The 72,089-nt window shown below is 37.3% G+C and overlaps 3 protein-coding genes and 1 non-coding gene across 4 annotated transcripts; all 4 read right to left on the reverse strand.

The window, feature by feature from the left end:
* Nucleotides 1-10,812: 10,812 nt before the first annotated feature.
* On the reverse strand, nt 10,813-42,332 carry LOC133305161 (pectinesterase/pectinesterase inhibitor PPE8B-like). The gene is made up of 3 exons (XM_061505290.1): nt 42,265-42,332; nt 11,632-12,153; nt 10,813-11,510 (listed from the first exon to the last, which is right to left on the reverse strand). Exons 2-3 carry the CDS (start codon nt 12,071-12,073, stop codon nt 10,813-10,815), a joined length of 1,140 nt encoding a protein of 379 aa, XP_061361274.1. The 5' UTR covers nt 12,074-12,153; nt 42,265-42,332.
* On the reverse strand, nt 39,956-42,689 carry LOC133305155 (pectinesterase/pectinesterase inhibitor PPE8B-like). The gene is made up of 3 exons (XM_061505284.1): nt 42,265-42,689; nt 41,302-41,832; nt 39,956-40,653 (listed from the first exon to the last, which is right to left on the reverse strand). The coding sequence occupies exons 1-3, from the start codon at nt 42,626-42,628 to the stop codon at nt 39,956-39,958; spliced, it is 1,593 nt and encodes a 530-aa protein (XP_061361268.1). The 5' UTR covers nt 42,629-42,689.
* Nucleotides 42,690-58,356: 15,667 nt separating this feature from the next.
* On the reverse strand, nt 58,357-61,622 carry LOC133305162 (uncharacterized). Its single transcript, XM_061505291.1, has 6 exons — nt 61,224-61,622; nt 60,681-60,778; nt 59,790-59,814; nt 58,974-59,094; nt 58,752-58,886; nt 58,357-58,561 (listed from the first exon to the last, which is right to left on the reverse strand). The coding sequence occupies exons 1-6, from the start codon at nt 61,597-61,599 to the stop codon at nt 58,357-58,359; spliced, it is 960 nt and encodes a 319-aa protein (XP_061361275.1). The 5' UTR covers nt 61,600-61,622.
* A 9,756-nt stretch (nt 61,623-71,378) lies between these two features.
* LOC133305172 (small nucleolar RNA R71) lies at nt 71,379-71,485 on the reverse strand. Its single transcript, XR_009750733.1, has one exon. It is a non-coding gene; the product is annotated as a small nucleolar RNA R71 (small nucleolar RNA).
* Nucleotides 71,486-72,089: the final 604 nt, after the last annotated feature.

Raw genomic sequence — 72,089 nt, forward strand, 5'->3', positions numbered from 1 at the left:
GCCTAAACCACTTAGAATCTCGCCCTCATTCATAATCCTAGCTTGGTTCTTAGTGGGGAGCTTTGTGTTGTGAGATTTCTTCTCTAAAAAATCTGCCCCTTTGAAGGTTGAAGGGGGTTTGGAGAGCATTTGGCTCTTTGGAAGCTTGAGGAACGCTCATTGCATTGTTGTATGATCATTGGTGGTAAGCTTCCACTCTCTTTCACACAAAATTTCTTGATTTTGCATGAGTTAGGGTTTTATGAATAGTGCTTTGGGGGTTTATGATAAGGTGAGTAAATGAGCTTAGATAGTCAAATGATTATACTTGGGAAATTGCAAGATTTAATGCTTGATGTTGGACTTTCTTGCATTGGTAATCAATAGTTTGGTTTGGTTGGTTATTAATTATGCCTTTGTTATGTTAGGATTGAGGCATTGGGACCAACCTTGAGTGACCAACCGTTGGAGCAAGCTATGGAGCTTGATTAGCTCTTTGGAATAGGTAAGTTCATGCTTTTGTTGTGGTATGAATTGGATAGTTTAGTTGATGAATATGTGATATTCTTGAATGCAATATGTTGATTGCATTACACCTTGGTGTAGGTGTGTACTTTGCAAGTTATAGCTTGAATACAAAGTTGACTAGTTGTGGAACCTGTTGGTGGTGAACAAAGGTTGACTGAAGCTTTGAGGTAAGCCTTTGGACCTTGGGTGTAATTCCCTTGATTGTTCCACCAAGCCCTGAATGGGTAGTGGTAGTGATAGTGTATATAAATGCAATGAAATAGTTTAATGCTTTGTTATACGTATGTGTATGCATTTCGTGTGGCATAGGATGATGTTTCCCTATGTTTTGTATGTTGCATGACGATGCGTAATTCATACTTGGTAGTTTAGCTGGCCAGTAGGACTATTTGCATCTGAGTATCCTTAGGACAGCTTGAGGGCTCGAGGGATTTCTCCTGGAGATGTTATTTACACTTTGCATAGATATGTATTTACTGCATTATTATTATTATTGTTATTACACTGATGTTGAACTGTGGGGTGGAGAGATGCTCCAAGGACCCCTGGTTTATTGGATATATTCGTATATCTCACCCCGTGTTGTGGGGACCCCCTTTCAGGAAAGGATGCTGCAGGAGCCACCAGTGGCAAGTGGCCGTATTTGGATTAGTGATGCATGAAGATGTTGCACTTTTTGGGAATATATATATGACATGTAGAAATATCATGTATAGGAGTTATATTTGAAAGCAAATTATCACATGTATACCATGCTTTATTTGATGGACTTAGCCTATGCTCATTTCTTGTGGTCTCTCTTTTGTTGTTGGGAACCAAGGATTTGATCATAGTGTTTTGTAACTAAGTCACATTATTCTGTAATTAAGACATGTTGGATATATGTACATGATGAAAGGATATGCATGTTTCTTTTGAAGTGTATGTATCTTGAAAGAACAAAGAACCATCTATTGAAAGGATTCTATGATGTCAATTAGGTGTAATAACCCTTGAAGAATGAATGGGAAATGGAGTTTCCCCAAGGAACACACCCAAAAATAGGGGAGACCAAGTCTGCCCCAGGTGGAGGGCGCTCAAGCGCTGGTTTGAGCGCTCAAGCGCGCTAGATACGTAAAAATGAGGGAATGCCACTGCCTCTCGGCGCTCAAGCGCTAGTTTGGGCGATCAAGCGCGCTTGATACGTGAAAATAAGTGAAAGCCACTGCCTCTAGGCGCTCAAGCGTTTATTCGGGCGCCCAAGCACGCAGACACCCACCCAAGCGCTCTGAATGACCTGATGGTGACCAAAATTCTTCGCAGTGGGCGCCCGAGCGCCCATTTGAGCGCTCGGGCGCGCATCCCGAGACAGCACCAACCTAGTTTACTAAAATAGTCATAACTTGAGCTTCAGATCTCTGATTTGAGCGCGGTTTGAACCCACGCGAAGCTATCTGTGATTTCTATAACATAGTATGAGATGAGAACTATAAAGTAAGTACAGAAATTCCAATTTAATAATATGTGGAGAGAGTTTAGTATTGAACTCGAACAAAATAATGATATGATGTTAAGCTTAATTTATTTTATTCCGCAATGTAATATGGTTATGATAACGCAATTGGGCATTATAAATTCGGCATGTTTTAAAATGAAAAATTTAACCGGATTTTAATTGAACCCATGTGATTGTAACTGCGCTTAATATCATAATGCAATGTTTACAAACCGGTTCTAGAACGGGGCGTTACATTTTATGGTATCTGAGCAGTTTCGTAGGGGAACTTGTGGATTATTGTTATATATGTTTGGTGTTTAATGCTTTATAGTTGCTTTGGTACTCTTTATGATTATTGCATTTGTGATCACTGAGTGTGAGCCTGATCAACTCATTTCTTTGTGTAACATGTGTAGTGACATGACGAGGAACCGAAACAACCCTGGACCATCAAATACCAATGCTCAGCCAGAACCTGTTTTGGCTGCTTTAGTGAGGGCCAGAAGTGGCCGTGGGGCAACGGGCGGGCAGACTGATCCCGTGGCTGAAACTCTTGCAGTCGTTCAAAGGGAGTTAGCTGCTAGCCGGCAAGCCAATGAAAATTTGTTAAAGACAAATGAAGACTCGTGGAATGCTATGGCCGCGATGATGAACGAGTTGAGGACGTTGAGGGGTGTTAGACATGAGAACCGGCAACCCACTCCTCCTCCTCACACTGCCACGCCTTCTCCACCTCTTTTACATGAAGAGGGTTTAGTGGGTAACAATGAGGGTGAGGCTAGTCACCATTCTGGAAGTCATAGTCATAGTCATCACACCGAGGTTCGTTAACCACGTGTTGAGCATGTTGATGAACACGAAGCTGAAGAAAGAAGATTGGAGCTTTTCGAAAACACAAACCTCCTTCTTTCAAGGGAGGATATGAACCAATGGCGGCAGCAAAGTGGCTCCAGGCTATGGAGAAAATCTTCAGGGTGATGAGATGCCCTGATGCAATGATGTTGGTCTACTCCTTGTATATGCTGGAAGAGGAAGCTGAGGATTAGTGGACCAATACAGTGCAGCCCTTAAAAGCTGAAGGCCGGGAAATCACCTGGCGGTTGTTCGAGACGTTGTTCTTGGATAACTACTTCCCTAGGGAGGCTAGGGAAAAGAAGCAGAATGATTACAATGACCTAAAGCAAGGGTCGATGTCAATGGACCAGTACTTTGCTAAATTCAATGAATTGGTGAAGTACGCCAACTATGTGAGAGCCCTACCTACTTCAGCTGAGATGACCTCCAAGTTCCAATGGGATCTGAATGAGAAGATGTCTCGGAAGATGTCAAATTGTGACATCCGAGAGTTCAGCAGATTTTTGAATCAGTGTAGGAAGGTAGAAGAAGTATACAAGGGGTCCCAGACCAAGAAGTCCTCTGAGGCCCAGGCACCTAATGCCAATAAAGCGACGGGCTCAGGTTATTGGAAGAACAAGAAGATGAAAGGCAAGAAGCTGAGTGTGAACAACCCATTCGACTTAATCAAGAAGTCTGGGACTCAAAAGAATTTTGTGGACAGAGGCCCTCCTCCCAAGTGTAAAGGGAGTGGAAAAGAACATAGAGGTCCGTGTGCTACGGGTGAAGTTATTTGCTATAAGTGCGGAAGAGTTGGTCACCACTCTAGGCAGTGTCCTCAGAATGAAGCGAGGACTATGGCAGTTCAAGCTACTGTTGTTCCTGTCTCGGTTATTCCACCTATGATAGAGTCCCAGACGGTTGGTAGAGTGTATACCATGGACCGTCAGCAATCAGAAAAGGCTCTGAACCTTGTGAAAGGTATAATTTATATTAATGATATGGATATTGAAGTTTTGTTTGATTCAGGAGCTACACACTCTTGTATGTCTGATTTTATGGCCGTTGGGCTAAATCTGCAAATGTATGGCATTTCTCCTCCTATGAAAGTGGTGACTACTACTGGAGAAGAGTGTTACACATCAGTTTTATGTAAGGATGTTGAGTTTAAATATGAAGGCCGAGATTATGTGCTGGATTTTATTTGCTTACCTATGATCAGCCTTCAAGTTTTCTTGGGAATGGATTGGCTATCAAAGAACTGTGCTATGATAGACTACTGTGGAAAAAGGATTGTGCTTTCTGCTGATGATTCTGCTACTAGTTCTTCCCCATATCTATCTGTGTTGCAGGTTAGAAAGGCTTTGAGGGCCGGGGCATTGGGATATGTCTTTGTGGGGGGTTTAGTGGGCGGAAGTCATGAGGAGATCGACAATATTTCCGTGGTGAAGGAGTTTGTGGATGTGTTTCCAGATGAAATTCTGCAACTTCTGCCTTATAGAGAGATTGAGTTCACGATTGATCTATTACCTGGTGTGGGGCCTATCTCTCTGGCTCCGTATTGGATGTCACCACTAGAATTAGCCGAGTTAAAGAAGCATATTGAGGAGCTTTCGGCTAAGCAGTTTATCATGCGAAGTGTGTCCCCGTGGGGAGCACCAGTTATATTTGTTAAGAAGAAGGATGGTAGCATGAGGTTGTGCACTGATTACCGTCAGTTGAATAAGGTTACCATTAAGAACAAGTATCCTCTCCCTCGCAGAGATGATTTGCTTGATCGGTTGAGGGGTGCTTGTGTCTTTTCAAAAATTGATTTGAGGTCGGGTTATCATCAGATTCGAATTAAGTATAAGGATATTCCGAAGACTGCCTTCCGATCTAGATATGGACATTATGAGTATCAGGTAATTCCATTTGGACTCACTAATGCTCCAGCGGTGTTTATGGATTATATGAATTACAGTTTTAAGCTGTTTCTGGATCAATTCGTGATTGAGTTTATTGATGATATCCTGATATATTCCAAGAGTAAGGAAGAGCATGAGGATCACTTGAGAACTGTGTTGCAAATTCTTAGAGAGAAACAGTTGTATACAAAGCCTTCTAAATGTGAATTTTGGCTTTCTCAAGTGCAATTCCTGGGTCACGTCATTTCTGCTGATGGAGTGGTGGTTGATCCTAGCAAAATAGAGGCAGTTATTGATTGGGAGAGACCCAAGACTGTAACGGAAGTAAGGAGTTTTCTGGGTTTGACTGGTTATTGCCGGAGATTTATTAAAGAATTTTCGGCCATGGTTTTGCCACAGACCCGTTTGACCCGGAAGGATACTCCATTTGTTTGGACGCAGGAATGCGAAGAATGTTTCCAGAATCTTAACGAAAAATTGACAACAGGTCCGGTGTTAGTACTTCCTGATCCGGAAGGTGAATTTGAGTTATACAGCGATGCTTCCTAAAAGGGATTGGGATGTGTGCTGATGCAAGATAGGCGGGTGGTAGCTTATGCATCGAGGCAATTAAAACCGCATGAAGAAAATTATCCAACCCATGACCTAGAGCTTGCTGCAATCGTTTTCGGATTGAAACAGTGGAGGCACTTCTTGTACGGAATGAAATTTGCAGTATTTAGTGATCATAAGAGTTTGAAATACTTGTTTGATCAAAAGGAGCTGAATATGAGACAACGACGGTGGACCGAGTTCCTAAAAGACTATGATTTTGAATTGAAATATCATCCTGGCAAGGCTAATGTTGTAGCTGATGCACTGAGCCGTAAATCTGTGAGCTTAGCAAGCATGATGATTAGAGATATGAAATTATCTAAAATCTTTCCATGTAGAATTTGTGGCATCGAAATTACAAGCATTGAAAATGAAATGATGACCAGAATTAAAGAAGCTCAACTGCAAAATGAAAGTGCTAAACGACTGAAAGGTCAGAGTGGTGTATCCTGCAATGATGAGGGTATACTATTATATCAGGATCGTATTGTTGTACCTAGGCAGTTGGTGGAGGAAGTAATGACAGAGGCCCATAAGGGTCAATTCACAGTTCATCCGGGAGCTACAAAGATGTATCAGGATCTAAAGATTAATTTCTGGTGGCCTGGTATGAAGAAAGACATTGCTGAATTTGTCTCTAAGTGTCTCATTTGTCAGAAGGTCAAGATTGAGCATCAAAAGCCTTCTGGTATGTTGCAACCTTTGGATGTTACTGAATGAAAATAGGAGAGTATCTCCATGGATTTCGTAGTGGATTTGCCGCGAACACAGGCTAGTTATGATTCTATGTGGGTGATTGTGGATAGATTGACAAAATCCGCACACTTTTTGTCAGTACGGGTAGACTTCTCTGCTGAGAGATTAGCTAGGCTCTATGTGAAGAAGATTGTGAGGCTTCATGGGGTGCCTGAGAGCATTGTTAGTGATCGGGACCCGAAGTTCACTTCTCGCTTATGGGGAGCATTGCAGGAGGCTCTTGGAACTCAGTTGAGACTGAGCACTGCTTATCACCCACAGACGGATGGTCAGACTAAGAGGACCATTTAGACGTTGGAGGATATGCTGAGGGCTTGCACCCTGGAGCAGGGTACTGCATGGGATCGATATCTCCCGTTGGTTGAGTTCTCTTATAATAATAGTTTTCATGCTAGTCTGGGTATTGTTCCCTGCGAGGCCTTGTATGGTCGCAGGTCTAGGACACCTACTTGTTGGGTAGAGGTGGGAGACACAGAGCGGTTTGGATTGGATTTTGTTCAGGAGACTACTGAGCAGATTAAAATGATTAGGGATCGTCTGAAAAAGGCTCAGGATCGTCAGAAAAGTTATTATGATCTCAAACATCGGCCTCTGGAGTTTGAAGAGGAAGATCATGTATTCTTAAAGTTATCACCGGTTACGGGTGTTGGACGAGCCCTAGGAGTGAGGAAGCTGAGTCCGAGATTTATTCGACCCTACTAGATTCTTCGTAGGGTGGGACCGGTTGCCTACCAGCTTGCCTTACCTCCTCAATTATCAAATTTGCATGATGTATTCCATGTTTCTCAGCTGAGAAGATATGTGGCGGATCCTTCTCATGTGGTTCAACCAGATGATGTGGAGATTCGGGAGAATTTGAAAACTCCTGTTGGGCTACTGAAAACACTTGAAAGAGATGAGAAGAGGCTGGGGAATAAATCCATTCCTATGGTGAAGGTCCAATGGGAAGGAAGGACGCCTGAAGAGTCCACTTGGGAGCGGAAAGATGAGCTTCTTCGGCAGTATCCTGAGTTTAAGGACATGTATGTTCTTGATTTTGCGGACAAAATCGCTAAAAGGTGGGGTGACTATAATAGCCCTAACATAATTAATTAGTAAATTAAATGTGATTGAATAAATAATCATGTAATAGTGAGTAAAATTAAGTATAAGACTTAATTAAATGAATTGGAGTCACTTTGGAGGTAAAAAGTGTACTCTGTGAAAATTAAGGGGTATAAATTGGTGTTGGCAAAAGTACCCAAAATATAAAAATAAAAGTGGAAATATTCCTAGAATAATATTTCAGACTTTTGGGTAAAGTTTGGTAATTAATGGAGTTAAATAGATAGATGAGCTGATACCCACCTAAAGTCACTTAACAAATGTAAGTGACTTAAAAAACAAAAGAAAAAGATCTTTTGTCCCTCCACAAACCCGTCGACCAGAAAGAGAAGAAAGAAGAGAAGAAGAAGAAGAAGAGAAAGGGAAGAGAAGAGGGAGGAGAAACCTAGGGTGAGTGATTCTCAACCGTTTTCCTTGATTCAAAAGCCTAAACCACTTAGAATCTCGCTCTCATTCATAATCCTAGCTTGGTTCTTAGTGGGGAGCTTTGTGTTGTGAGATTTCTTCTCTAAAAAATCCGCCCCTTTGAATGTTGAAGGGGGTTTGGAGAGCATTTGGCTCTTTGGAAGCTTGAGGAACGCTCATTGCATTGTTGTATGTCATTGATGGTAAGCTTCCACTCTCTTTCACACAAAGTTCTTAAGTTTGGCATGAGTTAGGGTTTGGTTGAATAGTGTTTTGGGGTTGTGATAGTGTGAGTAAATTAGCTATGTTCTAGGAAGAATGGAGCTTAGTGTATGTTATGAAAAATGTTAGTAATGGCATTTAATCGATGAAAATGAGATTAGATAGTCATTGATTAATACTTTGAAAAGTGCAAAAACGACATGCTTGGAATTGTGGAAATTCTTGCATTGTTGATCCATTGCTTGGTTGGTTATTGATTGTATCCTTGTGTTGTCTAGGATTGAGGCAATTGGACCAACCTTAATTGACCAACCGTTGGAGCAAGCAATGGAGCTTGATTAGCTCTTTGGAATAGGTAAGTTCATGCCTTGGTTGATGAATATATGATATTCTTGAATGCAATATGTTGATTGCATTACACCTTGGTGTAGGTGTGTACTTTGCAAGTTATAGCTTGAATACAAAGTTGACTAGTTGTAGAACCTGTTGGTGGTGAACAAAGGTTGAACTGAAGCTATGAGGTAAGCCTTCGGACCTTGGGTGTAAATCCCTCTATTGTTCCACCAAGCTCTGAATGGGTAGTGGTTGTTGATAGTGTATATAAACGCAATGAAATAGTTTAATGTTTTGTTATACGTATGTGTATGCATTTGGTGTGGCATAGGATGGTGTTTCCCTATGTTGGTATGTTGCATGACGATGCGTAATTCATACTTGGTAGTTTAGCTGGCCAGTAGGACTATTTGCATCTGAGTATCCTTAGGATAGCTTGAGGGCTCGAGGAATTTCTACTGGAGATGTTATTTTCACTTTGCATAGATATGTATTTACTGCATTATTATTGTTATTGCTATTACACTGATGTTGAATTGTGGGGTGGAGAGATGCTCCAAGGACCTCTGGTTTACTGGATATATTCGTATATCTCACCCCGTGTTGTGGGGACCCCCTTTCAGGAAAGGATGCTGCAGGAGCCAGCAGTGGCAAGTGGCCGTATTTGGATTAGTGATGCATGAACATGTTGCAATTTTTGGGATTATATATATGACATGTAGAAATATCATGTATAGGAGTTATATTTGAAAGAAAATCATCATATGTGTACCATGCTTTATTTGATGGACTTAGCCTATGCTCATTTCTTGTGGTCTCTCTTTTGTTGTTGGGAACCAAGGATTTGATCATAGTGTTTTATAACTAAGTCCCGTTATTCTGTAATTAAGACATGTTGGATATATGTACATGATGAAAGGATATGCATGTTTCTTTTGAAGTGTATGTATCTTGAAAGAAAAAAGAACCATCTATTGAAAGGATTCTATGATGTCAATTAGGTGTAATAACCCTTGAAGAATGAATGGGGAATGGAGTTTCCCCAAGGAACTCACCCAAAAATAGGGGCGACCAAGTCTGCCCCAGGTGGAGGGCGCTCAAGCGCTGGTTTGGGCGCTTAAGCGCGCTAGTTACGTAAAAATGAGGGAAAGCCACTGCCTCTCGGCGCTCAAGCGCTGGTTTGGGCGCTCAAGCGCGCTAGATACATAAAAATGAGGGAAAGCCACTGCCTCTCGACGCTCAAGCGCGCTTGATACGGGAAAATGAGTGAAAGCCACTGCCTCTGGGCTCTCAAGCGCTTATTTGGGCGCTCAAGCACTGGCTTCGGGCGCTCAAGCGCGCAGACACCCACCCAAGTTCTCTAAATGACCTGATGGTGACCAAAATTCTTCTCTGTGGGCGCTCGAGCACCCATTTGAGCGCTCGGGCGCGCATCCCGAGACAGCACCAACCTAGTTTACTAAAATAGTCATAACTTGAGCTTCAGATCTCTGATTTGAGCGCGGTTTGAATCCACGCGAAGCTATTTGTGAGTTCTATAACATAGTATGAGATGAGAACTATAAAGTAAGTACAGAAATTCCAATTTAATAAAATGTGAAGAGAGTTTAGTATTGAACTCGAACAAAATAATGATATGATGTTAAGCTTAATTTATTTTATTCCACAATGTAATATGGTTATGATCACGCAATTGGGCATTATAAATTCGGCATGTTTTAAAAAAAGAAAATTTTAACCGAATTTTAATTGAACCCATGTGATTGTAACTGCGCTTAATATCATAATGCAATGTTAACAAACCGGTTCTAGAACGGGGCGTTACACAAATAACTTTTTTTTTTTTGGTAGGTTGCAAATAACTTTTTCTCTTAAAAGCACTTTTCAAATATTGCATCCAAACGCAACATAATTTTGACTTTTACAAAAAATTCTTTTAGAAAAACAACTCTTAAAAATTCTTTTTTTTAAAAGCTCATCCAAACGGATCCTAAATAAAGTTACTTCTCTTCAAAAGAATACATCTCACTTACCACATTTTTCAAACTGAGCCATATGACATATTCGTTTATGGGAATATATTTTTTATGTTATATAAGATAATTTATCTCATATAATATACAAAAAAACGTGAGAGATATACTTATTTTAGAAAGAAAAAAAAAAGTGAATTTTACTAATTTTTTTATGTGTTACATGAGAAAATTTATCTCATGTCACATAAAAACAAGGATAAAGTGTGTGTCATTTTAAAGAATGTAAAATTGTGTCATTTTAAGAGAGAGAAGGAGATAGATAAAGGTGGAGAGAGAGAGTTGAAAAAAAAAAGTGTTGGTCCCACCTTTTTGTGAAAGTAAAATAATATAAGTTGTGTCATTTACAAAAGGATAAACACTTAAACTAGGTTCAAGTGACCCTTTGCAGTGCGGTATCGCACTAATAAATATCCAAAATGATATGTTACCAAAAAAAAAAAATCCAAAATGAGAAGCATGCAACTCCCAGATCAAATATAGGGAATTATTAAATAATGGAGTGCTAATTAATTAAAGCGAACACCAAACTATCATCAATGCAATTATTTTATAATTAATAATTTCTCCATTGATCTAAATAATAACCAGTTGATGAAGTAGGTACAAGCAAGGCAAGATATGGCAGTGTTCCAGTGTTCTAATCCCCAAATCCAGGAGTGAACGTTACACCAGTTGAAGGCAACCAAAGATCACCCACAATCAATTGTGCCACAGTGAAGTTACTAGCTTGGGTAGAATCATTAATCACATGGTACCCTGGCCATTTCACTCGTTTATCTAGCCCAGCTCCTGGTCCATAATTGTTGTACTCAGCATAATATAATGTGTCCAAATGTGAGGAACCATTCCACTCTAGCCACCCTTCAGGTCTTAACACATCACTTAAGTAGGATTGCATGAAAATTGTTATAGAATATGGTTTCCATGGTCTGCCAAGGTATGTTTGTGTGGAATTAACAAAGGGTACAAGGTCAGAATCTGCTGAAATGTTGCAGAATTGGATTGAGAAACCAGATGATTGTGTTGGGTACTTTTTCCCTTGAGCTGTGATGGTGTTCTTTTGATCTTTTAAGCCTTTCTTGACCAATATTTGGCAGTTTTGGAACACAGCAGTGGCATGACCAAAGATGAAATCAACAGTGCCAGTGATTTTGCATTCTCTATAGAATTGGCGCAAGGCGTGTGCATAAAGACTATCCTGGTAACCAAAAATACCACATCGGTAGAATACAGAGAGGTCGGAGTCTGATCTTAGTGCTACTGCTTGCTTCATTTTAGGCCCTGCCGTGTTCCTGAATGAAATGTCTCGTGCTATGAACCCTCTTCCATTCGCAGCTTCACATAATAATTTAAACTTGAAAAATGAGAATTGGGCCTAAAGAATTATTAGTATAAAATATAAATTGTAGCACATGTTATATACAATTTGTCACCATAAAAAATGAGAAATTCTTACCAAAGGTAGCTGTTTTGAATGTGGTAACATTTGTACCGTTACTCAAGTTACCGGAGATAATAGTAGCATCCATACCCTCTCCAATTACCACGAGGTTCCACTTCTTCTTATGGATCTCAACGTTCTCGTTGTAAACACCACTCTTTATGTGTATAACATAACGTTTCATGCTATAATCAGGTGCTGCTAACACAGCATCCATCACCTTGGTAAAATTCCCAGTCCCATCAGAAGCTACTATAGCATCCACATGCACCCCATTTGACCGAAGCAGCTTCTGATCCATTGGTTCAACCCAAGAAGGAAAATGGCTCTGGCTGGTGAAGTGTTCTGAAAAAGGGTGCACCTGAGTGAGGAGTTGCTCAACCATGGAGTTCACTTTGTAAATTCCAGTGGATATTAGACCCTTCACATTGCCACTGATGCCTTCGAATCCATCCATGCATGTATCTGTATTCGCCAATGCAGCACTTAGCCATGTCCTCAAATCAGAATTCAGGTTCCCAGTACTGTTATGCTTCCCTGCAAGAAATAATACCCTCATTTTTTTTTGTCATAGTGATAACTGATAAGTGACAAAGTAACAAATATGGGTAGAAATCCCCTGTTTTCAATTTGTAAAGAGGAGAAAGCCCCAAACCACACCACTTTTATATCACTGTTTTATCGTTGTGTTTAGTATTTAGAAACTAAGCAGCTTATGCTTACTACCTTTTTATTATATTTTCTATTTTATTACCATTTTTTTATTATTCTTAGTATAATGGAGATGAAAATAAGATATGATAACTATAAAGTAGTGATTAGTATAACCGGCCATTTTTTATGGAATGTTATTGTGGTTGAGACTTGAGGTTGGTTTCATAGGAAATAGCAAACACAATGAATGGTAACCAATTTAGACAATGATACCTTCAATAGCGTACATAGACCAGTTAAGCATATCAGATGACAAGTCTAGCAAATCTAAGCATGCAGAAATGGCATTAGAAAGACGAGATTCTGCAAAGCCACTGGCATTGGAGAAGTGAGAATGAAGAATGGAGGTAACATCTTGCAGAACATCAGATACTGTTCTCACGGAGCTAACAAATTCAGAAGGAGAAACCTTGAGGCTTTCTAGTCCAAAGAAACCAGCTGCATTAAATGGGGTGCACAAGACCACCACCAACAAGAAGATTATGAATGTGATATGGGACATTGGATTCATCTGTTTTGTTGAAGCAAGAGCCATTGGAATGAAAGAAAAAAAAAAAAACTTCAGTTTAGATACTGAAACCCTTTAATTTGCTGCATATTTAAGGAGAAAGAGGAAAAGGGAGATTAGGAATTTGATGAACTGGTTAACACTAACATGTACAGGTAAGGGAATTTAAGAGGGTTCAGATTTGGAGGTAAGCGTTGAAAAACTGTGTGTGCTGCATATGGTAAGTTCTAATTATATGGTCGTTAAAGGAAAGGGCTACATAACAGTAACAGAGTTGGGTGTGTATAATAGTTTTAGTAATTTCAGAGTTTTGGAGTAGCTATTCAACTCTGATTCTATGTCTTGACCTTCAAAATGGTATGAACTGGTTAGCATTATTCAATGTTACCCTTCAAAATGAACCAAACCCATCTTCAACTCTGGTTCTGCATCTTGACCTTTGGGTCACGTTTAAGACTTTACTGAGAGTTTATTTAAATAGTTTGAAAGCGGTGGCTTTTTAATCAAGTCAGGGACTTTTAGAAATTTATTACAGTTATAAAAATAATTACCAATTTAATTAGATGGTTTTGGTTATGTTGTAATTATCTTATTTCTTCTTCCTTTTTTTTTTTTAAATTTTCTTTGATTTCATCAAATGCCCTTGTTTGAGTGACGTCTCATATGAAGTTATGCAGGGAAGCGGTACTAATAAAAATATTAATTAATTTAATACTTATGTTACTCATGTTGATAATATAAGCTTTAAAAAAACTTCCCAACCAAATCAAAAAACCGGAAACCTTGTATTACTACTTTTATGTCTTTAACGTTATTCTTATTTGATTATTCTTTATTTAAAATGTTTTTCTTCATTAACCAAGCTAATGATTTTTTAAATTATAGAAAATTAAAATTTATATTAAATATATTAGAATGACAATGAACATTTTCAAGTGTTTATAATATTATTTTTTAATGAAAATATAACACGTTATTTTTTATTTTTTATTTTTTATTTTTTTTAAAAATAATATAAGAAAAATAATACGCATATTAGACCTTTGTATTAAAATGACAACTCCATACTTGGATTTTGTCCTTAGTTCTAACTCAACATCTGCCAAATAAGTTCCTCTTGCTACTTGCTACCTCTTTTTCCTTTGCAAACGTAACTCAAAAGAAAAATTCTTAATCTTTCTCATATGATCATCTTATTTATTTTTCCATCGATAAAAGTAAAAGAAGTATGATTCGTTTTTTTTTAAAGGGGTCCATGCAGGACGGTGTTTGTAATTAGAGAAGCTGACAAAGTATGAAAGGGTCTTGTTTTTCCTCATTCTTTTTTTAGGCCAGTCTGGGTAGGCACGCAAATATTCAATACTGCGGTTTCAGTATAAGTTTAGTAAGAGATGTGGACGTGCATTAAAGTCACGTTAAAAAAAAGCAATCATTATTAAAGTTTTTTCCACCTGGTATACGCGGATATATTGAGTTACATTTGTTTTTTGAGTATTGTTATTATGCATGCAAACTAGCAGGTGTTTTTATGGTAAAGAATTGTGCAGCTAGTGTTTCACAAAATTAAAATTAAAATTATGAAATATTGGGACCGAATAATCACACACAATATCACAAAATATAAAAGAAAGAAAGAAAATGTTAGACACGGATTATTCACCCAATAGGTTTTAGGGGAATATTAATCTTATATTACATGAGAGTAGTTCTCTCATGTTATAGAGAGAGTTTAAGTGGAGCCCATCAATAAAAAGCAAAAATGAAAAAGAAAGAAAAAGATGTGATTTTCAAAATAAGAAAAAATAAAATAACTATCTCATGTAAAATTAAAATAGTATTTCTCTAGGTTTTAATATAATTGCCGGTGTATACGACAGATAAAAGTTTTAACCAGAGTCACATCACATTCCTGATGAAAGAGATTGTGCAAATTACCTTAATACGATAAGGTAAGCAAACGTCTGTTTGACTTTTTGAAGTACTAAATTTGAAGGGAAAAGAAAGTTACATTCAGGGAGCATTCAGTACGGCAGAAATTTTTTGCTTACTGGGAACTATTTTTCACCTGGAAAATGATTGGAAGTTTTTTACCGAGTAAGTTACAAAAAAATGTTTAGTAGGTCAAAAAAATTTCCGGAAAACTTGTGCTAATTTTTACTAACTATGTTTGGTTGATTGGAAAAAATGATGGGAATCTTATCCAAAATTACCAAAGTGCCCATAAATTTAAAAATTTGTTGAATTTATCCTGTCATCAAACGATCATAATTTACCTCATCAGAACATTATCTCTTTCGCTCTCTGTCTCTCTCTCCCTCTCTCCATGTTCATTTTCTTCTTTGTGTTCTGTTCCAGATGGCCCAAGTACTAGAGTGGCCCAACTGCTCAGGCCCAACCCTCAGCCTTGTTCCGCGTCAGCCCTTAGGGCTGATGTAGACCCTCACGATCTCCAAGACTGCAGCACGTCCAAGAGATACACCAAAATGTCCCACTTCGGGACATTAACTGCTAAAGGCAGTCGCCATAAGCACTGCAAAGGAATCTGCCCCTTTGTTCAGTGCTGACATCGCCGGGTGCAGTGGTTGCAGCACTGCCATTGTGGCAGAGCCAACCACGCCTAACACTGCCATCATGGGTGTGCATCCCAAGAAGGGTTGACCCCCACCTCACCAACCCGCATCATCTTCCTTATAAATAGCCCTCATGGGGCACACCAGCCAACGCCCAACAAGCGAGATGGTTCTCACCCTCGCTGCAGTTGGACTGGGATGGTCCTCGCCCCCAGCCAACGCCCAACAAGCGAGATGGTTCTCACCCTCGCCGCAGTTGGACTGGGATGGTCCTCGCCCCCAGCCAACCCTCGCCGCAGTTGGACTGGGATGGTCCTCGCCCCCAGCCAACGCCCAACAAGCGAGATGGTTCTCACCCTCGCCGCAGTTGGACTGGGATGGTCCTCGCCCCCAGCCAACCCTCGCCGCAGTTGGACTGGGATGGTCCTCCCCCCATCCAACGCCCAACAAGCGAGATGGTCTCACCCTTGCCGCAGTTGGACTGGGATGGTCCTCACCCCCAGACAACGCCCTTAAATTAGGCTTAATTCGCAGGAAAAGACAAGAAAAACAAAGTGGTCCTTTAGATAAAGCGAGAAAAATGACAAATGCAAAGAAAATCCACTCGTTGATATTGATAGTTTTTACAACATAAAGGCCGCAGTTGACATACCAATCGCGCCAAAAAAAAAAAAAACTGGCGCCTGAATGGTGGCCAGAACATCTTAAACGTCCTGAGCCTGAACGGTCGAGTCCTCTTCAACTGCTGACGAAACCACCACTGACGCCTGAACAATCTCAACCTGCCCAGCGGTCACGTTATCAGTACCACCGCCACGAACAGGATCGGCTGGCGTAACACGCCTATCACCATCTCGCGTATGATCACTGTCCGTGTCAGTCATAGGAAGCACGTCGCGAGCCCCTTCATCGTCGTCAGTCTCTGGTGACGTTTCAATCACCTTCACCATCACCTTCAAGGCGCTCTACAATCTGGCCATCCTCTACATCATAAGACGGATCCAGGCCAGTTAAGTCAGCACCAGGATACCTGACGGCAACCTGTTTGAGGGCGTTGTTGAAAGAATCGTACATCAGATCGGCCAGAGCCTCTTCCAGCTTTCCCACTTGCTCAGCAGCCTTCTTATAGTCGTCATCCCTGGCGTGAAGGCTCCCGTGCGCGGAAAATAAATTTGAAGATAATTGATCTCTCTCTGCTGAAAGAGTCTCTTTTTCCTTCTTCAAATACTCCACTGACAGACTCAGGTTGCTTTTATCGGCGGTCAATAGTTTCACCGCGTCCTCTGCCAATTTTAACTGCGCCGTCAGAGATTTTGAAGAAGCTTTCCTGTCAGCAACTTCTTTGCCAAGGCGCCCTACGTCAGCGGTCAAGCTATTCACCTGCCGCCCCAAATCAACAATACGATCCTCCTGTTGGGAGCATCGTTCCTCAAAATCCATAGTAATCTCCTATTGGCCCAGGAGACGGCCAATTATCACTTGGGTGCAGTCCATGTATTGCTGACGGTCAAAACGCGCAGGCATTACCATCTTGGGACGCCTTATGTTAGGGAAGCCGTGGACAAGGTTCCTCTCCGACAAGCTGAGCGCCCTGCTCACAAGAATTTCAGGAAGAGGAGGTGAACCTACAGCCTTAGACGGCTCAGCAGGGTAGTCATCTCCTCCATCGCCCGAAGCATTGTTAATTGCCGGATCGCCTTCAGAAGCGTCGTCCCGGGTCAGATCGCCCCCAGAAGGCTCAGTGCGCCTCGCCTGGGAAGATCTTGGAAGTGTCAAGCTCGCTGTCGCACCTCGTAATCCCGAACCAAGAGTTCATTCACTTGCAGAAGAGTTGCCAGTCACGCCAGTGGGATCTATAATAATAGGGCGATTAGCCCGTTTCTCAAGTTCACCAGCAGGGATGTCAGCAGCAGACCGAACTTTCTTCTTTTTAGGGCGAACCTCTATGGCTTTCCCCTTGTCCAAGCTTTTCCTTTTTGAAGGAAGGATGGTCTGAGTCTGAGGCGCTACGCCCTGCTTGGCCCTCACTTTAGCTGCTGCATCACGCGCAAGCTTCAACGCATCGGTCGCCATGTTTCCAACTACAAACAATAAAGACACGAGTTAGTATAAACACAAGAAAGGGTAAACACAAGAAGCGACAGAATAAACCGCCACAAATAAAACAACATTGAACGCAACCACACCTCCATGGCACAACACTTGCTTCGTGGGCCACCGGTCAAGACCCCCCTTTACTTCCAAAAACCAATTGATCGCATGTACCTCCCCAGGAGACAGGACCCCTAGAGCAAACGAGTACTGACCGGCCGGCGTTTCGTAGTGAGCCTTAGTCCAGTATATGGGAAACCGACACTCCCCACTCGACGGATCAACAGAGAAAGGGAGCTCGCCCTCGCTTAGCACTGGTTCAATCCAAAAGAAGGTACGCGTCCAATTCTTATAAGAGTTGGCGTACCGGGCAAATATTGATCCAATCGCATTGCCCGCCTTCAATGAAACCCAACCAAGCTTCGTCTTCTTGGATGGCGACACTTGAAACCAGTAGAAGAATGATCGTACAGAGTATGCCATATCGAAATACTTGCATATACTCTCAAAAACTCTGACAAACGCCCAAGCGTTGGGATGCAGTTGCGAAGATGCGACCTGTAAGTGAGATAGCACCTCCATCTCGAACTTGGACAACGGAAACCTCACCTCTTGATCAGTAAAGTGTGTTTTGTACACCATAAATCGCCACCGTGATCGCTGCGCCATAAGAGGCGCGTCACAAGCTCGACGATCAGCGCCGACTGCGACCGGTTGCCACTTCGCCTCCATTGCGCCATTTTCAGTTATGCTGAAGCTAGGCACACCTTTATAGTGGCTGCGTAAGATGCTCTTGTCAGAGTAGCTTGAAGAGGTTGAGGCCACCAGTGAATCAACCCACTCCCGCACCCCGAGACCGTCGTCCGACTGAACAGTCGCCATAAGTCTGGAAAATCTTTATAAGTCCTACCTAGGAGCGACAAACACACAGTCAATCCTCTAAACTTCACTAACGCCGGGAAGACCATTGCAAAAGGAAACGAGATAGTCCAACCCACCCTTTCAACACTCCTGTCACCTCCAACACCCCCCACGCCAAGCACAACGAAAAGGAAAAAGAAAAAATTAAACAGTTAACTCACCATCAGAATCTGAGGTATCTGATGAACTTGAATAAAAATCTGAATAGCTCAGGTTAGAAGGCCACCAAGCAGCCGGTATCTTATAAAGCCCTATGTCCTCAAAAATGGCGTCCCACACGCCATTCCTTGTAAGGCGACCATCCTCCGGGTGGTATCTACCCAAACGGTTCTCTGTGGAATCATCATACATACGACGATGGAAAGATTGGGGAATGGAGGGAATTTGACCATAAGATGAACGAAGGGAAACTGAAGAAGGGCGAGGGTGGAAATAATACTCCAAGGGACGATTTTGTCGCAGGCGATTGATGTTGGATACGGGTCGAATTAATCGCCCAGTTCCAAGATCAGAACGCCGAGAAACACGACGACGTGAAGCGACATTCTGCCTCCTAGAGCCGGCAGGCGAACGCCCGCCAGATCTGGAATTCTTCTCACCAACTAAACCGTGGCGCACTCTGCAGCGCCCACTACGGGGATTGGAACATGATGCCTCACCAGCATACGGGAGGACAAGACCTAAAGCTCTTTCGGGAAGGAGATTTTGAATCTCCTTTTCGCTGAAACCCAGAAGTTCGGGTACTTTCCCATGGGGAAACTTCTCAACCCCAGGAACTAAGGGACGACTTGGGGCGCAACTAGCAAGATACTCTCGCATTGCTGGCCCCACCGCACTATTCCCCAGTGCCTCAAAGGCCTCGTCAAACTCCTCTTCCTTGAATTCTACTTCCGATTCAGGAAGTATGAGGCCGGGGATAGGTTCTGTAAACCTAACCATCGATACAGCAGAAAAAGGAGTAGAGGACAACCAGAAATGAGAATAGAAACGACAAGAGAAGAAGGACTATACTTGAGAATCGCAGAAAAGGAGAGAAAGAAGACCGGCACTATCACACCGAACTGAGGATAGGGAACAAAGACTTTGAGCAAAGCGTAACAGTGTAGGTTTCGCGTAAGGAAGAGCCCCAACAAAGGGGCTCTCCCCCTTTATAAAAAAAAGGGGGGGAAGAGAGAGGTCCCACACAGACACATGTAAGTCCTCCTCACTTAACTGTACGATGACACGCTCATCGTGCGATGGGCGGTTAAGGAGAGGGGGCAAAGTGGTCACTTCAAAGGGACAAGTCACCAGTCGCGTCGCATTAATGCGCCGAACCCTATGACGCTTGGATGCCTGCAATAAATAGTAATGATGGGATAACGCATCATTACGGCTCCTCGGAAACCGAAAAGCCTCTTAAAGTGTCTTTAAGAGGCAGCCTTTTCGCTTCCGTCACCTACCAATCCCCATCATCAATGACCGTGTTACAGCTATCACCAAAAGCAATCGCCCGTGCTCAAGTATTTCACATCGCCAAACAATGCGTCGCCAAATCCTATCTACCGGGGCGCCAACTTATGCTTATAACCAGGCTGGGGGCTCATGGCGCCACGGCGATAAAAGGCTTTGTAGTAAATTCCCTCTCGAAAGACGCTTTGGTAGAGCGCCGGTTTCACACCGCCCTGACGGGAACGACCAAAGTCTTTAACTTGGCACCATCCCACGGTTGCTGCCAAGCTGGGGGACTCCTGTTCCGGATGGCCCAAGTACTGGAGTGGCCCAACTGCTCAGGCCCAACCCTCAGCCTTGTTTCGCGTCAGCCCTTAGGGCTGATGTAGACCCTCACGATCTCCAAGACTGCAGCACGTCCAAGAGATACACCAAAATGTCCCACTTCGGGACATTAACTGCTAAAGGCAGTCGCCATAAGCACTGCAAAGGAATCTGCCCCTTTGTTCAGTGCTGACATCGCCAGGTGCAGTGGTTGCAGCACTGCCATTGTGGCAGCGCCAACCACGCCTAACACTGCCATCATGGGTGTGCATCCCAAGAAGGGTTGACCCCCACCTCACCAACCCGCATCATCTTCCTTATAAATAGCCCTCATGGGGCACACCAGAAGATATCTTTTATGTACTGTTGTTATGCCCATTTACTTCCAAGTCATACTCTTACTATTTGTCTGCCATTGATATCAGCTTGCTACCTCTTGGAATAATACCTTCTAGCCTGGTCTTTACCTCAGCTAGGGGTATAATCCATATAATAACATTACCCTCAAGGGTACATAGTGGGCTCACAGAACTGAATGGTACATGTTCAATTTCTGTCACATCTCTTCGTGGATAAAGCCTTGTGCCAATCTGGCGTTGTGCCACCTTTTCGTCCACCAGACACACGATCTGCACCTCCTGTATAGCGAAGCTGTGGACAACCACCAACCCCGACCCTCAACGCTTGTCGGTTTGATGAGAACATAGGGTGGACGCTACAAGCTGCATATCCAAACTTGAAAAGGGTGATAAGGGTGTTTTTGTCTCATAAAATTTTATTTACTTTCCTCCCGCGTGGTCAGATTTTTATTCCATGTTCTGAATGGCAAAACATCATAACGTTTTCATATAGAAAATATTTCAACGAGAGACATTTTTTCCAGTATTCAATTTAGATTTTCCTCCTACTAAACATCACAAACTTATGTTCCATACCACTCTTTCCAGGGCAAAAAAAATTTTGCTTCATACCAAACAGCCCCTCAAGGACTAAAACTTACTCTTTTCTCTGTCTATATTTATTCAAAGAATCTGAATAGTGAGATATATATATACACCATAACAAAAATCACATATGTCTATTTATTCTCGGGCGCTTGCAAGAACAATAATTGTCCTTACAAATCAATACAAGACTTTTCAGCATGTTTTGTTCTTACTTACACACTTCCTAAGGAACTTTTCAGGAGGTCACCTATTCAAAAATTGTTTTAAGTCAAACATGCTTAATTATGAAATTCTTAAGTTATGGGCTATCGAAAAGTAGATGCATCTTGTTAGTATAAGTAATACATATTAATTCATTTAAGCTATCATCAACTGTACAGTTCCATACATGCACAGTCTCTGGATCTCTTTCGTTCGGGTGTTGATTCGATTCATTCATATACTCCTCTCGCCAGAAGCCTGCTAGGAACTTTTTTACTGTCACAACCCCTCTTATCTTAGCAGGTTGGAATCTAGACACTGGGCTGTATCTAGACTAGTGGTACAGCTCGGCCCACGTGCCAAAGGAATATCTACCTTCGCCCTCGTCTGCGCTCGAGATGTTACATACCCACCTGCTTCCGCTTGGTTTGTCCTCAAACCACACCGTACTGAGAGTGGCCTTGCTTTGATACCACTTGTAACACCCGGCTACTTACAGGATCAATGATTGTCCCCAAAAACAAACGCGAGATGTTTTGTCCTCACTCACACACTTCCTAAGAAACTTCCCACCAGATCACTCATCCTAGAATTGCTCCAAGTCAAACACGCTTAACTATGGAGTTCTTAAGTTATAGGTTACCGAAAAGTAGATGCATCTTGTTAGTATAAGTAGTACATATTAATTCATTTAAGCTATCATCAACTGTACAGTTTCATACTTGCACAATCTTTGGATCCCTCTCATTCGAATGTTGATTTGATTCATTCATGTACCCCTCCCACTGGAAGCCTGCTCAGAGCCTTTTTACTATCACAACCCCTCCCACATTAGCGGGCTGGACTCCAGACACTGGGCTTTATCTGGACTGGTGGTACAGCCTGACCCACGTGCTAAAGGAATATCTACCCCCCCCCGGCATCCTCGTTAGTGCTCGGGATGTTACATGCCCCGAGCTTCCGCCTGGTTTGTCCTCGAACCGCACTGTACTGGGAAAGAGGCTCTACTTTGATACCACTTGTAAGGTCCGGCCTCTTGCAAGATCAATGACTGTCCCCCCACAAACCAACACAAAACTTTTCAACGTGCATTGTCCTTACTCACACACACCATGAGAAACTTTCTAGAGGTGGTCACCCATCCCATAACTGCTCTAAGTCAAGCACGTTGAAAAGTAGGGTGTTGGTTTGTGGGGATAGTCAATGTTCCTGCAAGCAGCCAGGCATTACAATATATAATTATTCTATTATTATGTAGAAAAGATAGATGTTAGGATTAGCTCAAATCCTAACAAAGCTGGCTCTTTCTTTTTTATAGTAGCGCTATACTCATGCCCATCCTATTTATTTGTTGAGATATGTTCTTTCCTTTAATGTTATAGTAGTTGAACATGTACAAAGTTTATTATTCCAAGGCTCAATATTTACATCACCTCAATAAATGCAATCACTCCCTATTTATGTGAAGATTCTGAAAGGTTAGCCAGTGTATTTGTATTCTTTTATAGAGAAGCTTGAGTGTGTAATCTTTTCAAAAAAGAAATTGTGTGATCTTCCAGTGAGTCACTAGGGAATAACTTGTAATTCTACTATTCACATAGCGGAAGAATTTTTTTGGACTAGGTCCTATGATTTTTACTCATTTGCATTAGGGGAGATTTTTCATGTTAAAATGTATTATATGTTGTTTCTTTTTCTCTCCATCTGCATTTTTGTGTTTCTGCATTTCTATTTGTTTGGGCTAACCCTATAATTAACTGACCTCCAAGTGTCGAGCTGGTGTGCTTGACTTGACGAACTTACTCACTTCTAAGGAAATAAAAGATGAGGGGAGGCGTCTCGCATGACGATGACATGTTTAAACTAACATTAGATAACTATTTGTATTAGAAGCCGATGATGAAAGATCATTTGTATTTCAAAGACCTTTATGAGCCCATTTTGAGTTCTAAAAGACTAAAGGGAAAATAAATAAAAGATTAGGAAATCTTGAATGGGAAGGTTGTGATCATGATCAGGAAATACATTGATAAAGGCCTCTTCAAGGATGTGTAACAATACACTAATGATCGTTAACTCAGGAAGAAGCTAGTGTACATGATTCAAAAAAAGACTTCCACTAACAAGGCGCACTTGGTACGTCGTCTAGTAAAGCTGGAGTACAAGAAGGGTTAAAGTATGATTGAACACCTCAATACATACAAATGAGTTCTAAATCAATTGTCGAACGTTAAAATGAAAATTGCTTATGAGTTCCAAGATCTTTTGCTTCTCAATTCATTGCTTGAGAGATGAGATAATTGGTTATGACATTGAGCAATTTGGCTCCTAAAGGAATACTAACAATGGATTTTGTTGCTGATAGTCTCCTAAACGAAGAGTCCATGAGAAGAAAATGAGGTATGTCAAGCATATTAGAAGTAAATGTTGTAGAAAACAGAGGCAGTTTCGACTTCCGAGGCCAGAGCAAAAGCCAAAGCCATGACAAGTCAAGAGGACGGTCGAGGCCAAAGTTGGGGCTCGCCTGCTTTTACTATAAGAAGGTAGGTCACAAGAAGTTTGATTACCAGACTTTGAAACTATAATAACCTGAATAATTAAATGGAATAATTAGGGATTATTGAATAATTAAGAAAGGTTAATTAGATGAAAAATCTAATTTTCAAGGTAAAAATGCAAATAATGACAGTTTTGGGGTAAAATTGTAATTTGGAAAAATTACCTGAAACTTAAAAATAAATTAGTGGAAACCATTCCATAATTTTTATGAGCCTAAAATCACATATTTAATACTCTAAGTTAGTGGTTGAGAGGAAGTTAAGCAAGAAGGATGAATAAGTCTTTTGACATTTAAATATTTTGTCTTAGTCAAAATTAACAAAACACTCTATTCACCTTTTATTTGTTTCATTACATCATGAACCATCTCCATGATAGTTGAGGGTCTCTCTTTTCTTCTCTTTGTCATTGTGCCCATCGACCAAACATGTGAGGAAGCCATTCTACTTCATCTTTTCGCTTCATCTTCCATATACATCAAAGCCCACTAACCATTTTCAACCTAGGAAGCTTTGAGTGAGAGAAAAATCCATTCCTCAAGACCTATTTTCGAGCGTCATCCATGGGTGGTCAAGGAAGGAGGTGTTGAAGCTTGAAAACATTTATTTCTAACTTGGTTGAAGCTTTTAAGGTAAAAGACTATGAACCCTTTAGGTTTTCATGTAGATTTCATGATTTAGGGTTTTGTACAAAGAGGTTTTTGTGTTTCGAATAGGTGGGTATTGAAATGAATATGATTTTCCTTTAGAAGAGATGTGAGGGAGTTGTGGTTTGTGGAGAAGAAGTGTTGGAATCATCATTGAACTCACTTTTATATTTTGGGTCATGAACAAAGTGGGGGTTTTATGACTTATAGGTTAATTGATGAATATTGATGGTGGTTTTATATGTGTCTAACGTAGTGTTAAACTGAGTAGAATCTTGGTGGAAGACTAACCATTGGAGTCTTCCTTTGGTCAAGGCATTGATTCTTGAATCTTCAAGAATAGGGTAAGTCCTTAAATTGACATTTTTGAAGAGATTTCAATTATTGCTTTGGTTGTTTATGAACTTTATGTATTGTTTATCACACCCATACCTTTGGAATATGTGGTATTAGTGTGGAAATTGGTAGTTTGGTCTCTTGGACACAAATAAAGAGCTTTGGAGGACACCTCTTCAAGAGATAAACTCTTGGACCTTAGGATTTATCCCTTTTGTTGTTATATCATGCTTCTTTGGGGTAATGGTTATATATTGGATGATTATTGGTTCGTTAGTTGTGTGGTATAATTGCATTCACATAGAGATGTTGTATCATTGGTGGGTGAGCCAATAAACAAGCATTAGGGGCTAGATTGTATAATTAGTGAAAAAGCTAATGCATAATTTAAAGTTTATGTGATGATTTGATTGTTTAGTTCTTTGGCCAATTGAACATTGTATGGCCTTCCCTTGGGGGATTTATCCTAAGACGGACACTTGTTTTGGGAGATAACTCATCGGAGAGTTCCAGTGTACCGAGTGCACAATTTGTCTTGGAAGTTCCTTACGGACACTCGCTTTAAGAGATAACTCATTGAAGTTATCCAAGTGTACCGGGTGCACAAGTCAATCATTTCTATTTTGCCTATAGCTATATGTTGTATTTTATGCCATGTGTACTAACCTTTCTTCCAGGAAGGGAACTCATGGGTGGATGAATCCTCCAAGGACCTTGAGCGTATTAAGATGATTATCTCACCCCTTTTGGGGACTATGTTTTAGTTATTGCAGGTGAAGGAGGTGGAACCTCTCAGGACAAGAAGCCCATATAGAGCATGAGAACTCTTTACATTTTGAATTTGGCCATATATATATGTGTGTGTGTGTGTGTGTGTGTGTGTGTGTGTGTGTGTGTTTTGGAAAGCATATTGTATAGCCTTTTACTTTTGGAGAAACTTGTATAGTTTGCATTAAAGGCTATTTCATTGAGTTTGAGAACTACATTTTGTAATCAAAGTGCTTAACATGATGTATATGAGACTTATGATATTTTACATTTGAATCCATGTATGAAGACATAGTTAATGTTAATTGATGGCTTGAAGCCTTATTTTTTGAATTCATGAATGAATTATGAATAATAAGCTTTTAGATAAATTGGTTTATGCATTTGATATGGTTCATTAGGTGGATGAAAAGTGTTTAAATCCTTGAAAGGAGATATGTAAATATCAAGTATAGTCTTGATGTTAAATTTGTGAAACTATGTGAATATGTTATTTATCATAATAATGTAAGGGAGAACTTAGAAAGTACATAACTTATCTAATTCTTAACCAAATGAGACATGTAAGGCATCAAATTAAAGCTTATGATATCTACTTTTAATTCCTAGAATATAGAATTAATGATTAGTTAGTTGTTCCTAGTTTTTAAAATAATAAATGTTATCCAAGTTTGTATTTCATGTTGCTAAGTTCAGGCCAGTTTTTTAAAAATCATATCTCTCTCGTCCCTTAACCAAACAGGTCATATTATACGTCATTTTAAAGACCCAAGTCTAGTTTCATGTGTCCAATTTTTAGAATTTATGAATATCAATCGCATTCTCATTTCGTGAGGAATCGAAGCTGTTATAAATCATATCTCGCTTGTTGTCAAGAATTTAGCAGCCTATTTTGAAAGGACGATAACTCTTTCAATTCTTACTAAAATACAGCAAATGAGATGTCATTTTAAATCCCTAGATGTCCAGTCTTATGTGTTAAAATACCAAGACTGAAAGAGCTAAGACAAGTTTGCAATTTAGATTAGACTATTAGCTGCCAGAATTCTATTTACTCTGTTTGTTGTGAAATCTTGATAATTGTTGGGCTGATTGTTTGAGCTATTTTTTATATGATAAGTTATTATTAGAAATGAATGTGCTAGCCTAAATTAATGGTAGCTGTAATCGGAGACTACGAGAATAAAAAGTTAATTCATATTTATTGTGCTATGTAGTTATTTAAGTTACAAACTTTAGTAGTGATGTAAAGCAACTATGTTATTAATTCTTAAGTAGTCTGTTGCACTTAATACCATAATTGAGATAATACATCGAGTGCACACGGGGTGTTACAGAAGAGAGATTAAAATAGTGGTATTGTTAAGAATGGTTAGATTGAACCGAAGAAGAAAAACAACAAGTGCATCATCGTAGTGGCTACCAACTCTGATGATGAGGTCTTCCTCCTAAATGAGGATAATTTTTTAAACGTTGCTTATGATGATTCTGCTTGGATTTTTTATTCATGTGTATCATTCACATTACTCCATACAAATTCTTCTTCTCATCATGAAAGTTTGGAGACTTCAGAGTTATGAAGATGAAAAATCAAGTCTCGAGTAAGATTGCAAGAATTGGTGAAGTAACTCTGACAACAGATGTCGAATGTTGGCTTGTGCTGAAAAAGTTCAGGCATGTGCCGAACATATGCCTTGATCTCATCTAGACATGAAAGCTTGATGCTATAGGATTGATGAGTTACTTTGGTTCTGGAAAGTGGAAATTCGCCAAGGATAGTATGATGGTCGCCCTAGACAAGAAAAAGGTTCCTTATACATAATATAAGGAAAGTTTTAATGGTGGAGAAGTAAAAATAGTCCAAGATGGTTGCAACATGAAGTTATGGTACAAACAATTTTGCCACACAAGCGAGAAAAGACTTCAAATTTTGACCAAGAAAGGATTATTACTTGGTGTCAAATGCCAGATGTTAGAGAGACACACTCATTGCCTTGCTGGTGAGCAACAACGCGTTTCCTTCGTAAGGCCAGAACTAAGACAAAAGAAGGTATGTCCTAGACTTAACCCATATTAACGTCTATTCCATGATGGAAAGATCTCTCGGTGGGGCACATTATTTTCTTTATGTTATTGATAACGATTCCCGCAAAGTGTGGTGTATTTGTTGAATCTAAGGACTAAGTACTTCAAGCGTTTAACGAATTTTTTGCCCTAGTTGAACAAGAGACAAGGAAGAATGTTGTAACTTGTTTGACATTTGTTGCAGGTTAGTAGGAATAAGGCTATAGAAGATGCCACCCAAGACACCCCATTTGAATGCAGCAACTAAGAGAATTAACCGGACTATTGAATAACATTTTTGAAGTATGCTCTCTCATTCAGGTTTTCCAAAGTCGTTCTGGGGTGAGGTTGTCAAGACTATTATTTATGTAATAAATTTAAGAAGTATAGACATGTCAGAAGGCTTCTTAAGATCATATCAAAGTCTTTGAATGAAGAGATTATGTACATATTCTTAAAGGCAAAAGAGCAAAACTTGATGCAAAGAGAAATGAGTGTTTATACTTCAGTTCTTCGAGATGTGAGTATGGCCGCAGATTTTGGGACTCCATCAACAGGAAAGCAGGAAAGGTTGTTAGAAGCTAGGAAGTTATCTTCTTTGAAGATCAAAATATTGTATATTTCAGAAAGCCTAAAGTTTGACCTATTCATAGTGAAGACTCAGTACCTTCTATCTGAGATGAAATAGAGAGAACAAAATGAACCAAGCAACGAAGAGGCCATCCAACAATAAGAAAAGCTCCCTACTGTAACGCCCGGTCGCTTCAAGAATCAATGATTATCCCCACATACTAACAAGAGACTTTTCAATGTGCTTTTTCCTCACTCGCACACTTCCTGAGAAAACCTCCCAAGAGGTCACCCATCCCAAAATTTTCCCAAGTCAAGCACGCTTAACTATGGAGTTCTTTCGTTTCGGGCTACCGAAAAGTAGATGCGTCTTGTTAGTATAGGTAGTACCAATTATTTCTTATAAGCTATCCTCAACTATACCGTCCTATACCGGCACAGTCTCTGGAATCCCTTTCTTTTGGGTGTTGATTCGATTCGTTAGTGTACCCTCGTCGCTGGAAGCCTGTCAGGAGCCGCTCCTTGTCCGTGCCTCTTTGCACCGGCGATCACTCTCCGCCCTCGTCAGCGCTCAAGATGTTACATGCCCACCAGCTTCCGTCTGGTTCGTCCTCGAACCACACCGTACTAGAAGAGAGGCCTGCTCTGATACAACTTGTAACGCCCAGCCGCTTGCAAGAATCAATGACTAACCTCACACACTAACACGAGACTTTTTAGTGTGCTTTTTCCTCACTCGCACACTTCCTGAGAAAACTTCCGAGGAGGTCATCCATCCTAGAATTGCCGCAAGTCAAGCACGCTTAACTATGGAGTTCTTACGTTCCGGGCTACCGAAAAGTATATGCATCTTGTTAGCATAGGCAGTACCAATTAATTTTTATAAGTTATCCTCAACTGTATCGTCCCATACCGGCACAGTCTCTGGAATCTCTCTCTTTCAGGTGTTAATTCGAGTCATTCATGTACCCTCATCGCTGGAAGCCTGTCAGGAGCCGCTCCTTGTTCGTGCCTCTTTGCACCGACGATCACTCCCCCCTCGTTAGTGCTTGGGATGTTGCACCTACTAAAGGTGAAATAGGTCATCCAGAGGTCCAAGACAAGAATGATGAGTCAGACTCTCAACAACGAACTCAAACTTGACATTCAACATGAGTGAGACGACCTTCTACAGGATATCATTTGGACGAATACATCATTGCTGTTGAAGATGGTGAAGCCCAGAGTTATGGAGAAGCAATGATGAGCTCTAAGAAGAAAGAATGGAGAAGGCCATGTAGAACGAGATGTATTCCTTGTATGAAAATCAAACTTATGAATTAACCAAGGTTCCAAAATGGAGACAAGTTTTGATGAATAAATGGGTGTTCAAAATCAAATATCAAATGAATAGCCTAATGCCGAGATACAAGGCCAGAATTGTGATAAATTGCTGCTATCAAAAGATGGGTGTAGACTTTGATAAATTTTTTCTCTATTGTGGTAAAAATGACATTAATATGAACCGTACATGGAATAAAAACCTTTATAGATTAAAGCAAGTACCTCGACAGTGGTATGAGAGATTTGAATCCTTCATGATGGAGTTTAACTTCATGAAGACAGAAATTGACCACTACATATTTGTTAAGAGGTATGATGCAGTAGATTTTTAACTTTTCTTTTATATGTTAACGAAATGTTAATTGTAGGGCAAGACAAAATGAATATAGATGCCTTGAACATGTCCTTTGAGATGAAAGATCTCGGTCATGCAAAGTAAAACCTTGGGATCAAGATAGTAAGAGATTGTCAAAGGAAGCTATTGTGACTAACTTAGGAGAAATATAGAGAAAAGATCCTGAAGAGATTCAATATGGACAAATCCAAAACAATTAGTATTACTTGGCCAGACACGTTAAACTAAAAAGCATTATTTGAGCTCTAATGAGGAAAAGGATGAGATGCAAAAGATCCCATATCAGTTTGTTGTTGGAAGCTTGATGTACAGTTGGTGTGTACAAGACCCGACTTTGTTTATGTGGTAGGATTGGTAAGTCGGTTTCTATCAAATCCTGGCAAAGAGCTTTGAAAAAAAGTAAAGTGGATATTCATGTATCTTCATGGAACAACAAAATTATGCCTCAAATCTGGAGATGGACAAGGCTTCACAAATGATGACTTAAGGAGAGGCACTGATTTTGGAAAGTCAACAATAAGATATTTGAAAAACTTTGCAAGGAGAGAAGTCTTATGGAAATATAAATTGCAAAAAAGTATTGCACACTTAATGATCGAGGCCTACTATATTGTCGCGATTGAAGCAGGCCAATAGATGATGTGGTTGAAGAATTTTTTTCCTTGGACTTTGCCATAAGCAAGAAAAATATGTGCTCAAGTGTGACAATTAAAGTGCAATACACTTGACAAAAAAATTCTACCTATCATTCCCGTCGAAGATATATAGATGTGAGATATCAGTAAATTCAAGATATGTTAGAAGGAAAACACCTTAAGCTCGAAAAGGTGCATACCAACTTGAGCTGGTTGAACATGACGACAAAGCCAGTACCTAGAAGGAAGTTTGAAGATTGTTGTATAGGTGCTAGAATGACCAGCCCGAAGCATTAAATTTAGAAATGGGAGATTCAGAATATTAATTGCTCCAAGACTGAACATCTAAATCATCTTAATAAATGCAACCATTCTTCACAAAAGTGAAGATTCTAGATGAAATAGCTGGAAGGTTTGCCCTATTTATAAAATGAGATGAAATTCATTAGTGGAATGGTTAGCCAGTGTATTTGTATTCCTCTATAGAGAAGTTTGAGTGTGCAATCTCTTCAAAGAAGAAATTGTGAAATCCTCTAGTGAGTCACAAAGGAACAACTTGTAATCCTACTATTTATAGAGTGGAAGATTATTGTTGGACTAGGTCTAGTGATTTTTACTCCTATTCATTAGGAAGGTTCTCCACATTAAAAATTATTTCGTTGTTTATTTTCTCTCCATTTCAATTTTGGTGTTTCTGCATTTTTGTTAATTTTGGCCAACCTGCTCATAGGCCGATCGCCATGTGTCTAGCTGGTGTGCTCGACTTTATGAACTTACTCACTTCCGTATTGATATTTGATAGACTGTGTCCCAACATCATTTGCCAACACACCAAATAACTTATCCCGAAAAAATTGCTATTGGATTTATACTCAAGCTCATTAAAGCTAATTGATAGTTCATAAATACATATATCTGTAATTATACAAATAACCAGCATATTGATAAAGAGAAGTGATTGGTCCAAGAGATGTTGGGATTGACCACACACTATTAAGTCTGGTCCAAATGGTGATTGAAGGACGGTAGTAATAGGATTTGTTGCTCTACTACGCAGGATGATAGTCTGGATGAAGGAGATGTCTATTTTTTTGAAATAGATGGGGGGTTGTAACACCCGTGTATACCCGGTTTGTTATCATGTCATCGTATTAAGCCACGCTTAATTAAATGTGCGGAATAACTTTTTCTTTCAATTATGACGTCATTAATATTACCAAGTGGATTACTTAATCCTTTTTCAAAACATTGCCAGTATGTAAATTGTAATAAATCTAAGTACACTGAATAACCTCAATATATAAATAACGGTGAATATCTAAGTCACGGATCTACAACACGTAGTCCAGACATAATCCTGATACATTAATACAACTCGAATCCAAATAAGACATAGTCAATCAATGTGGCATGGACAACCCTCATGCTCACCAAATAAGGCAACAAAGCCCAACAGAGTCTCAACAACAACAAAATCATAATAATCATAAAGCATGTCAGCATCCAACATATCATCATAACAGCAGATATCTAACTCAACTCTGGCCTCCTGCCGCCCGAGATCTTAACCCCCGAGTTACCTGAACCTGAAATATGTGCCCCAAACGTGGGGTGAGATCTCTAAACAGAAATCTCAGTAAGGCAAGGGGTCCTTAAGGATTTCTCCGCCCCAAGCTCACTTACATATGCAATATAAGTTCCAAAAGCAGTAATATAATACAAGTTCCAAATCGGTACAATGCAACAGAATAATCATGTCATGTGTGTCAACTATTCTACTGGCCAGAGAAATGCATGACTTAAATACGTCTATTGCCTACATTCAGTGCAAGTACTACTTACACCCACCCACAGAATCACCCTATGGAATGTCTACTACATACACAGGCTTACCATTTAGGTGGAACAACACATGCATATTATAAGCACTTGCACATAACAGCTCAACAGTATTTCAAAATCAATATATGAAAACACATCATGCATATAAACCATCCCTCCAGCGCCTCCCAGAACCGAGATGTGAACTTCGGGTCTCTATCATTGATGATACTCTCGGGCACCCCGTGAAGCCTCACAATCTCGCGAACATACAGTCTGGCCAACTGCTCAGTAGTGAAGCTCACCTTCACTGGAAGAAAATGGGTAGACTTCGCCAATCTGTCCATAATGACCCAGATAGAGTCACAACCAGCCTGAGTCTTCGACAATCCCATAACGATGTCCATGGAAATGCTCTCCCATTTCCATTCCAGAATCTCAAGAGGTTGAAGTTTACCAGACGGCTTCTGGTGCTCAATCTTCACCTTCTGGAAAATCAAACACTTAGACACATACACAACTATGTCCTTTTTCATACCCGGCCACCAGTAATTCCTCTTCAAGTCCTGGTACTTCTTTGTAGCACTAGGGTGGACAGTAAACTGGCCCTTTGAGCCTCTGTCATCACCTATTCAGTCAAAGGACCTTGAGGAACCACAATCCTCTTCTGGGAGGTCAACAATCTGTTCTCATTCCAAGACACACTGTCCTGGTTCTTCACATAGTCTAGGCACTCTCTCTGCACTTGCGCCTCTTTAATATTTTCCATGAGCTCATTCTTAACTTGCACAGTTTCCGTCTCGAGAAGTGCACCCCCAAACAAAGAGGTCACCGTCAGATCTCGAAACTGCTCAATAATATCATAGTCACCCATAGTCAAACTGGATAGACTCACGGATTTCTGACTCAAAGCATCAGCTACCACATTTGCCTTGCCAGGATGGTACTTCAACTCAAAGTCGTAGTCCTTCAGATACTCCATCCATCTCCTCTGCCTCATGTTCAGCTCTTTCTCATCAAACAGATACTTCAAACTCTTGTGGTTACTGAACACGGCAAACTTCATGCCAAACAGGTAGTTCCTCCAAATCTTGAAAGCAAAAACGATAGCAGCCAACTCCAAGTCATGAGTCGGGTAGTTCTCCTCATGAGGCTTCAACTGCCTCGAAGCATAAGCAATCACTTTACCCAGTTGCAACAGCACACAACCCAGCCTCTTTCCGGAGGCGTCACAATATAACTCAATCTCCTCATTATAACTTGGGTGAGTTTAGGTCCTACTCCATGACTCTAATCTAGTCTCGACTTACAATTTCTATAAATCATTACTCTCAAAATAAAATCATATTCTTTTCACAGTATGAAATCATAATCATGTTCATTTCAATCAATACGTGTTGATTAATATACCAATTCACATAGTAGCGTACCTTATTTCACGTACACCTGCAAAATTTTAAATTCTACTAACATAATAAATAAATACTCTATGCAACATCATACCTCAATCTCCATGGCATCTGCAAAATCGAAAGTCAATAGAGGATGGTACAACATCAATGTTAACTTAGAGTCATGGAGACCACTCAACCCACAAAACTAACTGTACATACACTTGCCTCGCATATGTCAGATCGCGCGTGGCTTTGCCACAAAGTCCAAGTGTTACACACTTAACTCCTTAAAGGGAATTTCACATTCTCAACAAACCTGTCTATAGAGTGTTCCTCACTCACCAGCAAGAAGATATCTTCTCTTACATTTTTTTTTTAAATAGAGCACCATCACAACATGTAATGGCATAAGGCATCTTACTTTCCATGCCAAACTTGGCATGTCACTCTTCGTATATTTTACTCATCCCACCACTTGATGGTTGTAGAGTTTAAACTCATATTTCAAGTCTCTTAATGCATTATTATACCATAAGGTAAACTAAAATTGATTGATCTGTGCACCTCGTGCACCCGGATCACCCAATAGTCGAACTCAAATCGGTGCCCTCATGGGACTTCCAAGAGTCAACACTCTTAGGATTCAATCCCCAAAGGGAAACCCATGACATAGGTTATCGGCCAAGAAACTAGTAGGCATACCAGTCTCCAGTGTACCTCGTACACAAGGACCACTCACTGAATTACACATCCACTGAGCGTCCAAACAAACTTCTCAGAGGCACCCTCTCCGGATACATCCCCTACAGGGATAGTCCACAATACGCTGATGGCCAATAACCCACTCAATCAACCTAGTTCCTCAGTTTATATTATCAAACACTTTAATGCAACATTCAATGTATAAACATAATTCATACATAATAATATGCAATCACAACAATCCAACACACAATTTCTCAACAGCCCGTCCGTACCCAAATGATTTTACGATTGACCACGGGTAGACAATTAAGATCTGCTATGCAGTCTCGGCCATCCAACTAAAATACCACATCCAAATAAATAGGTGAAGTATCCCATTTCTCTTCTGTAGTGGTAATAACCCTCGGAACTGGAGAAACCTCAATTATGGGCAAGTTCAGCCCCACAACAATCAGACTCGCAATAATTAAATGTGTCATCCCTAAGTCAAACAACACATCACAGAAGTATCCCCAACGTGAATTATACCTCTCGTAAGATCCAGAGCTCTGTCCGAATGTTGCCTATCTAATGTGTAAACTCGGCCAGTGGCAGGTGGCACAACAGGTGCCTCTGTAGGTGGAGCAGGAATCATCTGAAGAGGGGCCGCCTGAACTGCTGCAGCCCTAGCAACTGAAGTATAACAATCCTTGGATATATGGCCACTCTTCCCACACTTGTAACATAGCAACTCTCCAGTAGCACATCGTCCCAAATGCTCTTTTCCGCAACCTATACACTTCGGGATAATCAAGGGTCTAGCAAAGTTTTCTGCCAGAGTAGTAGACCTCTTGAATTTGTTGCACAGTTGTTTGACCTGTAGCTGCTTCCCTTTACCTTTGCATCCAAACTTTCTGTCCCTCCAGGAAGTGGAGCCACTGTTTCCCTTAGCCTCAGATTCTTTGACTTTCTTTGCCTCGTGATTCACACGAATCTTCTCGAAGTCACTGCCCTGCTGAATGCAAGTATGGAAGTCCTTAGATGTCGATCCAGCTATCCTTTCTATGCGACATACTGAAACATTTTGTATTCCTGCAGCTCGCTCCGCCTTGGAAGCGCACCTCTTGATAATGTGACCTGGCTTGCCACATCTGAAACATACATTTTGTCCTTGCCAGAAAGTACCTGTATGAGTCTTTCCACACGGGATGCACTTAAGCAGCGAGGATTCATTCCCAACTAACATCTCTCTAACTCCATTCCCACACTGCTGTGGGGATGGAGGTGGTGGCAGTGGAGGATGTTGGCCGTCATGAAAACCAATCCTCATCTCCACCAATACGACCCGTACCAGGATCATATATGCCAGTCGATTCTCCTCCAATACATCTTCAATGGATTTCCGGTTTGTCTCTCTAATGACATCCGTCATAGCCTGGTTGGCCGCCCTAGTGGCCTCATGTTCGGCTAGTCTAGCCGCCTGCAACTCAGCTAATGCAGTCAGGATAGGATCAGGTTGATCCTCGTTCGTCTCTCGGCTCCTCCGAGGTATTACCATGACTCTGCACAAGTTACACAAAGAATGAGTTGATCAGGCCCACGCGATGTGGTCACTCATGCATCATCATAGTAAAACCCAAAAGAGAGAGCACACAAGACAGACACACAACAAAACATCCTAAGTTATTGCAATACATACAGGCTTCTTCCCTAGAAAGTGCTTTGATACCATAAAATGTAACACCCCGTGTATACCCGATTTGTTATCATGTCATTGTATTAAGCCACGCTTAATTAAATGTGCAGAATAACTTTTTCTTTCAATTATGACGTCATTAATATTACCAAGTTGATTACTTAATCCTTTTTCAAAACATTGCCCGTATGTAAATTGCAATAAATCTAAGTACACTGAATAACCTCAATATATAAATAACGGTGAGTATCTAAGTCACGGATCTACAACACGTAGTCCGGACACAATCCTGAAACATTAATACAACTCGAATCCAAATAAGACATAGTTAATCAATGTGGCATGGACAACCCTCATGCTCACCAAATAAGGCAACAAAGCCCAACAGAGTCTCAACAACAACAAAATCATAATAATAATCATAAAGCTTGTCAGCATCCAACATATCATCATAACAACAGATATCTAACTCAACTTCGGCCTCCTGCCGCCCGAGGTCTCAACCCCCGAGTTACCTGAACCTGAAATATGTGCCCCAAATGTGGGGTGAGATCTCTAAATAGAAATCTCAGTAAGGCAAGGGGTCCTCAAGGATTTCTCCACCCCAAGCTCACTTACATGTGCAATATAAGTTCCAAAAGAAGTAACATACTATAAGTTCCAAATCAGTGCAATGCAACAGAATAAATCATGTCATGTGTGTCAACTATTCTACTGGCCAGAGAAATGCAGGACTTAAATACGTCTATTGCCTACATTCACTGCAAGTACTACTTACACCCACCCACAGAATCACCCTATGGCATGTCTACTACATAAACAGGTTTACCGTCTAGGTGGAACAAAACATGCATATTATAAGCACTTGCACATAACAGCTCAACAGCATTTCAAAATCAATACATGAAAACACATCATGCATATAAACCATCCTCCACGGGGTATGGTGGAACCAACAATGGCTAAACCGAGGACACGAAAGCTTACCTCTCAAGCTATCCGTCCAAACCAAGAGTCCACACTAGTCCAAGGTCACCAAACAACACAATCATAGTCTATTTATATCAGAAATATCATCAATAACCATACTTTAAAGGTTCATTTCATTAAGACAACATTTCCTTTTTCGTTTATATCTTTTCTAGTTCACAATTATCAAGCATTAAGTCCCTCAATTAAAGGTATAACTGTTTCCCAAAAGTAACACAAACTTCCTAGGACATCATGCCCAAATGAGGACTTTCTCACGCATTAAAACTGGTTTCCGGTTATTTTCACATAGGGTAATCGATTACCAAACACTTGGTAATCGATTACTGCACATGGTAACCGATTACCCAAAACAGGGTAATCGATTACTGCACATGGTAATCGATTACCAAGTGAAAAGTAATCGATTACCACGCGGGCAGAGCAGCAAACTGCAAAATTTTTCTGCATAAACTGAAGTGCAAATAGCTCCCATTGATCCAAGGTTAGTTTTGTCCCAAAACAGATGTTCATTATCACTTATTAACCCTAGATTAACAACCCAAAGCTTGAATGATTAAAGTTATCTCTTTTCATGACACAAACAAACTATTTTCATGAAATTTCGAAGGGAATGTTCAAGGTATACCTATGGGGTCTCAAACTTAGCAGAAAAAGGTGCTCATGGAGCTCTCAAATCTGTCCCAAGAAGTCAAATTACACAAGCCACGAAATGGTGACCAAAGCTTGGTCCTTTCTCAACCAAAATGGCACCTTGAAGCTTCAAATGGCATGGAGATGACTCCCACACCACACAACCTCAAATTCAGCAGCTCTCTCACTCACCACAAGACCCACAACTTAGAAATGGCTGGACTTTTACCCACTCATGGTTAGAGCACACTCATACAAGGAACTTTAGTGAAGAAAGTATGGGGAAAAGGTGCTCTCTTTGAGCTTTAATGGAAAAGAGAAGGTGGAGGAAGGAGGCTGCCTCAAGAACTCAGAAAATGTCACATAGGAGATGAAATTTATGACCTAGGATCATGTGCCCCTTGTATTTATAAGCGCGCTTAAGTTTAATCGCGCAGTATTAGCATTAATAGCTACGCTTATCATTTTAATCTCAAACTTCATATTCTGAACCTAGCCATTTTTCTAAGATTTGTCATATTTTTATTTTTATTTTTCGCAACACTTTTTTAGTACGAGTTTTCACGCTGTCAGTATTAGTTCTGACATCAATTCTCATTATTTTGACTCCAAACTTGTTATAATAGTCCTATATAATATTCTAGTAATATATACACACTTTTCATAATTTTTCGGGATACTTCATCGGTACGCATTTATACCGTGAGGCAGAACCGGTATTTGCACTTTTCGTCAGAAGAGAGACTTTCAATATTATTAAGCACTTACTATAATTATTTAAGTCTTCTAATAATTATTAGGGTCAATTATGGAATTATCTCATTAATCTCATAATTAATTAATTAAATTCCTGAATTAACTGCGGGTTCTTACAGGGGTGGGTACATGCAAAGCACTCTGATACTCAAGTCAATATTTGAATGATGAGCTTAAGTAAATTAGAAGAAGATGATCATATATGAACTTTGAGCGTCTCCTTCATAGTTGTTGTATGACCTACTTATGTCGTCTTAATATGATGATACACATTCTTATTGGTGAATTGTGGTGGCATTGTCAGCCTATTATATCCGTGGAATGCCTTTGGTGAGCTATGACGCATGAGTTTAACTGTAATCTAGTGCATGTTCCTCGGCCTTTGGCTATTAAGAAGGTTCATGAGTTCTGAATTGCTATTAGTCTAGTTGCGTGTTTGCAGGATTGCGGATACGTGATATGCATGCTCCCTAATTGACTAAGGGCCCGTTTGGATGAGCTTTTTTTTCTTCAAAAGCTGCTTTTTTTCAAGAAAAAAAGTACTTTTCGTTTTTAGTTCGTTTGGATATCTTTTTTTTAAAAAAGGAGAAGTCACAAAAAAGTCAAAAACTTACTTTTTTCCGAAGCTAAAAATTTTAACTTCTAAAAAAAGCAGAAGTCAAAAATCAAATATTTTTTTCAAAAACTAAATATTTTTATAAAAATATAAATAGTTTAAACTTTTGTAAAAAGTACTTTTAAAATAAGGAAATGATAAAAGTTACTTTTTCTAGAAGGTGAAACAAACGACCTCTAAGTCTTTGTTTTTTAGCCTTTTGAACTATTACTAGACTGGATCCTTCATCCAATTTAATATGGGTCCTATTCAAGAATAAAGGCAATAATTGAAAAGATACTACTAATCTATTTTTTTTTTTTTTTAAAAAGACACCACAGGAAATAATGGTAAAGCTTAATTATATATAATCGCTGAATATAAATTTTATTTTATCTGAATATATGTATAATCACTGGATGTACAAATTTCATAAACAGATAACCATACATACAATTAAACCAACTCAATAGTATAAAATTGTTTTTTAGAATGTTTACTTTTTAGATTTACAAGAGGGTCATGATTCAAAATAATCCTCTTGACACACTCCTTCAAACCTGGTTCGAGTTGTACCATGCAGCGAGATATTGCAATAATCAAAAAATTTCCAAAATGAGAAACACCCAACTCCGTGACCAAAAATATAGCATTCTTAAATAGTCAAATGCAAATTAATGAAATTGAACACCAACCTATCAGCATTTTTGCAACTTTTTTTTTTTTTTTTTTTTTGGGTCCTTCTTTGCTCTAAAGAACCACTTGAATAAGCAAGCACAACAAGTACATACAAAATTTGTCAGTGTATTAAACACTCAACCCCGCAGTGAACGTTACACCAGTTGAAGGTAACCAAAGATTCCCCTCAATAAATTGGGACACAGTGAAGTTACTAGCCTGCCTAGAATCATTCATCACATGGAACCCTGGCCATTTCACCCGGTTAACTAGTCCAGCTCCTGGCCCATAATTCATGTACTCTGCATAGTACAATGTGTCCAAAGCAAAGTCCCCATTCCACTCTAACCACCCTTCTGGCCTTAACACATTGCTTATGTAAGATTGCATGAAAATTGTTCTTGAATATGGCTTCCATGGTCTGCCAAGGTATGTTTGTGTGGAGTTAACTGAGTTAACAAGGTCAGAATCAGCAGAGATGTTGCAGAATTGCATGGAGAAACCAGTTGGTTCATCAGGGTCTTTTCTCCCTTGAGCTGTGATGGTGTTCTTTTGATTTGGTAACCCTTTCTTAGCAAGTATTTGGCAGTTTTGGAAAATAGCAGTGGCATCTCCAAATATGAAATCCACTGTGCCACTTATTTTGCATTCTCTATAGAATTGGCGCATGGTGTGTGCATAGAGGCTATCTTGGTAACCAAAAATACCACATCGGTAGAATACAGAGAGGTCAGAGTCTGATCTTAGTGCCACTGCTTGATGCTTCTCGGGCCCAGCAGTGTTCTGGAAGGTAATGTCTCGTGCTATGAATCCTCTCCCACTCACAGCTGCACATGCGACCAAATTAAAAAAATAAAATAATCAAATACATAAATAAAGCAAAGATGAGAATTGGGTCAGAGATTTCAGCTGTTGAAGAAGACAAGTGCTTTAGACCTTATGAATGTTATAATTGCAGCACATGCTCAATTATTTTTCTTTATAAGTAGGTTGCAGACAGACATGGATTATGTTATGTTAGTTAACGTTTAAATAACAATGCTTTATTGCTATCGAAAGTACATGGATTAGTTGCCGGTTAGAACTGTTTTGGGCAATTGCATTGATTAATCATGTTGTCAGTGTTTGGCTTCATAAGTTGTTTAATAAATAAGATAGGATTGGGTAATAAATCTTGTTTGCTCATACACATACACAATAGAGGGTACACATTACTTACCCTTAGGAATTAGGGTCCACTTTTGATCTCAAATAGCGCTTCAGACCCAATTAAAATTTTCCACATATTATTAAGATTAGAGTAAATCCATTGGATTACTCTTTTAATTAAGAAAAAGATTTATCTTTTTTGTATAACTACATTTTTTTTTAATTAATAACTATTATTATTATTAACGACTTTTTAAGATGAAAAATAAAATTTGACGAGAAAATAAAAAAAAAAAAAAAAGAGAGAAAGAGGAGCGAGTCCTTACCAAAAGTAGCTGACCGGAATGTGGTCCAACCGTCGATGAAACTCCGGTTACCGGAGATAACAGTGGCATCCATGCCATCTCCAATCATCATAAGGTTCCACTTCTTCTTCTTGATCTCAACATTCTCCATGTAAACACCCCTCTTTATGTATATCACATAGCGTTTCATGCTATAGTCAGGTGCTGCTAACACAGCATCCCTCACCTTAGTAAAATTCCCAGTCCCATCAGCGGCTACAACAGCATCCACATGCACCCCATTTTCTTGCAGTAGCTTCCTGTTCCTTGGTTTAATCCACGAAGGAAAATGACCCTGCTTGGTGGAGAAAGAGAAGTGATCCGAAACAGGGTTCACTTGGGTAAGTAACTCCTGAAGCAATGAAATCATTTGGCCAAGGCCAGTTGATACTAGACCCTTCACAATCCCACTTGTACCTTCGAATCCATCCATGCATGTCTCTGGATTCGCAAGTGCAGCACTTAGCCATGTCCTCAAATCAGAGCTTAGGTTCCCAGTACTATTATGCTTCCCTACAAGTAACAATACCCAATTTTATTTTATAACATATAGTCTCTTTAATAGGGAAATGGTAAGTCACAAGTGGACAAAAATTTGAGTTGAAATCCAAGTTACATTTCATCCCAAAATCTTAAAACTTATATTAATAGTAGGTTCATGAATTACTCGACTAGTTTAATTCGAGTTAGGGAGGATTATATGAGCAGCAAAACTCGTTTCCAAAAACTTGAACTCAAGACTATTGGTTAAACTGGAACAATCGAGTTGATGTATGTGTTTGATGATATTAACCACTCATATTTGAATTCACAACTACTCAACATACTTAGACCAATATTTTATGAAGACAAAGTTTAAGATAGGAAAATGGGATGTTATTGTGGTTGAGATTGTTTTGAAGGAAAATGCCAAACAAAGTGGGAACCAAGAGAGACAAATGGTACCTTTGGGAGTTTGGGTAGCGGAAGCAGACCAATCGAGTTCATCAGAGGAGAGGTCAAGCAAATCGAGGCAATCAGAAACGGCGTTAGAGAGACGAAAATCGCCGAAGCCAGTGCCGAACTCAGAGAGAATGGCGGTGACATCTTGCAAAACGTCAAGAACAGCTCTCACTGAACCAACGAATGCAGAAGGAGAAACCTTAAGACACTCTGATCCCACGATGTAGTCAATGGGCGAAGCAGCAGAGAGGCTGAGAAACAAGACGGAGAAGAAGATGAATGTGAAAGAGGTGGTGGAAGTTGGAGATAATAACTCTTTTGTTGAAGAAAGAGCCATTGAGAAAAGAACTGAATTAGTAGAGGTCATACACACTTAAGCGAGTTGCATATATTTAAAGGGAAAGAGTGGGAAATAAAGATTAGAATGTATTGGTTAGCTGGGCAGGTAGGGGAATTTAAGGGAAACTCATCTGTACTTTTTTTTTTGGAAAAATAAAATAAAAAAAAACTTGCTTACAATAAATTCATGGTGAAAATCTAGAGGATGTTAAACAGAATTTAAGAGGGATGGAGGGAAGGTCAGCCTTGTGACTCAGCCTCTCTGAACGTAAGGTCGTGAAAAGGGGATACACGGGAATGGATGTTCTATATCATGAGTTCTCCGCTTTATCACGCGAAAAATATATATCTATTTTCTTTCTAAGTAAACATTAAATAGATAAGGTTCATGAAAATATATAATAAAAAATAAATATCAAATTTTTAAATTGTAAAATAATGTAAAAATTAATATGGTATGTGATAAATTTTTGATACCACTGTTGTACCCAAGTGGGTACAACATTTTGCCAATTTTGAAAAAAAGTACAATGTGATGGAATTTTTTTTTTTTGAAAAATGTTAACTTTTTTTTTTAAAAAGTGAATAAATGTTGTATCCACTATCCACTTGGGTATAATAGTAATACCAAGAAAATGTATAACCGGCTGCAATTGTAATGTATATTTTTCTTTGTAAATTATAATTATTTAATTACAATAAAAACAAAAATAATATTCATAATTAAAGACTTTTAAATTTTGAGTAGAATGGGATCATTATTTATATATTTATATGATAAAAAAAATCAGAAGTTGTGCTCAACTAAAAGATAGTATGAACTTGAAGGGAGATAATATATTGTCCACCTTAACATCTTCCTTATTCCACCACTCGTTATAGAGCACGTTTAGATTTTATTTTATTTTCAAAAGCGTTTTTTTCTAAAAAAAAAAAAAGCCTTTTCCATTATAATAAAATGTAAAAATCTACTTTTTTTTTTTTTAATCTAAAATTTTTAGCTAATAAAAATAATAAAAGTTAAAAGCTAATTTTTTTTTAAAACCAAATGTATCTCAATCCCAACCGATCTTACCTCATCATCATTTCCGTCATTGTCACCACCACCATTGTTGTTGTCACTTTTGCCAACACCACATCAATCTCAACTCCAACCAATGTCATCACCACCACTGCCACTACCCCACACCCCGCCAACACTATCACTACTTCGTCGTCACCGATACCACATCTATTATCATTGCCACTGCTACCCTCTTGCCACTGTCAGTATCCCTGCCACCATTACCATCTTCGTTATAACTAAATTTGCTTCTACGATTTGTTTTAATATATCCTTTTTAGTATTTTTATACAATTTTCATTTTAATATCCAAATAATATATTTAGTTAAAGTGCTTTTTACATATTACATCCAAATGCAAAATGGCTTGAAAAATATCTTTATAAAATAAGCAAGTCATTTTTTAAAAAATTCATCTAAACAAGTCCTTAATACAGTTTAAAAAAAAATTAACATAATTGAAAAATCATTCACCAAAAAATGTATAATTGAATTTCTTTACCATTTTGACCATGTTGGCCCTACTAATATGACACGTATCATGTTTATTAGGTTGATATAGGCAAAAATAATAAAAAATACTCTATCTTTATCATTTTAATAAGTAGTTCTCAAACTATGCTGTTTTTATTCTTTTTTGTATAAATGCTGTTTTTATTTTTTTAACTATACTATATTTATCAATTAGCCGAGAAAGCATTGAGTGTCTATTGTCAAATTTCAGAAGTGTGGACGGTCTGCAAGTTTGCAATGTGTATGTCACTCTCTTTGTGAACAAATCTGGAGGGCATCTCGTCCTTTGCGGCCATCCCCCACAGTGACTGCTACAGTTTTTGCCAAATCAATTTTGCCAACTTTTTGAACTTTCTCTCTTGTGATCTTTACGAATCACGATCTCTTTTACTCTTGACAACGTGACTCATCAAAGAAAAATTTCCGCCGTATAGTCGTATACCAGTTTTCTTTTTTTGGGTGCATGTAAACCATGTTATATATTCTACCATAGGAAATAAAGAGTTTTTTTATTTAATTTATTTAAAAAATAAAAAATAAAACATACACACACTCACACTCACACTCACACACATAGGACCCATGCTTGCCGGTGTTTATTGAAATTAGGCAAAGTATGGCAGGGTCTTGTTTTTCACATTCTTTTCCGACACCAGTCATGGGAGGCAGGCCATGATTCACCCATATATGGTTTCAGTATGTTTAGTAATAAATGGAAAGCTGAAATATTCAATTATATATAGTTGGTGTTAAATTGTTAACATGAATAAGATATGCATTAAAAGTCAAAATTATTCAAGTCTTTTAATCTGATTTACATCTGTCTAAGTAAAGCTATTTATTATTATGCAACTTAGATGACAAGTTTCAACATAGTTGTCTATGAATTTTACAGGGGAAAAAATAGGTTTTAAGTAGAGCTAGTTAAATTTAAAACCAGGCACATCAGTATTGAAAGAGATGAGTGAATAACTTCAATGTGATCATTGTTACGGATATAATTTTTTATCATTGTTTTTTTTTTTCCCCTTTGGAGTTAATATTATTGAGTTTGGACATCGCGCAATGTGATCAACTCATGTGTCGTAGGTGGATAAATTTGATGGTAAAAGAAGCATCAGTATGTGGCGTAAGAAAATGAAAACTATGTTAGTACATCAAAAGTGTGCTAAGGCCATTGCACGTGAGAAAGACTTGCCCCCTATCAAATGTTGAAAAAACTAACATGCTTGAATCTATAGATTTTATATTTATCTCATTGTATTCTGGGGCAATTTGATGATGAATATACTAGTGGTGCTTTTTGGCTAAAATTAAAATCTCCATATACGATTAAGTCTTTGTTAAATAAGATTTATTTGAACGAAAAATATTGGTTGGCTTTAAAATAGATTCAAGTAGGTATTCAATGATAATCTAGATAAATTCAAGAAAATAATTATTAATATTGATGAAAAAATTTCTAAAGAAAACCAAACAATTATTTTGTTAAATATATCGTGTAATAACTCGAATAATTAAATTATGCTAATGAGAATTAACGAGTAATTAAGAAACTAAAATTAGGAGAAAAATTTAATTTTGAACTAAGTCACCTTTTGGGGTAAAAGTACAAATATTAAAAGTTTTGGGACAAAAGTACAACCATTCAAAATTTAGAAAGATCCTAAAGTTAATCATGTGGTACACTTTGCCTAAACCCAATTAACCAAAAATGATGAGTTAAGTGAACTAGGTGAATAAAGATGAGATAGGAAAAATGAGAAGGGCAAGATAGTCATTTACAATGAAGATATTTTCTTTAATCAAATACCCACTCTCAATCTCTCATTCTTCTTCTTTTTTCATTTCCCTATTTCTGTCATACTGTCACCATTTCTTTCCAAAGGAAAATGTAATATCCCAGTTTCGAGCCGATTCAATTATTATACATATGATATTAAACAGAAAAGCGGAAGACTTAACTTACGAAAATACGAGCTAACTTTTTCTTTTTCTTTAATCATTTTTCACATGATATATCACATTGCATACTTCTTCTAGTTTAATTCTTATTTGACGGAGACGAAAATCGGACACAGTAACCTCTGTACATCGAAGAACTGGAGATTTGCATATTCCACTCTCAAGGTATCCTGATAGACAGTTTATATAATATATACTTTCAGAAATACCATATATCCATATAGGACCATATACCCATTCATGGGCGCATACATAACTTGGCTCCGTGCCACTATGTCTAACACCATGCATATCCAACATGTAATCATATAACTGAATACTACATCATAATATAGACCTGCCTGAATACCCAAATGCACATGCATCAAAGCGAAAAACATGTACAAAACATATACAGGCCATATACAGAATAACAGATCAGACATCATGATCCTCAAAACGAATGGACTACTGAAACAAATAAACAATCCTCAAAATAATAGTAGCATATTGCTACCCAAAATCCATTCTGCGAAGCACTCTATCCACGGGTTGTATCTATGCCCCGTGAAGGCTCACCGAGAATCTGTGCACCTGAAATAATGTCCCCCAAACGGGGTGAGATAACAAATCTCAGTAAGCTCCAGGTTTATAGAGAATTCTACATACCCCTAGGCCCATTCCTGCATTAAAGCCAGATACAGAGTATACAAGCATCATATAACATATATCATAACTGAACGAAGCATATATACATATCTTATCAAGGCGTACACAGTCATTCCCAAGGGAGGACCCCAAGCAAAAATCAATGCACGTGTTCCCAAGGGAGGACCCCAAGTGAAAATCAACGCACGTGTTCCCAAGGGAAGACCCCAAGCGGAACCAGAACATATCAGAGGTGTACACAGTTAGTCCCGAGGGAGGACCCCAAGCAGACATCAGTGCACAAACAAATCAGTGACCAAAATTCATTACGGAAATCACATCAGAACAAATCATATCATGTGATCAAATAGCTCTATATGAATGCATCTATACAAAGCATCAAATACAATCATACAATCCAACCATAGTTCACTAACCATGGTGGAGCACTCAAGTAGGGAAAAAACTCCTTAAATATAGAGCTTACTTTTTGAAGCTTTACAATTTGCTTACTTGAAGAACAAGTTATTTATCTTGCTCCCGAGATTCCAAACGTTCACAGTCCTTAGGCACACCTTGAGAAGGAATTCAACACAAAACTCAATAAAATGATATAATGCCATGTAAATATACAAGACACACACTTTATTGTTTACTTTCTTTTTACTTAATCATATTAGGCCATGAGTGGGTGGTTCTTTGTTCAACAAATTTCCACATATTCACTTAGTCTTTAGGATAGTCTCAAAAGACCTTTAGAATACTCATTACTCCTCTTAGCACCTAAAAGCCTATTTTTTTCAATTTAAGGCAAAGTGCCCATTACAAAAGAGCTATAAGATTTCTCTTTTTCTAGTGCCTAAACCCAAGCTTAGCCACTTATATAAATTATTTTATGCATAAAAGTGTTCTCACTTGGCGAAACAGTAACTCCAAACGTATACCTCATTTGGAAATGGCCAAAACTCATTTTAAGGCCATACAAAGGAGCTACCTTATTTTCTTTTTTATTTCACCAAAGCGAAGGTTCATACAACTTAGAATATCATTCCACGCATAAAAGTATGCTCGCTTTGCAAAACAGTAACTCCTAGCACATACCTCATTTGAAAATGACCATAATCACATATAAGGCCTAAAGAAGGAACTTACTCATTTTTCTTTTTATCTAACCCAATCAAAGGTATAGTTACATTCATATAGATTTGAGATGCAATTGGGTGTTTAATATGATGTGCTTTGATGTTTTAGCCATTGTATTGTGAATTATTGAGTAGACTCATTGATAAATAGAATGTGTGTGGACTTCCCTTTGAGGATGTTCCCTAAAAGGTATAGCTCATAAAAGCTCCACACAAACACTCATTATGAGCTACGACTCATTGGAGCGGTCTTAGTGTACCGAGAACACAAGTTTAATCAATTCACTAGTGCCTTTATTTATATGTTGTTATATGTCATGTGCTATAACCTTTCTTGCAGGAAATTAAACTAAAGATGGAGTGATCCTCTAAAGACCTTGAGTTTACTAAGATACAAATCGCATCCCGTTTGGGAATTATGTTTTAGGTAACCCAAGGGGAGGGGCTAATACTTCCAAGGGAAAGAGCCCATGTAGTCCATGAGAGCTTCATTTTTGTAACAGCCCGTTGTACATCGGTATTGTTAACATTGATTATGATATTAAGCGCAGTTACAATCACAACAATTCATTTATAAAAATTCAAGTAAACTTTTTCCTTTTTATAACGCGAGCAGTTAAAACAATAATAAAGCGTAATAAATAAAAGTTGTGACCCACTACAAGAAAAAAATTTATGTGTGACGAAAAATTTCGTCATAAATGACAATTTTCGACACAACTAATCAAATTTCGTCACAAATAAACTTGCGACGTAGGAATTTGTGACGAAATTTACTTGCGACGCAGGAATTTGTGATGAAATTTCATAAAATTTTGTCACTAATAAGATTTTTTCTTGTAGTGACCGTAACTATAAACTCTTTGTGGAATAATTATTTAAACTACTAAAATATCATATAATACCTCTCTCAAGTCACTAAGTGGTTCCCATAAATCAACTTAGTTAAAACCTCACTTTTTGGTTTTCTACCTATCCGAACATAGTTTGGTATTTTAATTACTTCGGGAAAACCGCATGACACGCGCTCCTCATATTTTAGTATATTATTCTACACTTAATCACCTTTCTAACGAGCTATCACATGAGTCATAAAGTTCTCGTTTGCTTTGGATATCACCGTTTTAAGTTGGACAAGCAAATCTACCAGCCAACCTCAAACCGGCTCCAAACAACCTTCACTCTATCAATTATTCTGGAAAATACACTCCACTAATTGCTCTCAAATTTTTATACAATAAACTAGACACATCAAGATTCAATCTGACATATCATGCACCTAATTTGACCAACAAACGGAGCGGAAATAAAATCCCCAAAAACTGCCAGAAACAGCCCCTGCACAGGTGCGTTCCGGACAGTCCAAGTTCACAGGGTTCTACAGGGCTACGTGCAACCCAGAAAATTCTCAAATTTTAACATAAGATAGAGGACATCATAAGATTTAAAATGGAATATGGAACGTCTCCATTGGACTTCTGTGGAGGGAGATATGCTCTCCCAAAATTCACCCAAATTCTGCCAATTTATAGAAATTTCGTTAGAGTTTTCTTTGTTTTTCCAATAAATCCCACCTTTGAAGGTGTGTTATCTAACCTCAATTTTGTACCTAATAATCATGGGTGGCACTCAAGTACCAACAATGCCTTGGTGCTCTTACAACCCTTCCCAATTTATTTTCAATTTGTTCAAAATACATAATCATTGCTTACTTTTTCAAAGTTAAGTAATTTCAATCACGAGATCCAATTGCATGCATTCTTTGACATAATGCATGAACATGTTATACTACATTATTCACATACACCTCCAACCACTACCCTCAACAGGCATGGTGGAGCACAAACAGGGATCAAACTCCAGTACCAAGGGATTATCACCTTTAAGCTCGCTTCCTTTTCCAATTCGCTTAGACACCAATAGATTATCCAAGCTTACTTGATTCAACCAAGTCACCTATTAAAATGACATTGCCCACTTAATTCATAACTTACAATATATACACATTACTACTAACAACCACTAAAAGCATGTTTCTTTAACTTGAAGAAATCATATTATGTCTTGTGTACTTTAAATTCTTCAATTAAAGTAACTCCCTTATTAACTTTCATATTAATTTTCTAATTCATGCCACCCAAAAAGTCATAACTATAATATCATTAATTCTTACAAATCATACATAATAGGCAATTAATGTAATTAATTAGATTAACATTAGTTTCTATACTTTCTATAAAATTATTTATACATAATTTGTTCTTCTACAATTCTTATATTTTACCAACATAATCTAGATGTCAAGAGCTTTCCAACGGTATATTATAAGCCTCATTTCGATTTATACATCCCAAGTTATGCCCTTAGTAAATGAATATGTTCAAAAAATCAAATTTTAGAAACAGGGCAGAACATTAAAAATAAACTGGGATCGATTCGCTTATCTAAAAATTCTATCACTCTCCAGAAATAAACATCTTTGAGTTAGCTTTACATAGGTTCAAGCCTCACTCAATTTGGAGCTCTCTAGTTCAAGTTATGCTCATTTTACAGCATGTTACTCTCTAAGCGTATGACTGCACCATTGTCTTCATTTCACAGCTAATTTACCCTACTCAAACATCAGAATTTGATTTCTACTTCTTCACGGCTAAGTCTTTGTAAAGGGTCTCCATATGACTATCGGGAGTTCGGTTGATGGGAGCTCTTGCATGGTGGGTTCTTTTGGTTTGAACCATTTGTAGAAGATCTAGTATTCAAGTTAGTGTTTTATCTTGTTTTTGGAAGAAAAGGGGAATTAGAGATTATTGTTTCTCATAGATGGCGCTATTGAAATGTCGGTATGGTGGAAATATGTTTGTTTCTCTTGATGGGGTAGAATATGCTAGTGTAACAATGATCTATGAGGCAGATGTATGAACCTAAGCTTAATGGAGAGTCGCCGTGAGTATGTCTCGGGTGGAATATAATAACCCTAATTCGTAAAATGTCTAATTGCATTGGATTATCTTTTTAATCATGCATAATTAAGATTAATTAAGTGAGATACTTAATCTAATTAGATTAAGTGTTAATCAAACACATTGTAAATAAAATAACTGGAATTCTTAGTTCAATCAATGTGGAGTGTTATGTATGAGGAAAATCCATTTTTGAAATGGATAACTGTGATTAAGTGAGGAAATGGCAAAATGTGTAAAAAGCCACTGGCAGCTGCTCCTTACTAATGTGCTCGCTTGAGCGAGCTGTTTAGCAAGCGTTGAGTTAGCTCACTTGTGGTGCTCACTAGAGCGAGAGGTTGAGCGAGCAAAAAGAAGAGCTCGCTGTTGAGCTCGCTTGAGCGAGATGCCCAGTAAGCAGATGCAAAGTCAGCTAAAATTAGATAGAAGTTGAGATTGAATCAGGGAAAGAAAGGAAGGAATACATAGAAGCCATTTTTGAGGGGTTTGAGAGCTTGAAAACCTAGAGTGAGGTATAGTGAGTGAAATCACATGGTTCCAACTACAAAGGTGTGTAGAAACGTAAGCGGAACCTAACCCACCCAAGAAATCCCTTGAAAACCAATGTGGGGGAGGATTTTCCTACACAAAAGTGGCGAGCCAAAAGTGTTTGTGGAGAAAGGAGAGTTGTCTTGCTCCATTGGTGGTGTGATTGGTGGTAAGAAACCTTCTCCTTTGTGAATTTTCTTGATGATTGGAAAATATTAGGTTTTATGATAATGTTGAGTGATTGGGTGTGTTGAGGGATGAATTAGGCTTAACCTATGTTGGATAAAATGCTAAGAATGAGATTTAAACAGTGAATATATGTTTAGAAAACCATTTGAGTAACCTCTCAAATTTATGAAAAATGTACACCTATATTGTGTGATAACTATGTTAATAATCCCATTCTCACTTTAGCCATAGGTTGCTTGTGTTGAAATTGGTGATTATTGGCAATTAAGGTAAAGGAAGAAGGAAACAAAAATTTACGATAAAGATAAACCTTCGAACCTTAGGGTTAATGCCCTTGTGTGTTCCACCATACTCTATTATGGAGGAATGGTTATATGATGTGGTATGTGATAATGATAGTAAAGGCATGCTCATGCGTTGATAAATGATGTAATGACTGTTGATTGATAATTGTTGTTATGACTGTTAAAGAATAATTGATGAATGATGAAATGATGTAAAAATAATGAATGAGGAAATAATATGAATTGAGGTTTGAAGTAATGGTATAAATGATGAATGAGATAGTGATTGATAATTGAGAAAAAAAGGTAAATGTTGATAATTAATTAATAAGGTGAAGACTGGTAGTTGAGGGATGAGGTAACGACTAATAAATGATAAAGGATTGAATAGCCCTTAGATCAATCTGATGTAAGTTTATACGTGTGATGGGATATATGGCTTTTCCTTGGAGTCAGTCCTGAGTGGAGCTCGTTGTGGTTAATACCTAAGAGGAACAACCCTTGTGGATCCCTCTTGAAAGTACCATGTAAGTGAGGACTTTCCCTAGAAACAGCCCTATGCAGATCTTCGGGTGGTTTGTCTTACCATTGGAAACAACCCTATGCAAATATCCTTATGGTAAGAACCTAAGAAAGATAACTCGATTGCGAATCTTTCTTGGAAATTCCTTTTGTGGTATATTGAGAATGATTGGTAGGGATTTTCCTTGAAAATGGCCCTATGTGGATATCCTTGTGGCAAGAGCCTAAGAGAAACAACTTATTGTATATCTCTCTTGGAGGCCCCCTAGTGTGAGATTATGGACTTCCCTTGAAAACAGCCCTATGTGGATCTTCTTGTGGTCGAAACCTAAGAGAAGCAGCTCATTGCGGATATCTCTTGGAAATTCCATGGATGGTATAAGGATTGTTTGATATGATGGACTTCCCTTTGAAACAGCCCCATGCGGATTTTCTTGTGGTAAGAATCTAAGAGAAACAGCCCTATGCAGATCTCTCTTGGAAGTTCCATGTGATGCTTAAATGATGAGTGTATCTTAGACTGTTATTATTATGTAGTTACTAGAAGTGAACCTAAGGGTGGAGTGATCCTCCAAGGACCCTTGGTTTGCTGAGATGTTTATCTCACCCTACATTTTGGGGACCCCCTTTCAGGTACCGATGGTGTTAGAGCATTTATTGTCAAGAGGCCACAGTAGATAGCTTGATGATATATTTTGGAGCATCATTTATATATATGTTAGAAGAACTTGTACAAGATTTAAATTGATAGCTCGTTTGATAGATCATAATGTATTTTGGTAGACTTAGCCTATACTCATTTCCCTTTGGTATCTATTATTGTTGGAAGGAGCCAATGATTTGATCATAGTATTTTGTATAGCTAAGTTTCAATGTTTATATTTTGAGGATATTGATGTACATGGATAATTCTAATTATGACTTTATGCATATATGATGGAAAGGCATAAATGCCTATTTTGCATGATTTCGAGTCTATTACTTATGTGCCTTTAAACATGCCTATTGTAACATAAGAGAAAAATAATTTCTAATATCTTCTAAGTGCAATATATTTGATATACCAGGTTTATTCAAAACAAATTTTTTGTTTTTGTTTTTACATATGCAAACATTTTTCAATTCTCATTAATAGAATTACAAAAAGTAGGCTCACATAATTGACCAGTTATTAGATAATTTATAATGTCATTATAAATTGATGTTGATAAGAGGAAGTTCTCTTCTTCAACACAACCAACAAAATAAAGAAGAGAAAAAATTATGCATGTACGTCAAACTAGGAAAGCAATAAAGCCGAAAGGGACCATCTTTAAAGATGTGGCAATCCTCCAAAAACATAACGCGTTTACAGCTTGCTCTCATGCTGCTGCCAATGCCATCTGTTTTAGGAGGTCAACATTATCGGTTCCAACTTTGTTCGAGTTTCCAATTATATTTATTCGTTCTAATATTTAGGAAAAAGGAGATACTTTTTTAATACATATTATACTAGTTTATTTTTTTTCTTTTATTAGTTAATTTTCTTCTTTTAATAATAATAAAATATGCTGATTAATTAAGTTTCTAACCATTTGGATGAAAAAAAAATATAAAAGAGTAAGTGATAAAAAAAAAACGGTTAGTGAAACAAAATCATAAAGGATTTTTTAATTTTCCTCCAAATTATAATACACGCACTCATTTTCTTGCATTTACAATCGTTTTCTTAATAATTTCTTCATTTCTGATTATGAAGATGATGAAAGCGGAATTTAAGGTATGTGGTCAATTTGTCGCCCACCATATGATGCTATTAGCATTCTACGCGTACAGTGTCAACTATCAACAATAAGAACCACTGGGGCAATGAAGTCATCTCTCATGTGCATTTAAAGCAATGAATTTAGGATTTTTGTGGCCTTTTGTCCCTTTCGTGCCCATTTATGGCAACTATAAATCGGATACATAATTCCAAATTTAGTATAAAATCATGGTACTGGAATTACTCTTTCATTTGTAGTTGTGTCCAATCATGGAAGTGGTTGTATGTAAGCTCGAGGTAACTCAAATAATGTTATTAATTAGGAGTGTAATAGCTTTTGATTAAAATGGTACTATGCTACTTAACGGGAATAACTGAGTTGGTATTGGGGAGAGAATTTGATTTCGATTCTCATCAAATATATTTTTGAAAGGGCAAAAAACTTTAACTCTAACTAAACTCTGACTTAGAATTAGTTTTATAATCGGTCCAAAAAGTCCAAGCTTGTGGAGATATTGGGAGCTACTTGTCTAAGAGAGATAATTAAGGATGACATACTAAATAAAAGGGTATTATGTTCCACAGGTAACGGAAATTAATTCTATCATATTAAAATTTTACATGAGATGATTATATGAAATTTTTGTGTCTATCTCTTTCTTTATTAATATTGAAAAATTATAAGTGAACCCCACTCATTTAACGCATGTGAAAAAAAATATAGACACAAATATCACATTATACAATAATGGATATATACTTGAAATTCCTTTGTACTGTAATATTAATAAATGACTTCCTGACAATGAAATAGAAAGCTAGCCAGAACTAACAGGGAAAGCTTGTACAAATAATTATAAACAGAACAAAACAGCAAAATTCTTTGAGAAGTTGTTTGCCAATTTTAATGCTGAATTATCTTATGATTTTCTTATTTACATCAATCTTGGACAGTAATCAAATAATTCCTTCTTGTTGCTCTTGAATCAAATTCTTATCGGACAATATATGATTTCTCTCTCAACTGTATCCATTTATTGTTGGAAGAGGGACAGCACTGCACCATTTTAATTGAACTTGTAGCTGTGATCCAGAATGTTTTGGATATCCTTATCCTTATGCAATCTAATGTAGAATGTAAGTAATTCCACATAAGCAGAATTCAGAAACAACAAACCTACATGGCAAAGCTATAAACTTTTGTAATGTCAAAGAACAGCATCAAGTGCAGTGGCGGACTCACACTACTGACTAGTGCCTATGTTTGTATACGTAGACACAAAACTTTGAGAATTTTTTTTTAAAGGGGTGGGTGATTCAGGTAAGTAAAAAAAAAAAAAAAAAAGATTTAGGAAGATTGAAAAAAAAAATATAAATGTAGGCCCAATCATGGTAGTTAAAATTGGAGTCTTACCTAAAATTAGAAAGAGGATAAAAAGTCATAAAATCGTAAAAGTGTTTGGAATTTTAATAAAATCGTTTTGATTAAAAAAAATCGTAAAATCATAAAATCACAAATTTAAATCGGGATTTTAACTAACATAGGCTCAACCCAACCAATCCCTATAATTAAAAGCTTAAAGCTTAAACCCTACCTCATTGCTTTGTCTCTTCTTCTTTTTTTGAAACATAAACCTTATTAGCTCTAAACCTTAATAGACATCGATGATTCCTGAAATTCAATCTTCATCAAGTGGAGGAGAATCGTATGGAATTTTTCACGTTTTTTTTTAAACAAAAGTGGCCAACTTTATATCAAATAGACATCAACAGAGATGGATTTTTTATCATTATTTTTTGTATGTTAAGTTAAAGTTTTCTTTTATTGTTTATATATTTTTTAATACATTTAAAAAAATTAAAAAAAAAATTATTTGGGGGCGCTGCCCCCGATACCCCGCCCTAAATGTACAAACATAAAACACAAATTTCTAGATACGCCAATGATCAAGTGTCAATCAATTTTGTCAGTCAAGGTCTGTAATGTTTTTATTTGTTATTAGTACCTTGATTCCTTTATATTTTGAAAACAAGGCAAAGATTGCTAACACTTGATACAGTTCTTTGCAATTAAAAATGTTTATAGCTTGCCATGGAATATCTGTTTTGGTAGGATTTCTTGCTGGTGCTGAAATTTTCCATAGGAAGCGGAAGAGCAACTCATGGTATTCCCCCTTTAATCGCACTTTCATTTTGCCCTTGATTCATAACAACTTATAGATATGATCCCAACTTTTTAAAATTATTTTTTAAGTATATTATGCAGGCCATATAATGTTTGAAATTAGATATTGCTTTTAGCCTTTAGGCATGCATTTGTTGTCTAACTCCCATTCATTGCATGCGCCATGCAGCAATGTTCCCAAGAAAATGAGGTCCCATATCCATTATTTTTTTATTTTTGGCAAATTATACAGATCTAGTTGAAGATTAGAAAGAAAGAATAAATGATAAATTAAAAATGCTATCCAACTAAAGCTTTAAAAGCACATGCTATCCAACTAAGCAAAAGTAAAACAAAATAAATGATATGTAAGCTCAGCAAGATGCATTCTGACTCTAATTCAGAGGTGAAAACTCAAATCATACCTTACTATTGAGTCGCTTAATAATGTTGCTTAGCGATGTTCGCGATTTAGATTTTGAAAGTAAAAATTATCTGTTCTAATACTTTCGGTTTAATTATGTAATTATCCATTTGGTTTGAATTTTTTTTCAAATCCGATCCGATCCGATCCAATCCAATTTTATTCAGTTTGGATTGGATCAGTTTTCAATTTTTTGAAAAGCCTAAGATTTGTGTGATGATTATTGTGCAAATAACATATCTTTTGTATATATCGCCTTTGTAAAGTTTGTATGATGATTATTATGCAATCTAGAAGCATTGTACAATAAAAAATTAAATTATCATGTTTTACTTCCAACAAAAAATTTATAATATGGTTGCCTTGATATATGAAGTAATCCAAATTTTCATCTATACAGAAGCTGCTGTACAACAATAACCTATATAATAAAAATATAGGGTTCGTTTTTTCTGCAGTTAACGCAGATAAGTTATCTGCATTGAGCCGAAAACGACGTCATTTTGGGGCGAAAATTAAGGTGTTTTTATAATTTTAATTTATTTCAGGATTATAATAGTCTTTATAATTATAATTTTTTAATATTTCAACACCAAAACGACGTCATTTTGGGAGTAAATGAAGATAACTTATCTGCACTAACTGCAGAAATATTTTTCTGAAAAATATATTATGTAACTTACCAAAAATAAAAGCATAACATAGATCAAACACAATTCACTTTCTCCAGCATGATGGGTTCATGGGTCTTGGACTTAGATTTTTGCTATATGATTTTTGGGCTATGATTAGGGAAAGGTCCAAGTAGGTAGATGGTAACGTTGGTGAATCATTGGATCAGTTTGGATTTGATCGATTTTCACTAACCCATCCAAAAACCGATCCAATATAATTAAATTTTGCAGTTTTTTTCGGTTTTCGGTTAATTCGATTTTCGATTTTTCGGTTATCGCGGTTTGAATTGATTTGGATCGGTTGATTAACACCACTAGTATTAGTATATTAAATCTACCATATAAAGTACCAGAATAAAAAATGAAAACATAGGATTCAAGTTATGTACTTTCAAACTAATAAAGAAAATTTTATTGTACCAAAAAGAAAGAAGAATATTTTACTGTACAGCCATAAGACTCCCAACGCTTTATGGTACTAAATATTGGACAATTAAATGCTAACAAAAGCATAAGCTAAAAAAGAACTTCGATCTAAATAGCCTTTCAAGACTTGTTTTGTGGCAAAACCCAATAACGCAATTTGATCCGTGTACCCAACCCCACCTAATAGGGAAAGACTTCTATTTTGTATCACCAAGATCCAACTTCATAGAATTTGATGGTCCAGATTGTTATGTTAGATCTTAGATGGTATAACCCTATGATACGAATTTCACATCTATATCATAGGAGGGGGTAAGCAAAGTATTTACATATCTATCCACATAGAAACACACAAGAATTTCCACCATAATGAACATCATCTGTTTGTTATTGCTCAAAATGGTCTCCTTGCAGCAGTTTCAAGTAATTTCATTTCTTCATGAATGCATTAGATATTTCCAACACAATAACCAATCCAGTTGTTCATCTAAAAAGAGTTTTTTCATAATTCCTTGCTATATGATTTAGTAACTATGAAGCTATCAATGACAGCAATTGTCGTTCAACTTCATCCCAGTTCTTAACTTTGTTCACTAGAGGATGCTTATCAGCAGTCTCAGTCTTGCACCAAGGATATGAGTTTTCATAATCAAAAAGTAGGACTCTAATTCCGGCTTCAGCACACTCTATGGCGTATCTCGGGTTATCATCAATAAGAACCTTAGCATTTAAAGACCTGACAATGACAGCACACAAGGAATCTATCAACAACAAATCATAGGAGACAGTAAGTTTCCAGCTTCAAAAGGAAAAAAAAAAAGGATTTGGATTTTCTTATTCAGAGCACAGTTCAAAATGTTAATAAGAAAGCAACAAGTTTTAGGCAAAAAAATAGAAACGAAGTTGAACAGGATCAAGTGGCATACCTACAAATCTCTGACTTTGGTCTTGAAACCCCATCAAGAGCAAAGTGGTTTCCAAAATGAATCTCCTGAAACAATCCTGAATAATTATTCTCTATCCACTCAATTGTGTGATCCTTGATTACATGCTGCCGAGATCTGATCATAAACATATACAAATAGCTGTTAGTTGTGGCTGACCAGATTCTGCTACAGCTTGAAGTAAAATCAATATCAATAGCATACGTTACAACTGATAGGTTACAAAATCTTGATAACTTCCGAAGGGCCGTCTGAGAACCAGGGATAGGGTGGATCCCTGACATGAAGTATGGTGTCTTAAAAAACTCATGAACCCGGAAATTAGCTGCACAACAAGAAGGTATTTATTTTCAACCAGCAAACTTATTATCATGAAGCATAAATGAATTTCATCAAGCATAAAATCCTCTTCATAGAAAAGACTTCATTATTGACCTGTTTGACCATTTTCACCAGCCCAATAGTATACATTCAACTAAACAAATATGTATGCTAGAATTCATTTCCATAAATTGTAACATGAATATAACTCATGGATCTTTGGCTGGTTTTTTTCTTTTTCCCTTTTTCTTTTCCTGTACTAGGGTTGCTCCCTATTGGCATTGCATATTCTGGAAATACACAGCAACATTGAAGAACGATTTAGGTTGAATAGTTCAAGAAATACACAAATAAAAGAACCAACTTCAAAATACTTGCTAAAAGTCAGGCTTGCCTCATGATAATATGTCAATCAAGTAACCAAAACTATTATAATTTGACACATTTTTTTGCCCATAAATGGACTCATTTAAGATTTAAAAATTTGATTTGTAGGAGATTTGATCGCATCATGAGAATTCTTATGAAAGATGCCCAAATTTCAAACACAAGAAACTTCAATCAATGAACCTGGTGAAAATGAAATAAGAAGAAAGAAAAATAATCTGTCTTATTATACAAAAAATTTCATAAAAAATGTAGTAAGACTAATTCACAAAATACAATATGAGTGTGGCCGTCTGATTGATATGCAGTTACCTTCATCACGTGAACAGTTCCATATCTGTAACAGAAATGAAGGTGCATCAGACTTTCACAAACATGCTCAAAATTCAATGCAATACAATGGACTAAATGAGTTGTTAAAAGTACGGATTATCTTTTAATCAGTGAAAATTTCATTGTTAGCACCAAGGGGGCAGAAGCCAAATACACCTCATGCATATAGTAAGTTGCAGCTCAAGGCAAGATAATGTCAAAATACTCAGAAAGAAGAGAAACACCAAGAAAACCATCAAAGAACTGAATTAAGAGTTAACAGAAAGATATACACAAAATTTGGCTCCCTAAATAATAATATTCAGGTAAAATATGGATGAACATCTCTGTCCCTGGATCTTGTATGTGGCAGTGGCACCATTAACCGTAAAACAGTATAACAAATAAGAAACTTTAATACAAATAAAGCACTTAATGGCACAATTTAACTGATGATGCTCCGTCACCTTTTGCAGAGGGTTCCCCACTCGTAATATGCGGGCAAGAACAAAGAAGAACAAGTAACATACTGCAAATTCCAACACCCCAAGCCAACATAGCTTTAAACTTAAATGTATAAATTTATCAATGGTAGATTAACTTAAAATTACATTATGGAAGATTAATACCAAAGAAAATTAAATCATCTCAAATAAGCCTAATTTCATAAAGGATATGTTTTCCATACAACGGTTTTGCCAATAATTCCTAATACTGCATCCTTTATTTTTGGTGAAATCGAAGGCTACATTCTTTTACAGAAGATTGGGGAATAAGGGGCAAAATGTGCCTCCCAAAAAACATCCGAGTTGTTCTATTGTTAATACTTAAATACAAAATTTGCAAATTCCTAATTTCCAATTACTTATCATGAAAATATAGACATGATACCTTGAAGAACTCGTACACGTGATACTCAGAAACTGAATAATTCGACGAGTATCGATCTTCTATGAACTTGTTCAGAGCCGACACGAAGTTTCCTAATACTGCTTACAGAAAAAAACAGATGAAAAAAATATACATTAGAGGAAAAACAAAAGTGGATAACCCACCTAGAATTAAGTTCACGTTCCAAGAGTTAGTTGCATTGAACGTTATAAGTTCCAATTTACCAAAAGAATTGCAAAAATGCTTCAACTCCCACATTCACCATGTATGTACATTTAACTAAATTGGAGAGTAATCTGACTGTTTCATGCACCCAAGGAGGGGACTTTTTACTTTCGTTAGTTTCTTAATCCATAAATGTATTTTAAAAACACAATAAAGAATAAAAACAAAGGAAATGCAATATAGATAATGATTTCTGAAACTGGAACATGATCACGGTTCTGCAAGAGTACTTCATAGAAAATTATATGACAAAATAGCTAAACTAAGAAGATGCTGCGTAAGATAAAAGGACTGGCATATACATACATAAATACATACCTTCATCAACGTCAACAGCTACAACAAGTTTCTGGGGAAATTGGTCATCAGGGAAACAAAAAGGTTTAGAGGGACTTCCACCTGGGGATCTATTATCTACATTGATAAGAGTGGGATAATGGCCATCATCTCTTACAGAAATACCCTTCTCTAAATCAGCTAACAATGGTGAGCGAGGAAGACATGCAAAACCATTGGGCTTTGTCTTTTCCTTCAGAAAGTCCTTTTTAGCATTACCACTAGCACTGGTATCAAAGCAGCCTTTAAGAGAAAACCGAATGCTTCTGTTAACCTCAGAAGAAGAAGAAAGAGAAGGGTACTGTGAAAAGGCCCTGCTGAAATGGGAACTAGGATCATAGCCTAACAAATGAGCCATGAGAAGAAGATGATGGTAGCTTGGTGATGCAGAAATTGCTGAAACAAGATGCTCACAGGGCCTTGGTTGTTCCTTAATTTAAACATAATAACACTAGAATCTTACTCTTGACATTCATCACCGCACCACCATAAAGAAACAAAAAAATAAAATTGTAACAGATAAATTTGTAAAAAAAAAAAAAAAATTAAAAAGCAATGACCTTTCCACTTGTCAATCAATCCTAGTCCTAGAACCAGTTGGGTAGAACAATTAAATCTCCCATCAAGGATCAAACTTTCATCAGACACTCATACAGCGACAGAAGGGTCTCTTCCAAAAACAACCTTAACCCACAGAAACTCAAATGGGGATGTTTGCTTATAGTAATGACTCAGAAAATAAAAATCCAAAATTGGTACTCTTTAGGTCCTCCAAACAAACACCCAGAAGAGAAAAGTTAATCTTTCAACAAGGAGTTAACGGAAAACCTGAGAAAAAAATGGTTCAGCTTGAGAATTTCTTGAAGATGCTCTAAGCTCAAAACAAGATATACATTAAATTAAAACAAAAGAGAATGAAGAAACTTCTCAGATCTTCCTACTCATAATATCCTCAGACATAGAATCACGGCGGCACATAAATATAGACATAGGTTGTTGGTAATATTAGGAATTAATAATGTAATCTAAGATCTTGTTGGTTAATGCGCAAATTCGGGCTTGAATTTCGATTTTCCTTTGGTCTTCAGCTTTGGACTACTCACTTACAAAATTTTCTTTTCCTTCTTTCTTCTGTTTAAAAAAGTTTACAGAATTACGATGGTATCCTCATTTCTCATTTTACTTTTGTCTATTTTTTATTTTAGGTTCATTACTACATTAACCTCTGGTGCAGATTATATATTAACATAACATCTGCCGTTAAAAGTGCAGAGTGGTCGACAAAAAAGATATTGAATGATGTGTGTCGGTGGCTGCTCGATGCACGTCAGAAAGTGTTTTTTCGGTGTGTGTTTTATTATTGGGTAGCTCCAGTGGTATCAATATAGGGTTCTTTCACCCATTAGAAATTTTTATTCCTTTAATTTACCAATTTGATATTTGGTTCAAAGTATTTACGAATAGAGGTCATTTAGTGACGTGAGGGGAACCAGCATCCCTGAGTGCCGCTACCAACCACCCGTGTCACTTCACTTTTTTATTTTTATTTTTATTTTTTTCTATTGATTTTTCTATTGAGTGTTGTCCCCCTCCCCTAGGGCACTCACAGAATTGTGCCAACTGGCACAATCTGGTTACTCATATTACCTTAAAACTTCAGAAAGCCATAACTTTTGACTCGGGTATTCAAATCAGATGATTTTATTTTGATTTCAAATAACTTTTTGAGATCTACCCAATGACACCTCATTTGATATATTTTATCTTCCATTAATATAGTTCAAATTTGCAACATTAATTACACTTTTTTACAGATTTGAATTATATTTGTGAGAGATAAAATATATCAAATTAGATGTCATTGGTAGATCTCGAAAAATCATGTGAAATAAAAAAATCATCTGATTTGGATACCCGAGTCAAAAGTTATGTCTTTATGAAGTTTTACGGTAATAGGAGTAATCAGATTGTGCCACTTGGCACAATTATATAAGTGCCCTAGGGGAGGGGGTGGCATTCAATAGAAAAAATAAAAATAAAATAAAAAAGTGTGAGTGACGCGGGAGGATGGTAGCGGCACTCAGTGACGCTGGGTCCCCTTCGCGTCACTAAATGACCACCATTCGTAAATACATTGAACCAAATACCAAATTGATAAATTAAAATCACAAAAAATCCCAATTGGTGAAAGAGCTGTCAATATAGGTTATGACATGGTGATTAATTTGTGCTCTGGTTGACTTGAGAAAAAAAATCATGTTGAGTTCGTGTTGGGAAAAGTGATACAAAAAAATTCGTGTTGGTGTATTTGTATTCGTGTTGACCCATACTTTTCTAATTTTTATTTTATTTTTTCATTATTATTTTCTATTTTATTTTTTAAATTTCATCCTATTTTTTTGTCAATTATTATTTTGACCCCTATTTTGCTTGTTATTTGTGTCGTGTCATGTCGTGTCAACCCACAAAAAATTCATGCCGTGTTCATATTGAAGATTTGTCACAAATAAAAATTCTTATCATGTTCGTATTGATGTATTCGTGTCGTGTCAAATTCGTGTCGTCTGAATCCGTTTTGACACCCCTAGGTTGCTCACTTCTGAAAAAAAAATTGTAGTAATTCATTATAAATATATACTAATTTATTTCATTAACTGATGTAGCAAAGAAAAAAAAATTATCATTATAATTATATATTACTCGTAGAATATAATTATAATGAGTTGTTATAAAAAAGTTTTCTCCGAGAAATAATTTTGCCTTTATTATTTTAATATTTTATTGGACAAACTTTTTTGTGTGTGTATGTTTTACTGGAGAAACTAAAATGATAATATTTGTGCATAAGATCACCTTAAATAAATACAAGAATAACAATTCTTATCATTCAAGAAAAAATTGAGAAATCCATATGTAATTTTTTAACGCATCTAAATAAAAAGCTTTCTTGTACCAAAAAAAAAAAAAGATTTCTAAATTATAAAAATAAAAAAAAACAAACAAATAAAAAAATCTCATTGTGCGAAGAATTTGTGTTCCTTTTTAAATGTATCTTGACATGTACGAAATGAAGTATACGGGCCAACAGCTCAATTTTGAAGAGGATTTATTGTCCAGTATTGAAAAAGCTTTATAGTTAGGTAAAGCATGCAGATCACCACTTAGTCTCACTCAAATAAAGCATGCAGATCACCACTTAGTCTCACTCAAAATAATAAATTCATTTTAAATGTTGATGGATAAGTGTCAAAGACACTATATTTTTAAGAGTAAACACCTTTTTTAGTCCCTGGCAATATCTACGAAGTCCTTTTCAGTCTCTGACAATAAAAAAGGACCAAATTGGTCCCTGAAAGTACAAGAAAAGGGCCACTCTACATATTTGGGAGTTGACATAAGGACTAACATGACCCTTTTTTGTAATTTCAGGGACCAATTTGATCCTTTTTTATTGCCAGGGACTAAAAAGGACTTCGTAGATATTGACAAGGACTAAAAATGGTGTTTACTCTATTTTTAATATCAAATTTAATTTTAAATAATGATTAATATGATTAAGAATATAATGTTAATTAATAAATCTAAAAGATATCAAGATTCCAACAAATAGATAAAATTATGATCCCTTTTAATGAGATGCAATTAGGGCTTTTGAGAGAAATTCTGGGACGCGCAGAGAAAGGCTAGGAGGCGGCCAGAGATGACTTAGGAGGCAGAGAAGCTCCGTTCCGAACCTGAGGAGCGGAGGAACGGTCAAAGTTTTACCGTGGAGACCGGATTTTATGTTTCTTTTATAAATTTTAGTTTCTTTTCATCTTCTAATTCTGTTGTAATGATTATGAAAAGCTAAATTTATTTAAGTAGTTAGGGCGAGACGGAACCAATAAGTTCTTAAACGCTGTTTGCCTTTCTTATTATTTATATTCATGGTTTAAAGTTATGCAATCAATTTGTTCTTTATGATTAGCTTTATTTATGAATTGATCACTTGTAGATAAACATATGAATCGTGCATGATAATAGGGATGTTGGTGTATTTATTTCGATTGGTTGATTGCTATAGTTTGTATAATCTAGTGATAGACTTATGAATTCTATAACTGTATGGTTCTTGTGTTAATGCTTGCTTTATGGAAAAGTACTAACGGATTAGGCTTTTGAGTGAAGTAAATGATCAGATTACCAAGGGATTGAGATCTAATCAAATATAGAAAGAATTGTTAATAACTTGATCTTGAATGTTAATTATAAGAATGGGTAGACTCGTTAGAAAAACATTGAGGAATTGAGTCCTAGCTCCGTCTTTTAGTAAAAATTAAAACCAATTTTCTCGCATTATTAATTCTTGAATTAATTTCTTAAATATTGAAAATAAAAAATAAGTTGTTTAAAAATTCTGTTTTATTTTTACAATTAATTCTCTCAACAAAATCAATTAGGATAGATCCAACTTTAATTGCGTAGAAAAATTAGTGATTGGTAATCAGTACTCGTGGGATCGACAACCTTATTTTACCACTTTATTACTTGTACGACCGGTGCACTTGCCGAAATTCCAATAAATTTTTGGCGCCGTTACCAGGGATTAATTTTTATCAACATTAATTTTATTTATTAAAATTATAGATTGGATCATTTATTATTTATCTTTTATTTTTATAATTTTTTTTCTTTATCGCTCTTATTTCTCATTGATAAACATTTGTGCTTTGTTTTATTTAAGTCTCCTTTTAGTTTATTATATTTTATATTATTTTAAATATTTTTATTAGTTAGTTTTATTATTTTTTCTCTTTTGTTTTTTTATTGTTTTATTTTGCTTATTTTAAATTGTAATTTTTATTTTAAATATTATTTTAATTTTTAGTTTATTTTTTTTCTCTTCTTTTTATTTTCTTATTTTATTTTATTTTATGTTTTTTAATTTTCTGTTAGTTTAGTGGTTTCTGTTAGTTGGATCCACTTAGCCTTAGTTTTTCTGGTTTATGCATCTGCGAGTCACTGTTGACACCAGTGCCTTACAGTACAAATCAAAGTTAGGAAGAGAAAAAAAATTAAATAAATAAAAATTAAAAAAGATATAAAATCAAAAAGATTTGGCTATTTAAGAAATATTGTCAACATCATGGTTGATCAATTCGATATTCCTCCAGATTTGGAGGAAGAATTGCTCAACATTGAAATTGAAAAACTTTTTGGGAGTAAACATGCAAAGGATCCTCAAGATCTAATAAATCAATCTCTGAATTTCTGTAACGACATAAGGATAGAAGGAGCCACTGAAGACTCCAGTAAGATCCATTTGTTCCCTTTCTTTCTGAAAAGTAGAGCTAAGACATGATTGAAGTCTCAACCTCGACGAAGCATCTCTACATGGGAGGACCTGAAATTCAAATTTTTAAACAATTACTTCCCATAATCTAAAAAACCAAAAAGGCTAAAGAGGAGATTGATTCCTTCGCACAAAAGGAAGAAGAATATTTACATCAAGCATGGGCTAAACTTAAAGAATTATGCAGAAAATGCCCAGATCACATTCTTGAAGATTGGCAAGTAGCTCGCACTTTCTACAATCGTATGTGCCCACTTTCAAGAATAAATTTAGATCTAGCAGCTGGAAGACCACTTTATCTGAGGAAACCTAAAGAAGCTCTAGTGCTAATCGAGAAAGCGGTTTACGGCGAATATCAGGCACTAAAGGCCCAACCAGTATTGAGCAAGGAGTCAGGGAGCAGTCATCCATTCTAGCTCAAGAGGAGTGTATAGAACAACAGAATACCCTCTCTCATTTAGAAAAGTCACTCTTACGTGTGATTGAAGCGGAGACATTATTTAAACAAGAAATGAGAACCTTGTTCAAAAACCAAGAGGCATCTGTCAGAGATCCTGAGCAACTCACTGAATATGCAAAAATATTTTCGCACTTGAAGGATCAATATTTGGTGAAAGCTACTGAAGAATCCGAAACCGAGGAGGATTGTGCTGCAGAAAAAGAATCCAGAGTTGAGGAATATTCTAAAGAAGGGGAAGAGCAAATGGATGAAATTTATGCAGACGAAACCCCTTCTCCAAAGAAGATTACCCTCCTGCAGCGTCATGGTGAATAACTAGAGATAGAGGAGTATGAAATTGAAGAGGATAGAGACAATGAGGAGCTAGAGATGATATCTTCACATGAGCAAGAATGCGAAGAAGCTGATCTTTTGATTTCAACTAAGGCATCCAGTAAAAGAATCACTGGCAATCCTGATCTCATTGAAGACATGCAAGTTGAGCAAACTTTATATGATGTTGAGACCACTGTGAATCAAAGACCAATGACCTTATTGGAGAAAATGGGAATAAAGCATATAAGGTCAGCAAAGTTGACTCTACAATTTCCCGATCATTCTATTCAAGTGTCAATCAGTATTGTTGAAAATGTGCTAGTCAAAGCGGGCAACTTTGCGTACACAAATTTTTTTGCAGTAATTGATATGGATGAGGACCCCGCTATTTCTCATTTTTTGGAAGAACCATTTTTGGCCATTACAGATGCAGTGGTAGTTGAGTTAAAGGATGAGGTGATTCGCGAGGTGGATGGATACCAGATAAATATTACTGCTTTTATAATTAATTCTCCATCACTTACATCCTTCCCCTCAGATTTACATGCACAATTTGTTGAAGACAAAGGAGGTCGAAGAACAAGACTTGAAAATCCCCATCTATTAAGAACCAAAAGCAAACCCAAGGTTAAGATAAAGAAAACAAAAAAGATGACTATGACCAAGGGAACAAAGCCAGCTTTGGTTCTTTGCTACAAGCCACCTTGATCATCTGTCAACGTCAAGCTAATGACATTAAATAAGCGTTTGTTGGGAGACAACCCAACAAATTTTCTTGTTTTCGATTATTTTTATTTTTACTTTTTAGTTTCATTTTGTTCTTTTTATTTTATTTCTTTAGTTTTAATTTCCAATCTCCATGGTGATGTATTTTGACAATTTTCTGATGCTACTATTTATTTTTATTGTTATTACGTGCTCCTTGGTTTTAAATGTGCAGTTGTTGCTAAGGACAGCAAAAATTTAAATCTGGAATAGGGAGCACCACCATATACATTAGCAGTCAGATTTTCCTGTGAAAATTCGTAGAGCTTCAAACTTTTTAAAATAAACAGGGAACTTTCTTTTAACTTCTCCTCTTGCTATTAATTTTTATTTTCTCCTCTTTGTCTGAATTATTTATAATAATTAGATTATGTCAATGGAGAATTAGTCACTGAAATTAATCCATTATGTGATGACTTAGGGTATATTTTATTTTTGTGAATAAGCATTGTTGCGACTCGGCAAGTGTACCGGTCGTAAAGTAATAAAGTGTACCAGAGTATGAGATCGTTCCCACGAGGATCAGAATCTTCAAGCACTAGTTCGCTAATTACGTCTTAGTTGGACAATCAAGAAATTTCAGAATTAAAAAGAATGAATGAAAGGATGATGTTTGATTAAGAATTTAAAACAAGCGTAGTTAAGGTTTCGACTTCCCCCAATTTCCTCAATATGTTATGAATTAAACTGTTAAGAATCTGTTCTTAATATATTGTCAATCAATTCTTTATAAGTTAATTAGGGCTCAATTCCTTGTTATCCTAAATCTATGTGATCTCAGAAGAACCCTAGTTCCCCGGTTATTCCCCAAGAAAACATGCATTAAGATCAAGAATTCCAAGATTGCACAATTACCCTATGTCTATTCCTAGATCACAAGGATTGTGATAAATTTATCAAGTCAGGGTTCATGCACCAACATCCCTATTGTCATACAATTCCCCAAAATCATTCTATAAGGAGCAAACTCATATAAAGCATTAAAGGTAGATAAATTTATTCAATTATAAAAAGAAAAGAATTCAAGAACAACTTAATTCATAAACATAAAGATTCAATTGGATTCCATCTACCCTTAACTACATAAAAGACTAGCCTAGCATACTTCATGAACCCTTAGTTCATCATGGTTTTTAGCAGGAATTAGGATCAAATTGTGTGATTAAATGATGAAAAACAAGGTTAATGTCCTAAGTTGTCCTCAATTACAAGTTCAAGAGCTTTATTGGAAATTTGTATGATTCTTGTAGGAAAAGCAAGCTTGAAAGGCAACTGGAGAAGGAAGAAGATTCTGGAGCTCAAGAGGAGAAAAATTGTCTAAGTGTTGAGCGCTAAAACGTCCACACTGAGCATTTTAGCGCCCTGCTACAGGAAGAGGCCAAAACTTGCTGGTGATGAGCGCTAAAACGCCCACACAGAGCGTTTTAGCGCGCTGCTGCACTTAGAAGATGGAAAATTGCTGGTCTTGGGCGCTAAAACGGCCTGCAATAAGCGTTTTAGCGCCCTGAAGTGGAAAAATGACTCTGGTCTCCACCGCTAAAACGTCCAAATCAAGAGTTTTAGCGTTGGAGTCAGTTAAAGTCAGTTGAGCATCCACCAAGTTTGGACGCTATAACGGTCATTCCTTAACGTTTTAGCATTTTTGTCAGTTAAAAGCAGTTGAGCATACGTAAAGCATGGACGCTAAAACGGTCACTTATGCACGTTTTAGCGCCCACATCAGTTTTCTGTTTTTAATTGTAACACTATAAAAGGCAAAGCCTTCACACTTAGTAAAGGATCTGGAATTTTCTCTCTCTCTTAAACTTTAGTCTGACTTCTCTCTAAATTCTCTTAGTGTTTTAGTTTTTGTATTAGGATTTCTTTGTAATAGTTTGAAGATTGAAGACCTTCAACATGGAAATGAAGTTTGATTCTTCTTTTCTTGTCTATTCCTTAGTCATGTTTGAGTAGAGTCTTTGTACTCTGAATGCAATAGAACTCCATGATAATATTATGTTGATCTGATTAATATGATGAAGTATTTTTCATGTGTTGATTTGAGATTTTCTGATTTAATTATTTCTATCAAGGAAGTAGTGTAGAACAGGGATGTTTATATGACTTCTGTATCTGATAATCTCAACATCAGAATTCTAGTACTCAAGGGATTGATGCTAGAGTTCTGATGTAATCTTAACACTTTAGTATTTCATGCATGTATTAAGAAAGAGATCACCAAGGGATTGGGGTTTCTGGTTAATGTATCTATCAGGGTAGTAAGGGATTACATCTTGATGATAAGTAAAAGGTTGATTAACATCACATGGAAAAGAATTCATCATATGATCAGTTTTTACATGGGTTATTATGGAGGAAAGTTGTTTTCTGACTACTTGTTGTTTTATTAATTCTTAATCCGTATTTATTTTATGTCAAATTACTTACAATCAATTTTCTGGTGACAAATTATTCATGACTTTTACAAATTCTTATCTGATTCAAATTAGTTTTCTATGGTTTATTGGTGCTTGAACACAATTCCTCGTGGGAACGATCTTTACTCGTCGTTTTATTACTTGTACGACTAGTGCACTTGCTAAACGTCCAACAAGTTTTTGGCGCCGTTGCCGGGGAATTTGTTTTTCAACACTAACTGATACCATAGAATTCTGAGATTGAATCCTTTTATTTTCAGTATTTTAGTTTATGTTAAGTTTCTGGTCAATTTTGATTTTGGTATATGCGAGGTACACTTGATCCGAATTTGTTGTTGTATGATCCAGAATTAGAAAGGACATTGAGGAAGCACAAAAGGGCAGCCAAGCAAAGGAGACAGTTGCAAGAAATTGGTGAATCCAGTACGGTTAATCAGGAAGAGATAATGGCAGAGAATCACAGACCACCACCACCACCACCACAGAGGACACTGGGAGAGTACATGACTCCTGCAGTGATTCTTCCAATTGGGAGTGTTGTGAGCCCAACAGTGGAGCCCAACAACTTTGAATTGAAGCCTGCTTTGATACATTTGGTGCAGAAGGATCAGTTTGCTGGAACCAGTGCAGAGGACCCTTACTTGCACATAGAGAACTTTCTGTTGTTGAGTGATACTGTGAAGATAAATGGTGTCACAAGAGATGCAATTCTGGTGAGACTACTCACTCATTCACTGACGGATGATGCAAGGAGATGGCTGCAATCATTGCCACAAGGAAGTATAACAACTTGGGATGATCTGCAAACCAAGTTCTTGCAGAGGTTTTTCTCAGCATCCAAGAGGGCCAAGTTGAAGGATGAGATTACAAGCTTTAAGCATAAAGAGTCAGAATCCATTTATGAGGCTTGGGAGAGATTCAAGACTTTGTTGAGGAAATGTCCACAGCATGGAATTGAGGCATGGCAACAAGCAGCAATCTTCCTGAAAGGAATGACCACTAACACTAGAACCTTGGTGCATGCCACTGCTGGTGGATCATTGACTACCAAGACTCCTCAAGAAGCCTTGGATATCTTTGAGTCATTGGCATCTCAGGAATTTGATAATGCCCCAGTGGCTGACAGAAGGACAAGAATCATCAGGTTGGATGGGTATGATGCTCTGTTGGCAAGGAATGATCAGCTGATGCAGACACAGAGACAACAGCAGCAACAGTTGGATACCCTTATTAAGCAACTCTCTTCACAAAAGGTAGCTTCTGTGGAAACCAAGAGTGTATGTGCTATCTGTGGCAAAGGCCATGTGACAGAGGAGTGTGATTATGGGGGATCACCAGAACAAGCAGAGGTGAATGGAGTGTGGTATGATCAGAATAATCAAAGGAACTACAACAATCAGGGAAGGAATGTTTATGTGCCACCATAGAAGAACAAGAATCAACACCCAGGATTCAGCTATAGTTCCAACCATCAATTGAACCCACCATTACATCCTCCACCACCACATATGAAGGAACAGTCAAGTGATCTTGCTGCATGGGAGAAAGCGTTTGCTCAG

The sequence above is a fragment of the Gastrolobium bilobum genome, unplaced genomic scaffold, assembly GCF_033153095.1.
Source record: "Gastrolobium bilobum isolate Gb01-03AN ecotype WA unplaced genomic scaffold, APGP_CSIRO_Gbil_v1 utg27305, whole genome shotgun sequence".
Classification (NCBI taxonomy): Eukaryota; Viridiplantae; Streptophyta; class Magnoliopsida; order Fabales; family Fabaceae; genus Gastrolobium; species Gastrolobium bilobum.

Excerpts from the sequence above, each read along its gene's own strand:
- LOC133305161 (XM_061505290.1), bottom strand. The coding sequence starts at position 12,073 with ATGGATGGATTCGAAGGCATCAGTGGCAATGTGAAGGGTCTAATATCC. Across the intron at positions 11,511-11,631 it reads ATTCAAAACAGCTACCTTTG|CTGCGAATGGAAGAGGGTTC; the intron begins GTAAGAATTTCT and ends TATTATGTGAAG.
- LOC133305155 (XM_061505284.1), bottom strand. The coding sequence starts at position 42,628 with ATGACCTCTACTAATTCAGTTCTTTTCTCAATGGCTCTTTCTTCAACA. Across the intron at positions 41,833-42,264 it reads CGCTACCCAAACTCCCAAAG|GGAAGCATAATAGTACTGGG; the intron begins GTACCATTTGTC and ends TGTTACTTGTAG. Across the intron at positions 40,654-41,301 it reads ATTCCGGTCAGCTACTTTTG|CTGTGAGTGGGAGAGGATTC; the intron begins GTAAGGACTCGC and ends TCGCATGTGCAG.
- LOC133305162 (XM_061505291.1), bottom strand. The coding sequence starts at position 61,599 with ATGGCTCATTTGTTAGGCTATGATCCTAGTTCCCATTTCAGCAGGGCC. Across the intron at positions 59,815-60,680 it reads ACGTGTACGAGTTCTTCAAG|ATATGGAACTGTTCACGTGA; the intron begins GTATCATGTCTA and ends TTTCTGTTACAG. Across the intron at positions 58,887-58,973 it reads TGTAACCTATCAGTTGTAAC|ATCTCGGCAGCATGTAATCA; the intron begins GTATGCTATTGA and ends GTTTATGATCAG.